This window comes from Cupressus sempervirens, chromosome 11, assembly GCF_028749045.1.
Source record: "Cupressus sempervirens isolate cs-2001-9-10 chromosome 11, ASM2874904v1, whole genome shotgun sequence".
Taxonomy (NCBI): domain Eukaryota; kingdom Viridiplantae; phylum Streptophyta; class Pinopsida; order Cupressales; family Cupressaceae; genus Cupressus; species Cupressus sempervirens.
The window spans coordinates 773,099,416-773,171,504 of record NC_143128.1 but is presented as its reverse complement, the minus strand read 5'-3'; the positions used below and the strand labels follow the sequence as shown (position 1 = coordinate 773,171,504).

Here is a 72,089-nt window from a genome sequence, read left to right as displayed (position 1 = left end):
TTCTAAAGGTGTTGGTTTCCCTTTCAAATCTGAATCAAAATTCATACCACCCCCTTCATCTCTTCAATCCATCTTAGGTTCATAAATTCCTACATCCACTAGATCACAATCCAATTATCCTTTCCTAAATCAAAGTCACCAAAGGCACACATCTTGGAGAACCTTTCACCCATTGAAAAGGCCTCCAAATCATTAATATACATCCATTAGTCCCAACACCTTGGAAAGAAAGTTGAATGCAAAGCATAAAAATCACAAGCCTAAAAATCCACATCCATCAAAGAGTCAACATGTCCAATCTAATCAACACATTTATCAAAAGAAAAAAGAATTTGAAAGGTCACAAAGGCTCATAGAACTAAAAGATAAATTAAGGACAATATGAGTTCCTAAGTCCCTCATTGAATTAATGCATTCTAGGGAATCACAAAAAAAAAATCATGAACTATGTGGATTACTAGGTCTCTCGTAAAAGACTTGCATAGAAAAGAAAAATCAAAATTGGCATTTAAGCTTCCCAAGGCTTTCTCAAATCCACCATTAAAGAAACTTCCATCCACTTCCAACTCTATTTTGGTTCCTTATCCCCCAAAAACAAAATCCACATTCACTTCCCCAGCAAATGATAAAAAATGTACAGTCATTCTCCATCAAATCCAAAATCTTTTTTTCTTCCTTCATTCCATCAAACTTCAATATGTGTTCCAATGTTGACTTTTTTTCCCTTTCCATATTATCATACACAAGTCTTTCAATTCTCCATTCATTATCCAACACATATTTTTCATTCTTCTATCCATCCTATCCATTCTTTTTTGTAAACCCTTATCCCATATCATCCAACCATATATTTCATCTCTTTTGTCATTGCTATACCAACACTTTGAGCATACCACAAAAATCTATTGTTCATTATTTCATATCTTTCAAGAGCACTATCTAAGAAAAAGAGTTTTGATTCCTTTTTCTATGTCTTTTCATGTGTCTATCATCTTCCAAAAAAATACAAAAACATAAAAAAATTAAAATTAAAATTAAAGGTTAGAAAAGAAAGAAAATAATAATAATCAAGAGAAATAATTTCATCCAATAGTGAAATCTTGATTCTTTGGATAAGTACCATGATGAAACCTAGAAAATACGCATCATGTGTATTAAAAATTCTTGCATTTCATACTTGGGGGAAAATTTCATCTGTGTTTTCCTATCGTATCATATGCCATCTTTTTCTTTTATTATCTTATGTCCCCCATAGCCATTATCTTATCAACATCCATATCCCCTTTTTCCCAACTTTGATCTTGAAAAGGCTAGGAATATCTTTAGAAGTGTTGTTAGAGTAATAAAGTATTTTCTTATTAATCAAATCATATTGATTTAATTATTCACTTATTATCTCTAGTTTACTTAAGCTAAACTTTGGGCATATAATAATTAATTCTTTTATTAATTAGTATCACGCAACCTAGGTAAGTTTCATGTTAGGTTTTTGATCTCATTTTATAAGGATTGATCTCTTTGTAATGTATTGATTCACTTTTGATAATACCAATTTCTCTTTTTTCTCATCAAGAATGTCTCCTCTATAGATTTGGCAATTCGAGCCTCCATATCTTTTGCTTCTCTCTTTATGTGACAAGTGCTTGCATACAGGTGATTCTTGGGAGCTGTGGGGTTGATCTTTAATCAACTTCAACATGATATCAAAGCAAGAAATTTTTTGGAATGCATCCTAAGATTTTTGGAATGCAAATCAAGATTTTTTGGAGTAAAAATTGAGATTTTGTGTGCAAATCAATTTACAATTTGGTACAAAAATTATTGTGTATGGAATGAATCCTGAGGTAATTTTATACTACTGGGCACGCTTCTTGAGATAGTGATTTTTTTTCAATTCAAGCACTTTTTTAACCTACATGTGGTTTTTTGGTTGTTACTTGCTCATCCTGACTCCATCTATCACAAACTAGATATCACTGAAAAGCTAGTTCTGAGCCCTTTCCAACGACATAGTTTATTTGAATTTTAGATGTTGTTTGGTTGTCAAATTATGAAGTCAAAGTTGGAGGTTCTATTTTTCATTCTGAAAAACATATTTTGAGACATTCTATTTTTCTAGATTCTACTCTAGGCACATTTCATTCAGCTTTTTTCTTTTTTGCATTCTAATGGATATCTTGGTTGTTTTAGGTACAAAGATCAATTATGTTTCTTTAGATAATTTTTCATGTCTTGTACTATCTCTTGTATCATCCTTATGTCTCTTTTGATCTTTTTTGACATCCTTTTATATTATTTTTGCAAACGCACTAAGATAAAGTGTCACTCTATTGCATTTTGGGATCTTGGACATCTTTGTGTTTTGTTGTACTTGCACAACATTATAAAGTGCCTTTGGCAGTTTCATGTTGGGCATATTCACCATCTTCTTTTATCAAGTAAGTGTTCCTTCCATGACATTAGCCTCATGATGTGTTGATGACACATTCCATCATAGGTGGTTGTACTTCTTTTTCACTCTTGATGTTCCTAGTTCTTCTTTCTATAGGAGATTTTGCATTGAGTTTCAGTGTTTATGTCTTACCTCTCAACATTATAGGAGGTTTTCTTGGTTCTATTTCTTTCTTGGTTTGATGGAGTGAGCTATGTATTTAGTACTTGACCCTATGTACTAGGTGATTGTAGTGGCTTGATACCTATGCATTTTAGTGAGATGGATCATTTACCATATAGACATTCTTTGATTCCTATTTTTGGAAGACATGAAGATACCTTTCATTTTCAATTAATTAGCTCTTCAGGCTTAGTCTTCTCAACTTGGTCATATTCTATATAGTGGAGGTTCTTCAAATCAACAATTTGGCAATGTTTGTAGCTTCATGCTTTAGTGGTGTTCTTCATGATCATCCTTTTGTTTCTATCTTCTAAAATATTTTATTTCTATCTCTTTTTGGAGTAGGGTTTTCTCCATATGGTTTTCTTTGTTTCTCCTCCTTTCAAATATATAGTTGTGCTTGCATACCTCATCAGGCCTTGTTGTAAGGATCCAAATTTTCTTTTAATAGTAGTTTCTATGTTTTTAGCTACTCCGTAAGTTTATTTTAAAGGGGGGTGTTACAGTAATAAAGTATTTTCTTATTAATTGAATCATATTGATTTAGTTATTAAGTCACTTATTATCTCTAGTTTACTTAAGCTAAACTTTGCAAATATAATAATTAATTCTTCTATTAATTCTTATCATACAACCTAGGTTAGTTTCATATTAAGGTTTTGATCTCCTTTTACAAGGATTAGTCTCTTTGTAATTATTGATTCAATTTTGATAATAGTAATTTCTCTTTTTGCTCATCAAGAATGTCTCCTCTATGGATCTAGCGATTCCAACCTCCATAGGTTTTACTTCTCTCTTTTTGTGACAGGTGTTTGCATGCAGGTGATTCTTGGGAGCTGTGGGGTTGATCTTTAATCAACTTCAACAAGTTTCACATGTCCTATCTTCTTCATGTTGTCCAATTCGCTTTGATCCATATCCCTTATCTTGTTCATATTCCTTTGGTCCATATTGTCTACATTATTGTAACCTTCAAATCACATACATTACCTTGTCCATATATAATCTTTCTTATCCTATCATTTTCCTATTTGAATCCCTTTCTTGATCATGATAGAAAATAAGGATCTAAAAATGCAAACAATTTTTCAACATCTTCTTGACATGTCCATTCCTACACTTTATGCGAAATAATATACCATATCATTACCCTATCTTGTCATGTTCAATATCTAATCTTGGAAAAAACATGTTATCCCATCTTGTGGATAATCTTTGGTATCCAAATAGATTCAAGACACACTATGACCCTTTGCCTTCATCTATATACTAGCCCATCCATCAATTCATAATGTTGTTTCCTTGTTAGACATTGGGGTAGTCTTAAAGTACTAAAAGAATCCAAAAGCATTCAAAAAATGACCTCAAAAACATTCAAAAAATACCCTAGAAAATTCTTCAAAAAACATTTAGAAAATGTCATGAAAAAATCTTTTAAAAACATTTGGGAAATGTTTTGGAAAATTTCTTCAATTGAGAAATTATACTGAAAAAAATGATCAAAAATATCATATACAATACTAAAATAAAATTTAAAAAAATAAAAAAAATCCAATTTTTTTAATAAAATTTCTCTACATCATGACAAGAAGAAAAATTTGACAATAAACTATCAAAACAAATCAAACAATAAGCTTCACAAATCAACAATGGACTCATAAGATACATCAATCAATCAAATCAAACATCAAATCAATCCAATCAACGATTAGTAAGGTTGTTGACAATGTCTTTTATGTCAATCCATTATTGATTTCTCTTTCAAGATTATGTGTGTGTGCTTGTCATGAACCCAAATTGAAAGGATATAAGAATATTCAAATAAAATATTATATAATGATAATAATTAAGAATAATAATATTAAAGTAAAATATATTATAATCTATTATATAATAGTGATATATTTATAAGATTATAGCATAATTGTAATGTAAAATATTATATTATAATTATAATATTAATGAGTTAAATAAATTAAATAACAAATAAATATTTTGATTAAAATTGATAAATGAATATAATAATTGTTAAATATACTATATATAGTTATAATATATCAAATTGATATAATATATTATTATTATACCAATCGATATAATAATTGTATCAAAATAATACTATATATAATAATTGTATGGAAATAATACAATATAATATGATTGATTGATAATATTAAAAATACATTACTATTGATATAATGATAAATAAATATAATAAATTCATTCAGTATGATATAAGGTTATATATGTTACCATAATATAACATAATATATATATATATATATATATATATATATCAACATATTGATATAATAATGATGTTATATTAATATAATAATAAATATAATATAAAATAATAATACATCCAATACTATGATGTATACTTATTCGAAAAAGAATAAATAATATTTATGGTAATTAATAATCAAACAAAGAATAACAATTAATATATTATTAAAAAAAACTTTATGAAAACCTTAATAAATTAATCATATAAATAATAAATTATAATAACGGCATTAGAATAGACACATCCCCTCGAAAATGGAAAATATATAAGGATGTCATCTTTGGGGGGAATGAAGGAAATACATTGAAGAAGATCATCGAATGTGATTCATCTCTGATGAGAAGAATAATTTGTCTCCAACTCCAAGAAGAAATAATAGACTCCAGAGAACATGTGACCATAGGAGAAGTTGACAGATATGGAATCCAAATTCAATGATGTCAAGAGGGAATCCTTTGGAATAGACTCATAGAGTACCCACACCCGTTATTCATTGAACATTGCAGTAAAATTGGAATAGAGCACGTCAACCAATACATATATAAGGAAGATATAGAATATAATTGATAGTAGGAGATAGCAGCACCTACAAAGTATAGATTGCATGATCATAATATCAGAATTCTGAAATAGTTATTTCATTTATCATTATCTCATTTCAGTTTACCATAAATCGATCTTAGTTTCATCATCTAATCTCTTCACTGCCACATAGAGATAATCCACTAAGTATTAAGGACGGATTGCCAATATTAGACTTACCATTGGAAGGGAAGATCTAGCAGCACATAAGCATCAATATATACTCCTAATGTTTTCACAATAACCAGACCATTGCCATTACCAATGCCAAATCAGATGAATGATTGGAGTGGATTGATAAGAAAGAAAGATGTCAGTGACAACATACATTCTTTGCAATAATTAGGAAAATTACGGAAGAAGGGTGACAAATAAAAGGAAAATTGCACATAAACAATGGACCCCCAAAAAGAGTTCATTACAAATGGTATTAGAGCCGTGCACCCTGCCAGCTTGTGAGATTACTGAAAATTAATTAATATAAAACTATTGCAGTCCTTTTTAATCCCTTGTTCTCTCATAGCGATAATCCAAACAGGTTGTAAATTTTGTGACTGCAAGAATTATTTTATTACGGCAACCATTTATAGTCTTCTTTTCACTATGATCATCTAAATTGGTAACCAGTTATGTGACTATATTTTATTGCATTTACATCCCATGAGATCTATTAATAATGGCATTGAAAGTGATCATTATTTGCAAAGGAAGTGATCCTAAAGTTCTCTCCCTAATAAACAACCTAAGACCACCCAAAAATCACGTGGCTCGCCCACAAACATATGTATAGAGGGAAGATTTGAATCATCATCTGCTATAAATGATTATTGTAAAGGTTTTGCAAATGATTAGACTTCTTCATCAAAAAGTCCAAGATCTCCTTATCTTGACAGCTTCAAAATGCCCGACCCGCTTCTCAGAGGTGTCACTCTGTTAACCACCCAAACTATATTGTCAAGAAGAATTTTGGCATACCAGATACCAATATACCAGTTGTTTGTTCCATTTCAACTGAAGAATCCCAATTCAAAGGTGCCATTCTCTGAAATTATTGTCTGATTTCTAGTGAGAAAGGCGCATGAGGAAAGAATGTCTCCCACACCAGCAACTAACAGGACAGTGCTTTGAAACATAGATGTTCCCAGAATTCATCAGGATATATAGCACAAAGGTAACGCCAAATTATTGGATCCATTGAAAGATGAAAATTCAACTGGGAACCATTAATGCAAATAGGGGAATTTTTAATTGAAGCATCATTGTCATCCAGCATTAGATCTGTAGTCTTCATCCTTGAACACGAGGTCTGTCAACAGTCTAGTGGAAATAATTACATTCATAATGGCAACACAGAAAAAGGAAGGAAAAGCTTACATGAAACTCTAAAATTGTAAGTGATATGACCAAAGCTTGAATAATTAGAAATTAATGATTTTGAATTTACCATAAGACTCTCGTTGTAATTTGACCTAAGGAGGTGAGACAAATGCTATTGAAAGATGAAAGAGGTAAGGATATTTCTATTTTAAGATTGTTTTATTTATATGGAAATGATGAAATATAGAAAAGAAAAAAAAAAATCATAATGCAATAAAAACTATTGGGTAAAGTTTATTTTTCAAAATAATTGTACGAAGGAGAACCCCTTTGAGCAATAGGAAATCGGGATGTAGTGAAGGCATAAACCACTGTCACATTCCATAAAAGAAGTATCATCAATCATAGTGGCAATTTAGGAAAGTATAAGGTCCCCGTGGCTATGAGTTAAGATCTAACTAAAGCATACAAGGGGGTGATAGGCAATAACGTGCCAACCCCTAGTCAAGAAAAGGTAAATACATGAGAAACTCAGATATGATGAACAGTAAAATTAGAATATAAAGTTGAAATATGTGTGTATGTTTGTAATTCACTTTTAGAGCCCAAAATGTGAACCAATAAAGGTATTAAAAAAAAAGTGTGCAAAGAGGGCATGCATGAGAAATTTAGACTAGACAATTTCAACATTAAAATCAGGAAAAAAATTAGAATTCAGATTCAAAATCTAACACGTATGCAGGGGAGAGAAACCTAAAAATATGAACCAGTAAAACATTTTAAAAGATCCTCAGGTTTGTATGCCAGTAAGTGATCATGTTGTAATTTGATCCACCTCTTTGGCATTTGATTTGTGATACTTGCAGAGAACATATGTTTTGTTATATAGTTATTTAATGAAACTAGGTGATGCTAAGATCACTGGGGCTAGCTACGGTGAAAGGGTGGAGAACTTTGTTGCTTGTAGTAGGATGGGTTTTCAATTTATTACAACAGATGAAAGCATTTAATGCTAATATAGACAAAACAATTGTAGAATATATGCAAGCATTAATATATTTGTTGCTATACTTATTGATTAAATGTTCTTAAGTAGTTCAGTTCCATTTGAATAATAGATATGACTAGAATGGTTCCTATAAATACACAGCTTTAGATACATACATCGTCTACATATTTTTCAGTGTTAGCAGTGTGAATGAAGATTGTGGATAAAAAGATGCTCACATTTTTCTCATTATATGATCAAGGCTGATAAACACAAAACTTGCAACAAGAAACAATCCCTTATGCCCAAGTGAAAAAAATGAAGTGAAAATCAACTATTGTGGTATGATGAGTGTGAAAACAAATGACACAACATGGAACATTGGTTATTTATATTCTTATAAAATGAAATAAAAATGATCCATCATTTAATAGTATCTTTATTCTCAATAAATTTCTCTAGCAATGTGTGCTTTGGATATAACATGGAACACAACACATGGATATAAAGGACTATTAGAGTTGTCGAGGGACTATCATCATGGGATACAGCAATTTCATTAATATTTAAGCAATTTACATCCTCATCTTCTGATGGTTGCATGCTCATCATTTCATCAATTGACAATCCAAAGTCTTCGATTGTTAAATATATTTTACTATGAATGTAGCTTATCTAATTAGATAATTTATTTCTTAGTAAGAACCAAGGAAACATTGCAATAAGCTACACAAATTCTACAATGCATCATAAATATGGGATCATGTATGACCAGATCTTGGTAAGTATTGTTGCTCTAATTTTTACATATTAATTTTTCTTAGAATCATGGTGAAAAAATTGGATGTGAGTTCTTTTGTTAGGTTCTAGGGTTTTAGGGTTTTGGTCTTGTATTTTTGTTATCTTTTAAAAATTGTGTAAAACCCTAAGTCTTACCCTTTAAATATTATTCTCGTGCAAAAGTCTTAACAACAACTGAATATTCTTTCCTGCCTAAGTCAAGGTCATTGTTGAGTCCTTTTGAAAAATCTTATCCCATTGTTGGATCTTGTTAGGATCAACGGATGTCGCATACTCACTATAAAAAGTTGCAAGGTTGTTTCCTATAGCAATGTAGCAACCATCGGAGAACTTTGTTACGATACTAAAGAATAAAGTCTAGTGCTAAAAAAGGGTGCATTAGGGTCACATGCTATCTCCTAGGATTGTTAGTATCAGAAAGGGTGCACGAGGAGGAACATCTTCTTTCCTATATATCTTCTTTATCTACTCATTGTAAAGGGTTCCAATTTTTTTGGAGATTTTCTAAGGATTGTGAGACCAATCTAGTTCATGAGTTAGAGAGTTTCCTAATAGTTGTGATACCAATTTTCCCAGTGTTCCTCTGATATGAACATCAGTATTGTATTTCTTTTGAAGCATTCATATGTCATAGTCAATTCTTTGTGTATTTTTTGAATTTTGATATGCAGATGATGTGTTGGTTTCAAGGAAATTAATGCAAGAGCTTCATTTCTTTAGTTTCATTCTAATTCTCATCTCCATCTTCTGTTATTTGCAATCTTTTTTGTTTAAGAACTAAGAGCTTGAACTTAGTTGCAATCCTTTCAGATTGTATGTTAGGATAAACTTGTTGTTGGAACAAAGAAGCCAAATAAATGCTTGTTTATATTGATAGGGTTGTGGGTTACTCCAGGAGGATATTACCATAAGTATGAGAGTTGTCATGAAGATTGATGTCTGTTTGCAAGTCAAATAGATAGATCAAATATCTGAATATATGAGTATACTTTAGGTATCCATCTATATGTGAAGGTTTAGTTGGTGCCCAATGGATAAGGGACTAGTCAGCTTGAAGGATACATGTTCTTTGTTGTTGCATACTCAAGTTATGCTGACAAAATCAAATCTTTAAATGAATATCAATTTTCCATTTTATGTATTGAAGAGCTAGAATTGTGGGTCATGGCTTATTTGTTGTTTCTTTCTTTGATTGTAGTTGGCTTCTATAATCAGGAAAATGGTCAGCAAATTGAAGAAGAATATTGACCATTTCTGCTATAGGGGATAGTCTTGCATAGAAGAGTATCAAGTTAATAAGATGGTGTCCCTTAGGTTTGCCCACCTTGTCTTAGCAGAGCCTAAAGTGAAGTGAGTCATGATGACTCTATTGATTGGTCCAAAACTAAGATTTAGCCTTGATGAATATAGGATTTAGCTCATCCTTAGGCTTGTCCTTGGTCTTTGTTTCTTGGTATCAGGTTTAAATCTACCTGATATGTTCTTTACAAGAAAGAACTCCAAGAAAATGGTGACTCTACTAGGGAATTACATTTAGTGTTTCCATAAATAGTGAATTATTAGAGATCTGTGTCCCCTTGGGTAGAGTTGAAAATATTTCATGAGAAGATTCCCGTGGGTTTGAAAGTTTTTTACATTTTGCTTGAAACTATTAAGTGGAGTAATTGTGATTATCCACTCAAAAAATTTATTCCCATTCTGATAGGGTGGGTGGTGACTCAAACTATTAACTAGTCTCAATTTCTTGAAAATTGTTGTCCCAAATTATGGAAAATAAAAGAAATACACGGGCAAATGTGAGGAAAAACCCAAGAATCAAATTACAAATTGATCTCCCTCCTAGAGGAAGATAGAATTGGGCTATGAAGGGAAAACAGATGCAGAAAGGAAGCTATTCATAGGAGCAACTAGTAGGGAAAGATAATGCTCACCATTATGTTGTTGAAAGGGTGCCTTTCTCCAAAGGTCCAAGATCTCACCCAATTTTGTTTGATGTTGATTTCTATAATACCCCTAAAATGATATGTAAGGAAAAGGTTGTGCAACTAGATGCATTTAGTTTGGAGGATAGGACTAGTAACAATCTTTTCCAGCGTAGCACAAATCCTTTCAAGTCAAATTATTCCCCTAAAAAGGTGAGACCTAGACACTTAGAGCCTAAAAGTTTCAATGATGAGAAAACATCTAGATCTGAGTTCACTATCCCTGATCCTAATGAGAATGAAATTCTGAGAGAACAGCTTGCTGAGCAAGAAGCTATTAATAGGAGATTTAGGAAAGAAAGGGAAGAAAAGGTCATGAAGGCTTATGAAGAAAAACAAGAATTACTTAGGTGAATCGCTACCTTAAAGAAGGAAAATGAGATAGCAACTAATTCTGGGCAGCCTGAGATGGTGGAAAAAGTTGAACAGCTTAAGAGGCAAGAGCAAAATTTGTTGGAAACTCAGAAAATGAATCTAGAGGGACATGTAATACAGCAAATTAGGAACTATACTACTCTAGAAGTTGATAACAATAGAATAAAAAATGTGAAACCTGTTGTCACTTAGGTTTGCACCCTTGTCCAAGGCCTATGCACAAGGATAACCTAGTGAAACATGGAAACAACCTCTAAGTTGTGGGACTTGAACTATGAGGTTGAGTCTCCGGAGAAGGCTGGCTTCCTCTTACTATCAGGATGCACCTATCTACTCTCGAAAGGAAAAGGGGAAGAAGGAGATGCAGAAAACAACTCTACCTTACATAAACTATGGAGGTGATGCACCAAAATAGAGTGCTCAAACCCATTTCTGCCCATGTATGCACTATTGAACCAGAATGAAGCTAAGGATATACACATACAGACTTGTTTTGATCTAATAAGCACATTCAGATCAGGAAACCAAATTGAATAACACAAGGAAGGAGGAATTTCACTTATATATTATCCAATAGGCACAAATAGATATAGTATGCAGACTACAGATCTTACAATACACCAATGAGAGGCAATAGGGATGCACATACACATTAATGGCTAAAGGGGATAAAGCAGGAAGTCATACAGTTCAGAGGCACGGGGAATTTTACACTGAGAATTGCAGAACAATTGCAGAGAAATCAGAAAGAGTCGACCCTACAAAAAACAATAAAATCTACCTTTATAGCTCAGGCACAACTGAGATCTTTTGCTTTACATTTACTTCTCAACTACCGGCAATAACTTCTTCCCCTGAAAATCTGATCAAAGATCTGGTGGTTTTGAGTAAAAAACTAATATTCCTCTGAGAAATGCCTCGAGTAGACAGAAGCGGCACCAATGAATGATCTTGACACAGTAGATAGATAGACTGGATGGTGGAGTGTCTCTCTATGTTTCGCATTCATTTTTGGTAGGTCAGAATTGATCGTGAAGATCAGATCGTAAGATAAAATCGACCACCTTTGCTTCCTGGTTCATGAATCAGCAGGGGTCAGAGAGTCAACCGGTTCTTTATGCACCAACTAGGCCACGCGAGCCAATCATATCTTTTTATTCTGCCACTTGGGGAGTCTTCTGTGGTTGACCTTCTTTATCAAACTAACCGTGCCACCTTTTAGACTATTATTATTCATCGTAACTGCCAGCCGCTAACCGTCAAACCTGATCCGCCAGTGAGATACGTGTCATCAGGGTGCTATGTCACCAACGTAAAGACCGTGCAGTTTCTTCATAGCGAGATGGCGCCATCCGTCGATACAACTTAATCTGACGATCGTGAGGACTCGTCGTACTTTGCACTTTTTCTCTCCACTGTCGGCACACCTAGCATCACCCTGAGGTTTACAAGACAACACGAACCCACCTCACATGTGGCAAAAGGGTGCCATGTCACTATGGTAAAGATCGTGCAACTTTACCATGGCGACATGGCGCCATCCGTTGATTTGCCTTAAATCTGACAGCAAGAAAGATGGATACTGCCCCTCAGTGCATCGACCAATAGAAACTGGCCACGTACCAACTGTTTGTATTTCTTGAGCTGACATATGAGATTCATCGGACACGTGGCCGAAGGGCGTTATGTCGCCATCATATTCTTCGTGCAACTTCGGGTAAGTGACATAGCGCTGACCGTCGATCTCTGCAGATTTGACGGTAGAGAAGTTAACCTTTCCTTGTACTAGTGGTGGTGAAGATCTAGTCCCATGCGCTGACTGTATCCTGACCTGGCATATGTGGCGGTTCCTCATGGGTCCAATGAAGCACAACTTTCGTCTAACAAAGCACCAACCTGCAGGGTTTGTACCGGTTGACCCTACTGAGGGACACGTGGTGCCTAGGTGCTATGTCGCTATGAGAAAATTGAGGTCAAATGCCCATAGTGCCATAGCGCCCAACTGATAACATGTCCTCTGATTTGCACGTGGCTCCCTTTGATTCGCCACCATGACGTCGAGCTTTTGACTATGCGGGTGAAGTACAAATGGGACCCGACTGCCTGATCGCTCCTACTGCCGATCTAATTTTCCGTCTGGGCGCTATGTCGCCAACAAAAAACTCATGGGTTTTCTGTTAGTGACATGGTGCCTTACCGCCTTTTGAGACTTCCAACCATTAGAAACTAACCACCTGCCGTTGGACCCACCGGACACATGTCGATAGGGCGCGATGTCGCTAACGTAATTCTCACACAACTTCGCCATAGTGAGATGGCACCCTTCGTAGATCCTCCTTAGATCTAACGGCTAGAAAACCTACGGGCCGTGGAAACTTTTAAAAGGTTTGATTGTTTAGAATTTTTTGATGTCTCTTAGGCATTAAAATAATATTACTTCTGGGACTAGTCATTGGATGGGTTGGACATTTAAAATTTGAATCCTTGGTGGGTGAACAAATGTGGTAACATTTCGGGTGACTCGCAGGGGGCATGAGCTTGCTCGATGCATAAGACCAGTGTCTGCAAAAAGTCCATTGGGCTACAGGGTCAAAAGGTGTGAATCTAAGAATTGTAAAACCCTAACCCATCCTATGAGAGATAAAAAACCCTAGCTCTGCAACTCCAACTGGAAACAAAAACATAACTTCCTCTACAACCTGAGACTGTCAAAACTTCAAAAGCTGGCAACTCAAAGAGAGAACCCTGTGCACGCGCACTTCTTGAAAAGCAGGAAATAACAGAAAACAAACTAAACTACTTATGTACATGGACTCAACCCTCATTTTCATAAACAAGCTTTAAGATAGATCCCATTGACTGGAATGGGCAGAACTTCACCATTTGGTTTGCTCAACTGAAATGCGTTAGCCTGCTTACAACTGGAAATCAGATAGGGGCCACTCCATAGTGGGTCAAACTTGGAATGTCTTCCTGGTTTTCCTCTGTCTAAGTCCCACTTGAGGACTAAATCTCCTTCTCTGAAGGTTCTGGCCCTTGCTTTCTTATCAAAATTCATTTTCATCTGCTGCTAATGCATTTCCAGGGTTTGCATGGCCTTGTTTCTCTTTTCTTCCAGTTCAATCAACTCTGCCATTCTTACTGACATGGCACTATCTTTAATCAATTCCAGCTGATGAGTCAACTCCAAGGATGGGAATTCCAATGAAATTTGGAGTTTGGCTTCTCTACCATATACCAGCACAAAAGGTGAAATCCCAACAGATCTCTTGGGTGTTATCCTATCAGCCCATAAAGCAGTTCTTAGTTTCTTATGCCAGACCCTCTGATTGTCTTCTATTGTCCTCTTCATGATTCTAATCAGATTCTTGTTGGAAGACTCAGCCAAACCATTACCCTGGGGATAGTAATTTGATGATGTGCTCAGGTAGACATTGTGATTCATTGCCCATGCACAAATCTGGGTTCCAACAAAAGATTTAGCATTGTCTGAGATAATAGTAGATGGAGCACCAAACCTAGACACAATCTCATCAAGGAACTCAACAACTGATGGTTTTGTGGCATCCTTCAAGGCAACTGCCTTTGTCCACCTAGTGAAATAATCAGTAGCAGCCAAAATCCATTTATGACCTGCACTAGATGGAGGATTAATGGGGCCTATAAAATCCAACCCCCACTGGGTAAAGGGCTGATCCACCTGAATAGGATGAAGGGGGAGAGCTGCAAGCCTTTGTTTGCCTAAAAAGAAAGCACATTTCTCACATTTTCTCACATACCTATAACAATCATGGAACAGAGATGGCCAATAATAACCAGCCCTCATGATCTTCATGGCAGTTGTTCTTGCAGAGAAATGGCCACCATCAGGGCCATCATGAAGTTCTTTAATCATCCTTTCAGCCTGATCCTCTTCAATGCATCTCAACAAAGTCCCATTAAAATCCCTCCTGAATAGGATACCATCAATTACAACATAGGGAATGGACTGCAGTCTATATTGTCTTCTTTTAGCTTTTTTTAATCCTTGAGGGTATCCATCCCCTGATAAGAAGCTCATCATATCATCTATCCAGCTCCTTGGGCCATTAACATTTCTTTCCTCCTGCTGCTCTGTTACTACCATAGCAACCTCCTCATCTAAATCCTAGTCTGATAACATTTCTTTGCACAATCCTCTCCCTCTTACCAGCTTGGTAATCTGAATATTGACATCATATTCCATTACCCCAGCGATCCATCTAGCTCTCTTTTCACTGATATCCTTGCTTAACAGGAAGTCTTTTACACTGGCATGGGGCACCAACAAATGGATCCTATTGTGGGATAAGAGGTGCCTAAATTTCTTCAAGGCTCTGATGGCTACAAGGGCTTGCTTCTCTACAAAGATGTACTTATCTTCATATTCCTTGAGCCCTTCACTGAAGAAGGCTATGGGTTGCTCCTCATCCTTGCCATTTGTTTGATTCAAGACAGCAGAGATACTTGACTCACCACCTAAAGTGTAGAGGATGAAATCTTTCTTAAAATTTGGGTTCATGAGAGTAGGGGCTAAGGCTATGGCTGCCTTGATCTCTTCAAACCTCTCCTTCCCCTCCTTGGTCCATGAGAAGACCATATCTTTCTTAGGCATAGCTGTAAGAGGTTTCACCATGGTAGCAAGATTAGGAATAAACCTTCTTACAAAATTTATCCTACCAAGAAAACTTTGTAGCCCCTTCTTGTGTTTAGGAAGAGGAAGGGAAAGTATTGCCTTTGTTCTTTCTGGATCAATGGTCAGCCCATCCTTAGATACAATGTGTCCCAATAGTTTTCCTTGGCTTGTAGCAAAGACACACTTGGCTGGGTTGACGGAAACCCCAAACTCTCTACAACTTAGAAATACCTGCCTTAGATGATTAAAATGATTTTCTACATTCTTTGAATATATGGTTATATCATCAAGGTATACTAAGACAAACTTATCAATTAATTTTTTGAAGGCCATCTCCATTGCCTTCTAAAATGTGGCACCTGCATTTGTTAGTGCAAATGGCATCTTGCAATAAGCATAGGTGCCCCATTTAGTAGTGAATGTTGTCTTGTATCTATCAGATTCTTTAACCAGCACTTGATTATAACCAGAGAATCCATCAAGAAAAGAGAATCTCCTTGACCCACTGACCTTAGACAGAATCTGCTCCATGGAAGGGAGGGGATGGTGATCTTTAAGGGAAGCCTTATTAAGATCCCTAAAGTCCACACACAGTCTGATTTCTCCATTCTTCTTCCTTACTGGGACAAGGTTAGCTACCCATGATGAGTGTTTGATGGGAAAAATTATATTAGCCTCTATCAATTTGGATAGTTCTTTTCTCATTAGGGGCTCAATCTTAAGATTCACTGGTCTCTATTTTTGTCTGACTGGTTTGGCCTTATCAATTAAATCTATGGTATGTTGAAACAAACTAGGGTCAAACCCTTTTAAATCATCATATGTCCAAGAAAATACATCATTAAATTCTTGACATAAATGAATGAAGTTTTCTTGCTCAGTTTCAGAACATACCTTACCCATATTCAAAGATTTTCCATTAGCAATTGTAACTGGGGCATAATCATCTTTCTCTGCGTTTAGATTCATTCCTTCGCCTCTTGTTTGATCATCAGGATCAAAGACACTCTCCAAGGTAATGAGACCCTTGGGCAACTTGTTAGAACTGAGATGAATGATCTGATCACCATACTGATCTTGCAGCCTTGACTAATTTCTATCTGAGAATTTTGCCTCATTCTGCAAGAAACTCACAATTTGTTCATCAGAATCAAACACTTGCCAATGAGTGTTGTTGTCAGGGATGGCAGACCTCACTACCACCTTAATTTGTTGCTTCTTTTCCTCCTCAAGATATCCTGGTACATCATAAGCTACGCCCAGTACTGCAAGTCTATCAGCATGTCTATTTTCTTTCCTAGGAATGCTCTGAACATTAAATGCATTGAAGCCCTCAAGCAAATCCCAGACTCTATGTTTGTAAGACTTGAGCAGGCCATTTTTGGTGATATTCTGATTCCTCACTTGATTAACTACCAACTCACTATCCCCATATACTTTCAAGACTTGAATTCCTCTCTTTTAGTCAAGTAAGAGACCTTGAATCAAAGATTCATACTCGGCCACATTATTGGTGCAACTAAATCGGAGCCTAAAGGAGAAGTAGTATTTTATTTGTGCAGGAGAGACCAACATAACACCAGCCCCTGATCCATTTCTATTTCTTGAGCCATCAAAGTACATACTCCATATTCCATTTATATCATCATTAGTCCCAACAAGGTCAGGAACTTGAGCATCTTTCTCTATTATGCAATATGTACTAAGGCCTATCTCAAGAGTTTCCGACATAGGTTCAAACTGATATGCATTTGCCCACTCATCCAAGAAGAAATCAAGAATCTCTGCTATGGAAGTGACAGGCTCATTTACTATGTCATTTTCATCCATCTCTAGAATAGGGCAATTCATGTTGATGGGATTGGGGTTGTAAGATTTAGTGTGATGAAGGGCTTGAGGTTCTGCTCTAATTGAGGCATTGGCTCCATATCTGGTCTTAAATGACATATATGACCAATCAGCAGATATGAATCCACCAATTTGAGCAGTGAAGTCTCTTGAAAGACAGATGGCAAAATAAGGCTTGACTTCAACAACAGATATGTCTTGAATCACAGTGCAACCAGGGCATGCATGTAGGGCCATCTCCACATTCCTAAGGATACCTACGGTTTTGACAGTACTACCATCTAACTGTAACACATCCTTAACAATGGGCTCATATTTCATTCCTAAAGCATCAGCAACACACCTAGGCATTACTGAGCTACTAGCCCTTGAATCTATCATGCAATTGTGGACTAATTTGCCTCCTATAATCAGAGAAACATAGAATGGAGGAGGTCTAACCTTTTTATTTGTCTCCACATCCCTTACTAGTGGTACTAGACTTGCGGCACTCTCCATGGTAGATGGTTGATCCTTGGGTTCAATCTTCTCTAATTCTTGCTGCAGCATCTTCTTCTGCATTGGTATGGTAGCAACAGCATCCCACATAGAAATATTCACATTTGTCATCTTCATTTGCTCTACCACACTAAATGGTGTACTAGGAACTTTGTTGGAAACTTTGGGAGCTATATTTATAAGAGGTTGAGATGGAGCAACATAAGGATCACTTGCATATTTCCTTCTAGAATCTTGCTTTTGTTGTTGTGAAGTACTTGTTTCTTCATTTGCTGCATTTATATGAGGTGTAGCACTTGAAGTTGAGACCTGCTTAGGAGAAGGAGGGGTAGCATGTTCCATAGCTCTCTTCTTTTTTCTTGTATTAAGATCAATGAGCCAGTAAAGATAGTTCAAATCCATGATTCCATGTCACTTTTTGATATTGAATTGGAAAAGAGAAGAAGTGAAAGGGATGTTTTAGCCAAGAGATTGGAGATTGCAGAAAGTGAGGCTGCTATAGCTGAGATGAGCAATAAGATCAAATTCCTAGAAATTACCAAGAAGCAGTCTGCAGCTGTGCCTAAAGATGATGATAGATCCAATAATGTGAATCAAAATACTACTAAGGTACTTGTTTCTTTCTTGTCTTCATCTTCACAAAAAGTAGATCTTAAAAAATCTGTTAGTGATGCTAGCACTAGTAATACTATGAGTAATACTAAGAAAGAAAATGCTAATCACCCCAAGATTGATTTACAAAGGAGACCTGTTCAATTAGAAGGCTATAGGAAAATATGTTTTGATGGAATCCATGGTTTTCCAAATCCTATCCCACAAGAAATGAGGAAAAGATTGCCTGAATTTGATGGAAATATTATTGTTTCTTGTGAGGACCATTTGAGGAGTTTTCTTGATATGATGAGTGATTATGAGGTTGAAGCTTAAGGTGTCATTATGAAGTTTCTTTTTCAGTCATTAATAGAAGATTCTAGAGAATGGTTCAAGAGACTTCCTGAATTGTCTATTATTGATTGGAAAGATATAGAGTATTGTTTCAAAGAGAAATATGGTGACAAGAAAAATCAGAGCTATATCTTGAGTGAATTTAATAATATTAAGAGGTTTCCTAATGAATCTGTTACTAAATTTAACACTAGATTATAAAAAAGGATGTACAAGCTAATGCAAGCCATGTGAATTGATGACAAGGTACGTCTAATCACTTATATGAATGCTTTTAATGGTAAAAGGGCATACCAACTTAGGGATAAAGAGCCTAGGACCTTAAGAGATGCTTTCAGGATTTCCATTAATATAGAAAATAATTTGAGGATTTTAGGGAGATTAGAAAACAAAAGAGATGATCCTAGGTTATTTGGGAATAAGGGGAATAGAAAGGAAGAAAATAAAGCCATAGGAGGAAAAAGGCAAGAGCCTAGTGAAATGAGTCAGATTCTAAATGCTATAAAAGGTCTGAATCTTCCTCAGATGAAGAATGATAGGAACCCCACTGATAATAAGGTCCCTTATCAATCAAATTTCAATAGACAAAATAGGCTACAAAATTTCCCTTATAATACTACCTGGAAGGATGGTCAGCCTAGTATCCCTCCTCCCAAGAACAACAACAACAAGGTGACCCTTGATCCTTTGTCAAAAAATTCTATAAATTTGGTAGATGATCCTGAGTTTGTTGCTAAACCTACATGGTGTTTTGCATGTCAATTACCCATTCCCTTGAATCTTGTGCAGTAGCATTGTCATTCTCGGGAAATCAAGCTGTAGTAAAAAACTGTCATGAGCAGGAAGAAAATAATGATGATGTAGGATGCAATATGTTTGAATCACATTATTCTGACTGTGAAGACTATGAAAGAGATGTATATGACCAAAGATAGTTTCAAAATGTCATAAAAATACAAGTATTTTCTTATAAGAGTGATTTGGAAGATAATGTGTGTAACATGGTAAATGCAAAGGAAGAAGTAACACTGAGAAAACCTTCTAGAGAAGAAATTGATCAAATTACTGCCAATTTGAGGTCAGACTAGAAACATGGCTCAGAAAGATGAAAGTAATAAAGTAGCTAGTATCTTCATAAAGGGGGTTGATCCTAAGAAGGTTGAAATTGTGAAACCTAAAGAGGCTCCTATTGTAAGGTTAAAATTACTAATAGAAGGTGGGAACAAAAGAAAGGAGGAAGTCCTAAAGATGTGGAGTTCTCAAATAATATCCCCAGAAAAATAGATGAGAAGGTATCAAAGATCATCACAAAACATTATAAGAATCATCAAAATGCTCTGAACATTTTGGATAAACAAGATGAGAAAAGGAATGTGACTAATGATGATCCTCTTGATTCTTCAATAGATATGCTTGTTGTTTTGTCTCAGATTACTATTAAGGTTCCATTGTCTTAATTGCTAAGAATCCCTGAACACCAAAATAAAGCTATAGCATGGTTGGGAAATATTGATGTAAAGGTAAGTCAGGATTGTAATGAAAATCACAGTTCTAAAGAAAGCAGTAAAGAAGAAGTAAAGAACAATGAAGTTGAAGGAGTTGTCTCTCAAATTCCTCAAATGTTTTTGGATAATTCTATATATCAGTGTTTGGGAAATGTTGAAACATTTTTCTTAAGCATTATAGTAAATGGTAAAACATTAAAAAATTGCATGATTGATTCTAGTGCTTCCAACACTGTGATGCCTTTCGAAATAATGAAGGAATTAGGCTTAAAAGTGGATACAACTCAAGGAAGATGTTGTGCTATGGATAAAAGAGAAGTGGTAGTCATGGGCACCATAAACTCTTTTCCATATAGATTAACAACCTGCCCTGACAAAGAACTTACTATGAGTGTATTGGTTGTTGATATTCCACCTTAGTATGGCATGTTATTATCAAGAAAGTGGAGTGCTGCTATGGGTGGGAGTCTACAGTGTGATTTGTCATTTGCTACTTTTAATATTGAGGGGAATTCGATAAAGGTCAATAGGGAGCCTAAGAGTATATACATGATAGAGGAAGATGTAGGAGACAACATGACAAATTTTGTGGATACAGATATTAATGCATTCAGAGCTAAGGTCCTGACTTTGAAAAAATCTAAGCATAAATCTCAGATGAAAATGGAAGTTGACACAAAAATAGACAAGGGTGATCTATGGACTATATTTTTTTATGGTGCATGCTGCAAAGATGGATCTGGTGTAGGCATTTTGTTGATATCTCTAGTAGGGGTAACATGCAAATTCTCCTTTACTTTAAGTTTCCCTTGTATTAACAATATAGAAGAATATGAGGCTCTGTTGTTAGGTCTTAGATTAGCTCATAAGCATGGGATAAAGTGTTTATAGGTTGTAGGAGATTCTGAATTGGTCATGTCCCAAGTAATAAATGCTTATGTGTCAAAGAATAAAAGATTAAAATAGTGTAGAAATGCAGTGTGGGACATGATCGAATGTTTTGATGCATTTGGGATAATTTGGAAAGATAGGACAAATAATAAAATGGAAGATTTACTGGCAAATATCGCAATAAAACCTGATGATATCACATTTGTTGGTGTGTCTAAAATTAAGATTCAAACTAGACCTTCTGTCCCTGATAATGTTCAAAATTGGCAAGTGTTTGAAGATGATAAGGATATTCTGATATTTTTGAACTGTGAGCATATGTTGTTAGGACAAGAAATTGATTGTGCAGCTTATGTAGAAAATGTAGATGGAAAAGATATTGTTTTTCGGTAGGAAGCTATGCAATTGAAGATAAATAAAATCCCAAGGGGTCTAATTGTTTTAGAAACTATTTTTGATAACCAAGATAGGTCACAAATGGACACTAATGGATATAGTGCCAAGGATTTAGAGGAGGTGAATTTGGGAACTCATGAAACACCTAAAAAGGTATATATTGTTAAGAAATTGCCTCCTAAAATTAGGAAAGATTTAATAGACCTGCTAAGGAAGTATAGACATATGTTTGCATGGCCATATGATGATCTAAAGGCCTATAGAGAAGATCTCTTTCAACATGAAGTACCTTTGAAACTAGATGCTAAGCCTTTTAGACAAAAACAAAGGCCAATAAACCCAACCTTGGCCCCCAAAATGCAAGAAGAATTGATCAAGTTAAGAGATGTTGGGATTATAAAACCTATCAGACATTCTTCTTGGGTATCCAATTTAGTTCCTGTTAGGAAGAAAAGTGGAGATATAAGGTTATGTGTTGATTTCAGGAAACTAAACATATCTTCCTTAAAAGATAATTATAGTTTACCCAATATGGAAGTCATGTTGAAAAGAGTCACTGGTTCACAATTGATGTCCATGATGGATGGGTTTTTAGGATATAATCAAGTAGTTGTCAAAGAATCAAAATAGTTTAAGACTACTTTCACTACTCCATGGGGTACTTATGTTTATGTTAGGATGCCATTTGGGCTTACCAATGCTGGGACTACTTTTCAAAGGGCCATGGATGTAGCTTTTTCTAATATTATTGACAAATTTCCAATTGTATATTAGGATGACATTATTGCTTACTCCAAGGATGAAAATGATCATTGTATGCACTTAGAAAAGGTATTTATCAAGGCCCTTAAATATGGAATATCTTTAAATCCAAGGAAAAGTAACTTTGGTGTCACTAAAGAAAAATTGTTAGGACATCTAGTTGGCAAGCATGGAGTAAGGATTGACCCTAAAAGGGTAGAAGCAATAGATAGGATCTAGAAACCCAAGAGTGTTAAAGGCATTTAGTCATTCATTGGACAGATCAATTTTCTTAGGAGATTTGTGACAAATTTTGCAGAGGTTAGTAGGCTTATATCAAGAATGCTAAAGAAAGGATCTGAGATAAAATGGGATAGTGAACCCAGTATTGCATTTCAAAATATTAATCAAGCTATTAAAGATGCCCCTATTCTTAGAGCTCCAAATTATGACAAACCAATGCACATATTTTATTTTGCCTCATTTCACATTGTTGTTGCAGTATTGTTACAGAAAAATGAGGAGGGTTATGAGCAACCTATTGCATTCTTCAGCAAGTCTTTGCAAGCAGCAGAGCTTAAGTATGACATAAATGAGAAATAGGCATATGCACTGGTGAAAGGAGTTAAGGCTTTTAGATGTTACTTAATGGGAGCTATTGTCATTGCTTTTGTTCCTACTACTATTGTGAAGGACATCTTTTCACAGCAAGAGGTATCTGGAAAAAGATGTAGATGGATTAATAGGATACAAGAGTTTAACATTGATATTTAGATTACTAAATTGGTCAGGGGTCAAGGTTTGGCCAAGTTGATGATAGAAGTTAACCTAGAGGCAAACCAAATTAATCAACTTGATGATAGTTGCAAGGAAAATATTTGTGACATGGGTATCTCTAATTGGTACAGAGACATAATTTATTATCTACAAAACATGAAATCTCCACCAGGGCTAACAGATAACCAAAAAAGATCCCTCAAGTTGTAGACTATAAGGTATGTTATAGTGCAAGGTCAATTATGGTGGAGAAATATGGAAGGGGTATTTTTAAAGTGTGTGGATGAGATTGAGTCTAAAAGAATTTTGAAAGAAATGCATGAAGGTGTGTGTGGAGGACATTATATGGCTAAAATTACTGCTCATAAAATTCTTAGGGCTGGTTTTTGGTGGCCTACACTCTTCAAAGATACTCATGAGTTTGTAAAAGTTTGTGATGCTTGTCAAAGGTTTAGTGGAAAGTTAAAATTCCCTAGGAATTTTCCATTAAGACTAGTTGAAGTGTAGGCACCTTTTCAATAGTGAGGAATTGATTTTATAGGTGAGATCACAAATAAGTCTACTGGCGGTCATTCATGGATCTTAGTAGCTACTGATTATTTCACCAAGTGGGTTGAGGCAGTCCCTACTAAGAATGCAACAAGTAAGGTGGTGATTAATTTCATTTTAAATAATATTGTAACTAGATTTGGATGCTCGCAGAAGATTGTAACAGATAATGCTATTTGTTTCAAATTAGAGGAATATAAAAAAATTTGTAAAAAATATGGCATTACAGATTACACATCATCACATTATCATCCTCAAGGGAATGGTCAGGAAAAATCAAGCAATAAGAATATACTAAAGGTTATCAAAAGAATTCTAGGGGAAAACAAGAAGGCATGGGATCCAAATTTTCCATTAGCTTTGTGGGCTGACAAGGTTACTATGAAGAAGGTCATTGGATGTGCCCCATTTGATCTAGTTTATGGTATACAGGCCACACTTCCACAAAATAACCTAAAGGAGATGTATAAATTTGTTCAACTATATGAAGATGACATCATTGATGAGATGCAACTTAGAATGGATGATATTTTGCAACTAGAAGAAGCAAGGAGAGAGTCTTCTAGTCAAAATGTCAAGTTACAATCACAAATGAAGCACTTATATGACAAAAGAGCCATTGAAAGGAAATTTGAAATAGGTGACATGGTACTGATGTGGAATGTTAGAGTGGTAGATAAAGGAAAGCATGGTAAATTTGACCCAATTTGGCTTGGCCCATATAACATTTGTGATAAAAATGGAGAAGATTCATATTTTCTAAAGGATTTAACTGGAGGTATTCTGGAATTGCCAATTCATGGACAATTCTTGAAGAGCTACTTTTCGTAAAAAGTATTTTTTTTCCATGAAAAATAGTTTTAGGGTTCTTGGTTTTCCTATATATTTTGTAAATCCCTACAATAGTCTCTCTGTACAATTTAGTGTCTAGCTTCTTATTTTTGTGTGTTTTTCTGTGCTTTCTAAAGAAGTTGTCATTTTTATACCAAGTTTGTGGTCTACTCTCCCAAAGATTCTAAATTCTTGCATAGACTCAAGTAGTCTATCATCCCCAGACAGAGCCACTGTTGGTCTGATTTTTACATATTATTTTTTCTTAGAATCATGGTGAAAAAATTAGATGTGAGTTCTTTTGTTAGGTTCTAGGGTTTTAGGGTTTTGGTATTGTATTTCTGATATCTTTTAAAAACTATGTAAAACCATAAGTCTTACCTTTTAAATCTTATTTTGGCACGAAAGTCTGAATAGCAACTGAATATTCTTTCCTGCCTATGTCAAGGTCATTGTTGAGTCCTTTTGAAAAATTGTATCTCATCATTGGATCTTGTTAGGATCAACAGATGTCGCATACTCACTATAAAAATTTGTGAGGTTGTTTCCTATAGTGATGTAGCAACCATCGGAGAACTTTGTTACGGTACGGAAGAATGAAGTCTAGCACCGAAAAAGGGCGCATTAGGGTCACATGCTATCTCCTAAGATTATCAGTATAAGAAAGGGTGCATGAGGAGGAATTTGCAAATGGTGTCACTGGAATTGAGGTTTCTCCAGTGACTCACTAAGTCACTATCAAAAAATCTATGAGACCTGTTGGTAGCGACATAGCGAGTGCCCAGATTTTAAAGGAAGTGGCAACCTTTTTTTTAAAAAACTAATGTGATCACAAAAATTCTCATGCAAGTTCATAAATATGCATGACCACCTTCTCTGACACTAGTATTGATTGAAAAATTTTCAATCAATGTGTTTTGTGTTCTCCGTCACCAAAATTATGAATCTGTCAAGAGTCGCTATCTCACTAGTTGAGAAGTTGGTGTTTTGCCAGTAGTGAGGTAGCGACTGGTCGAAAGGTTGTGATGTAATGGAAATTTTAAAAGAGATGGGTCCTGAACAAGTGATTCATCAAAAATGAGTTGTGCAAATTAAATGACACGCCGGCATCCTACTTAGCATTTATAGGCCAGAAGTTTTGACTCTGTCGAAGCTCGCTATGTCGCTACCAAGAAGTTTGTGATTCCCGCTAGTAGCAAGGTAGCGACATGCCTGAAAATGACAAACACAATAGAGTCAAGGAAAAATGATGTCATTGGAAATTAAATAATATATATACTAGCATGTTAGGCCAGCTCAGCAACAGCAATATCTTGGACCCACCCCCATGCATAGAACATGTCAATGATTCTAAATCGTCAGATCAAGCATAAATTGATGATACTCGCTAACTCGCTATAGAAAGGTGCTCAAAAGTTATGTATAGTGAGGTAGCGAGTGAGGGACCCACCATTGTTCCCTTAAGGGTTGTATCAAATGCCTACCATAGGATCAAAGCAAAATCAGTGGTTATCGCTAACTCGCTATAGAAAGATGTGCTAAAGTTATGCATAGCGAGGTAGCGATTTGATGACACGTGTCCCCAGTCATCAGGGGGCCCGCCAAAGTGATGAGCAGCAAATCTGAGATTGACATGTGGCAAAGGGGAAGGAGAGAAAGAAGAAAATGATTTAAAAATCAAATTTCAAATGATTCTCCAACACTTAGATTTTAAAATTGAAATATTTGAATAGTTTGACTATATGACCTTTTTTAAATTTTTAAATTTTAAATATGCTCTATTTAGTCCGGGAGGCATATTTTTCAAAATGGTTTCAAGGGGGCATTTTTTGTCCAAAAATGTATAGTGTAATATACCGTTGAAACCAGGAAAGAGTGAATTTTCCATTTTTGAAGTCATATTTTGTGTAGGTGTCAGCCGGTAACAACTACTAGAGGTTTTTTTTAATTTTGGGGGCTTCATAGTGAATTGTGCAATTTTAATGTTGCAGATGAAATTGCAATTAGAATAGATATATTTTCATCTGATTTGACTTCTACAGCAATTTGAAGGATGAATTGAATGCTTTTGAAGGTGGTTGAAGCAATTATGTTTTTGGCAACAACACAAGTGAATTTCATGGCAAAGCAAATGTGACATGTTGAAATCAGATTTTTGGAGCCTCAATATAGATTATGATGATTTCTTGATATTTCTCCATGAGGTACTTTGCAGATTATGTAGGTAAGATATATCAGATATTTTGGCATCATTTATGGTTTTTGATTGCAAACAGTTGAAGGATGATCAATTTTAGCAACTTCAGATTGAAGACATTCTTAGTGGGACAGATGTCATTTCCAGATTATATTTCTAAAATATCTTCTCTCCTATATATCTTCCTTGTCTACTCATTGTAAAGGGTACCAATTTTTTGGAGATTTTCTAAGGATTGTGAGACCAATCTGGTTCCAGAGTTAGAGAATTTCTTGATAGTTGTGATACCAATTTTCCTAGTGTTCCTTTGATATGAACATCAGTATTGTATTTCTTTTGAAGCATTCATATGTCACAGTCAGTTGTTTGTGTATTTTCTGAATTTTGATCTGTAGATGATGTGTTGGTTTCAAGAAAATTAATGCAAGAGCTTCATTTCTTTAATTTCATTCGAATTCTCATCTCCAGCTTTTGTTATTTGCAATCTTTTGTGTTTAAGTTGAACTCAGTTGCAATCCTTTCAGATTGTATGTTAGGATAAACTTGTTGTTGGAACAAAGAAGCCAAGTAAATGCTTGTTTATACTAATAGGGTTGTGGCTTACACCAGGAGGATATTACCATAAGTATGAGAGTTGTCATGAATATTGATGTCTATTTGTAAGTCAAATAGATAGATCAAATATCTGAATATATGAGTATACTTTAGGTATCCATCTATATGTGAAGGTTTAGTTGGTACCCAATGGATAAGGGACTAGTCAACTTGAAGGATACATGTTCTCTGTTGTTGCATACCCAAGTTATGCTAAGAAAATCAAATCTTTAAATGAATATCAATTTTCCATTTTATGTATTGAAGAGCTAGAATTGTGGGTCATAGCTTATTTGTTGTTTCTTTCTTTGATTGTAGTTGGCTTCTATAATCAGGAAAATGGTCAGCAAATTGAAGAAGAATATTGACCATTTCTGCTATAGGGGATAGTCTTGCATAGAAGAGTATCAAGTTAATAAGATGGTATCCCTTAGGTTTTCCCACCTTGGCTTAGCAGGGCCTTAAGTGAAGTGAGTCCTGATGACTCTGTTAATTGGTCCAAAACTAAGATGTAGCCTTGTTGAACATAGGATTTAGCTCATCCTTAGGCTTGTCCCTGGTCTTTGTTTCTTGGTATTAGGTTTAAATCTACTTGATATGTTCTTTACAAGAAAGAACTCCAACAAGTACCAAGTGAAGTATTAAACACCATGGAAATATATGAAATGAGGTGCAGTGACCTATCATAGTTTAGTAACTATTGGTTTTACTCCTAACATTACAAAAGAGTAAATACATAGAGTATTGTATATTCCAAAAAAAGGAAGAATTTAACCAATTATGATAAGAAGGGAAAGCCATGTCATTAGATAGTACATCAGGGTCTATTTCTCATCCACATTATGATCTCTTAAGATAGAGAGTTGGTGGAGGGAGAGGTGGAGTAATTTTGGGCACATGATGGATATCCTCCAAGGAACCACTTGTAGCCTATTTCGCATGCCCTTTGCACCGTAAATCTACCATCTCAAGATGATTGTAATAAGGAGAGAAAAATGATTCCTGTGCCAAATAATTATGTTCATTAGATTAACACTCATTTTCTCGTCTGAATTACGAAATCTCAAGATAGAGAGTTGGTGGAGGAAGAGGCCGAGTAAATTCAGGCACATGACAGATATCCTCCAAGGAATCGCTTGTAGCTTGTTTCACGTACCCTTTGCACTGTAAATCTACCATCTCAAGATGATCATAACAAGGAGAGAGAAAGTTGTCTATGTACTATAAGAAGAAATCTTTCAAATGAACTAAGTAAATTAAATTTAGCACTCATCTTCTCATCCACATTATGATATCCTAAGGTAGGGAGTTGGTGGAGGGAGAGATGGAGTAATTTCAGGTACATGATAGATATCCTTCAGGGAATCACTTATAGCTTATTTCACGTGCCCTTTGCACCATAAATCTACCATCTTATGATGATCGTAATAAGGGGAGAGAGAAAGATTCCTTCCAAAGGATTATGTAAATGAGAAAAGGGATCACTAGAAGACTCATATTTCTTTAGAACTATTATATGCTAATAATTATTTGTGTTGCAAGTCCATGATCAAAATGTGTATTAGGGGAGTATATTTTATAAATCATTCCCTTTACTCTACTTCATTGTGAAAATTAAATTATAGATAATCAACAAAAAATGTATGATCTATCTTCATCATGTATGCTTTGTGTTTTCATGCATTCATATGTCTACTTCGTGCTTGCTTCATGTCTTCTTGCATTAATGTGTATGATTCGTGTCTACTTTGTGTCTTCATGCATTAATGTTTATATGTTGTATTTATATTTCATAATTTTGTTAGCATAATCATTATATTAATAATCTAAAGTAAAATGGTCAAGGAATAGGCCATTGATTTTAAGATTATAAGTTGAGTAGAAATTAGGGATTGCTTGAGGGCAAGAAATTTGAGGAAGGGTGCTCTTGTCATGAGCCCAAATTGAAAGGATATATGAATATTCAAATAAAATATTATATAATGATAATAATTAAGAATAATAATATTAAAGTAAAATATATTATAATCTATTATATAATAGTGATATATTTATAAGATTATAGCATAATTGTAATGTAAAATATTATATTACAATTATAATATTAATGAGTTAAATAAATTAAATAACAAATAAATATTTTGATTATAATTGATAAATGAATATAATAATTGTTAAATATACTATATATAGTTATAATATATTATTATTATACCAATCGATATAATAATTGTATGAAAATAATACTATATATAATAATTGCATGGAAATAATACAATATAATATGATTGATTGATAATATTAAAAATACATTACTATTGATATAATGATAAATAAATATAATAAATTCATTAAGTATGATATAAGATTATATATGTTACCATAATATAACATAATTTATATATATATCAACATATTGATATAATAATGATTTTATATTAATATAATAATAAATATAATATAAAATAGTAATACATCCAATACTATGATGTATACTTATTCAAAAAAGAATAAATAATATTTATGGTAATTAATAATCAAGCAAAGAATAACAATTAATATATTATTAAAAAAACCTTATTAAAACCTTAATAAATTAATCATATAAATAATAAATTATAATAACGATATTAGAATAGACACATCCCCTCAAAAATGGTAAATATATAAGGATACCATCTTTGCGGGGAATGAAGGAAATACATTGAAGAAGATCATCAAATGTGATTCATCTTTGATGAGAAGAATAATTCGTCTCCAACTCCAAGAAGAAACAATAGACTCTAGTGAATATGCGAGCATAGGAGAAGTTGACTGATATGGAATCTAGATTCAATGATGTCAAGAGGGAATCCTTTGGAATAGACTCATAGAGTACCCACACTCGTTACTCATTGAACATTGCAGTAAAATTGGAATAGAGCATGTCAACCAATACATATATAAGGAAGATATAGAATATAATTGATAGTAGGAGATAGTAGCACCTACAAAGTATAGATTGCATGATCATAATATTAGAATTCTAAAATAGTTATTACATTTATCATTATCTCATTTCAGTTTACCATAAATCGATCTTAGTTTCATCATCTAATCTCTTCACTGCCACATAGAGATAATCCACTAAGTATTGAGGACGGATTGCCAATATTAGACATTGGAAGGGAAGATCTAGTAGCACATAAGCATCAATATATACTCCTAATGTTTTCACAATAACCAAACAATTTCCATTAACAATGCCAAATTAGATGAATGATCAGAGTGGATTGATAAGAAAGAAAGATATCAGTGACAACATATATTCTTTGCAATAATCAGGAAAATTATGGAAGAAGGGTGACAAATAAAAGGAAAATTGCACATAAACAATGGACCCCCAAAAAGGGTTCATTACAGTGCTCCTCAAAGATATCTAAGTAGAGAGAGAGACTATGATGGTTCATCATCTCATTTTCTTCTTTTGGCTATTTGTGGAGTGTTTCAATTAAAATTTTGGGAGAAGGATGATGTAGAGTGAATGTGATAAGAATTGTCAAGCATCAGGTAGATGCATACACCTATGATCTTAGATAACCTAGAAGGATATTGAAACATTCATTGTTTATTTTCTTCTTGTTATAGAGAGATAGTAGTGGTATCCATATGGTTAATATTTGGGTGCACCTATATCTCTTTCTTTTCAATAGAGTACAATGATAAAAATCTATGAAATGTATCTAGAAATGACTCAATACATCACCCAAGTTGATAACATAAGTCCAATTATTCTAAATCACATCTCCTACTTTGTTCTTCTAGATAACTCATTCTTCTTGGTAACATTTGCTCTATCAATCAAATCAATCAATCCATCAAATTCTCAAAAAAATAATATCACTCTATCAATTAGTCAATCAATCAATTATCATGTCTTATACAAAATGTATCTTTCTTGAAACCAGGCATTGTCACTTGTCTTATACAAGGGATATCTTCCCTAAAACTAAACACTATTTCTAGTCTTATATAGGATGAGTCCTTCATGGAACTAGGCATAGTTCTTGTTAAACAATCTCTATCAATCAAAAAATCATCATCATCTACTAAGTCTTCGCTTCTTACTAACTATTCTTCTCTTTCATCATTTCATCTATAGTTTCTCATCTTGTATCGACAAATCATTCATGTCTTTCTTACATAATCCATCTCTTAAGGGGGCATACAGTCCACTTTCTCTTGCTGGCACAAGTTGGGGTAGTACCTAATTTGAAATTATTTGATACAATGCTCATAATCGCATTATTTCAAAGAGGGGTATATGTAGACACCCAAAAAAGGACGTGTTTGTGACTTAACATTAAATTGCTGATTATTTATTTTATTAATTAATGATTTTGGTATCATTAATTAATCATCTTTACTCCTCTATAATCTAATATTTGCATCATTCGACCACTTCCCCCAAATTAATTAAATAAATAATTTTATTTAATTAAACAACCTTTAATTAATTAGTCTTGACTAGTTAATTAAGTTCAATTTCTAAAGTTATATAATTTAAATAATTATCATTAACTATTTAAATTAACAAATTTATTTCTCTAAATTAAATTAAATTAAATTAAGTTAATTTCATCTTAGTTTTCATCAATTTCAATTCCATTTAATTTCAACTTATTACAACTTTCTAATTTAATTAAATTTTTAATTCAATTAAATCTGAAAAAAAATTACAAGGAATTATCAATTTTAAAAAATTAAAAGTCCACACATATTAGAAAAACACTTTTCCCTAAAAATCATTTATGCTCTAAAATCAAAAAAAATAAACTTTCTATTTTTTATTTTTGGAAACTTTATCTCTCCAATAGTTGAGAATATATTCAAATTTTATCTTTTATTTTTTCAATTCAAATAGGAAACTTACCAAAATATCTTCAGTCTTATATCTTCTTGTCCATTGGTCTTGATTTTCTTATATTAATCTTGATCATCCATTTGAATCGTGATTTTCTATTATTAGAAGTAGGTTTAGAATTGTTAACTAATCGCTAAAATCAATTTCTTCTAGTAGGTGGCTCTTCATGGAAGGATTCTTACTATTGAAATTTTGAGAAGAAGAAGCTTTTAGATGCCAAATAGGTGTTATCTTTGCAAAACACAAGAGGAAGATATCCTCCACATTTTTCTCCTTTTCCCACTTGCTAGAGAAATTTGGTCTATGGTCTTCCAGAAATTCTCTCTTTCTTTGGTTCTTTTGAATGACTTGCAACAATTTGTTCTAAACTGGGATTACCCTTTTTACCACCCCTTGATTAGATTACTCTAGAGAATTATTCCTCCCCACATATGTTGGGGAATCTAGAAGGAATGAAACAACAAGATATTTAGAGAGGAGCATTAACCAAATGTCGTGGCTACTATCATATTTAAAATTTTAATAGAAAGCTCGGGATGTTGTAAGTGGAGAACCCCCCAACCCCTTGTCTATTGAAGACAAAAAAATAATCCTCACAATTAGATTCTTTCAAAAGACTTTAAGGTGTATGAAAATTCTAAATCCATTATTCAAAGGAATACTAAATGGGACCCCCACCCACTCTACCATGCTAAAACTGGATTTTGATGGTGCTACAATAGGTGGGTGTGGTAAAAAAAATTGGTGGTCATCCACTCATGTCTTATGTGGGGAACTTTGGACAAACTACTAATAATGTGGTTGAAGCCCTGGCATTGTACTAAAGCCTGAATTTTGTTTTCAATTTGGGATGGAAACATCTTTTTATTGAAGGGGACTCAAAAATAATTGCGAAAATAGTCAAAGGAAATATGGAGGCATGTTGGTCAATCTTTGCTATTATTGGTGGCATATGGATTCTTCTTGGTGATTTGGAGAGATACAAATTACAACACACCTATAGGGAGGGCAATGATGAGTCATTGGCTAGCCTTGGCCTACAAGTTTGGGGTGTTAGGTGTTGAAGGAAAATGGATCCTCTACTAGCTAACAAGCAATCCCTCTTTGTAAGGGAGTGAAATTTCACACATAGGTAATGAAGGTTAATTTATGGGTCTAGATTTCATAGTCGCCTTTAGGAATTCAAATTTAAATTTACATACCATCATGAAAAGATGGTGGAAATTAAAAGTGGCTTATTGTTATATGTATGGAATAATTATGATCCAATATTTAAGCATTACAAAAAGGATTCCTAGATATTATGTTAGTCAAGGATCAATTTTTAAAAATTATTGTAGTCCTACCAAGCCTTTGGCATGGATTAATGATCACAAATCTTGAAGAGAAGTTAGAATTATAATTGAAAGTATGAAAGGTTGGACACACATGTATCATTGTTGGTGTCTAGATGGAAAATACATTACCATTATGGTTAATAATTATGTCAACTTGAAGCAAATTTTTTTAAAAGCTTGGCTTTTGTGGGATTTTTGCGAGCAACTATCTATTCAACTAGGGTTTCTGGAGTAAGGGCTTGATCAAATTTGTCAATCTAGACTTCTAAGAGGGTTATAAGAAAGATGTGGAGGTGGGAGAGGATATGGTGAGGATTGAGCCTCCCAAATGCATGTGAAAAAAAGCTTATGTCTAGATGGCTATTAAGGAAGGTGGTTTGGTTCCATTCATGGAGGCTATGATGAGACATGATGGTAACTACTCTTCATAGTTTTTCAACTCTTGGAATGATAGGAGAGTTACCATCAGTGGAATTGTCTTCCAGGTTAATGAGGAACTTATTGTGATGGCTACTGGCATGTGCATGGACAATAGGAAATGGTAGAAGTTTATCAAGGTTTTTGATGAGACCAGCCTCAACAAGTTTTTAAGAAGGATGAAGAATCAGTTAGACACAAAGGTGGGTTTAGTCATGAGGGTCTTCTTAAACCGTGGGATGAGGTATGTCTTGTGATTATGAAATACCTAATGTTGGAGGGTAGGTTTGGAATTTTCTATTACTACCACTTTGCTCTTCTGAATCATTTTAGGCATCACAATGAAATTTCAATTCCCTTTTCTCTACTACATGATCTTGAGATTACAGTGATGGATGGTAGGGATAGAAAAAGGAAGGGTAATAAGTTTTCTATTTTATTCTTCATCTTTACAATTCCCATTTAGCCATTTCCCCCCCTTGTTGTATTGCAATCCAAGATGCACAGAGCCTACCAAATCCCCCAAGGATTATGGGAGTTAGCTACTCTATGGGCCCCACTCCTTAGTCATCTACATCTTCTATGCCCTCTAGAATATCTAAATGATAGAAAAGTATTATAGACCAAGCCTAGGTTAATGTTTAAAAACATAAAAATTGAGCACCATGTGGAAGTAGATTTAGTGGATTCTAAAAAGAAAATGATGGGGGTCAAAGGACGTCTAACAAAGTTTCCAAGAGTAAGGTGAGATGGAAGTAAATTTAAAATAGAAAGATGGGAACAAAAGAGAAGGTAGGAGGGTAAGGGGATTGTGAAAAAAGAAAGTCGAAGAGGAAGGAGGAGGTGTTTAGGGAAAAGTATATTGAAGAGGAGGTGGAAGAAGAAGATGGAGAAAAAGAGGAGAGCTCTAATTTTATGGTTGATGAGGTTAAGAAGAAGGAAACCAGTGGTGACACCACCCATATATCTACCAGTTTCACCATCAACACCATTTATTTTACCTCACCTACTGATCAAATCACTAATGTTACCTCTATGATGGCTGCCACTTCCTTGGAAGGAACTAGGGAAAAAGAAAAATATAAGATTTTTTCTAACCCCAATGTATTCCAAGTCTAGAATACTAAGAAATGTGTAGGATACCATTTCCTAGGAGAAACCACGGAGAAGACTAAGGGTGATTGTCATGCCTTGAAGGCCCGATTCAATTCCTTTGATGTTTGTTCCAATACCTTGTCAAATTTTTCTAGGAAGGTGACATGTGTGACAACTACTATAGTGTGATTTCTCTAATAGGAGGAGGAAGAAGAAGCATTGGGTATAGAGGACTCCAAGAAACTCTTTGGGTTCGTAGCAGATGATTGTGCCAAGAATATACTATCAAGGAAGGGAAAAGAAAAGGCCAAAAATTAGACCTTTTGTTTCATGTGTTTTGTTTATGTGTTGTGGAATTGTTGGGATGACCCAACCTATGAATACCTTGAACTAGGCCTATGTGGTTTTATTTTCTTTTAAAGACTTTAAAAGTAGTGTTAGATCTTACTTTAATATTAGTGATATTATCATGGACAATGCTATAGATATAGTTAGCACAATGGAATATTTTTTAGATAAGAATTGGATCTTAGGTACTATGGGAACTAATTTTTGATATTAAATATTGGGATTGCGAATGTGTTGGTTATTATGTAGTTGGTAGCCTATAATTAATGGTTCTAGTATTTTTTTTTATGAGGTTCAGCCCCTTGTTTTACTTACTTTAATATCAAAAAAGAGTAGCAAAAATTAATAACCTCAAAGAATTTTTGCTAAACTATTGACCAATAATTGCTCCACTATAATAATTCCATAGGAACATGGAGATAAAAAATCAAATTTCTTTTTAGGAAATTCAACATTTCTTGTGAGTTTAGCCAATTGAACAAAGAATGAAACCACAAAAGATTTTTTGAATTTGATAGCTAATGATGACATGCCCTATACATCAGCATGCTAAGGACTCAGTAATATTATTTTGTTTCATTGCATGGTACCAAAACAAGCTCATCAACACATAATGATTTTTTATAGAAACTCCTTAATGATGGCTCATTTTCTTTCTTTGTCATGTTTTCATTGCCAATTGATACTCATTGAGGGTTTGGAGGATTGGAGTGATCACAATTAGAAGCTAATCTTGTTACATCCCAATTTTTTGGCTCAATTTTAAATGTTCCTTTATAGCCATTGAGGCTTTATGAAAAGTTGATTGATTCATTAAATTAGTTATTTGTTATGGTTTTATGTGAATCATTATGATCTCATGGGAAATTGGAATGTTGGTTCATCATTATGATGATATATGGATTGGAAATAGATAGCTAATATGATCATATGTTATGATAATTTTGACTTCATAAAATGATAAGAAATATATTGTTACCATGATAAAATTTTCACTTGTAGTAATGTAGCAAAGGGGAGAAAGCATTACCACAGAAGGAATTGGGCATGGGGGCACCACCTACCATTGGGCCAATAGGTATGAGTCTTGACCACCATGGCTAGGGGAAAACAACTAGGCAAGCAAGGAAACACCAAGGGACTATCATGAGCTAACTTGGTGCAAGAGCACCACCTCCACTCTCCAATTAAATACTTTAAGTCACCTTAAAAATCCCATTAAAATTATTGTCCAAGTAAAATTCTAATGGTAGATTATTCATCTATTCTTGAGAAAACCCTAAAACATTATATTACATGTTAAATGAAAGTCATTTGTATTACATATCAAATATAATCAGGTAGTTAAATAGGTTGTAACTGCCAAATACTATCTATAAAATAGACTTTATTGTAATGGAAAGACATAGAGGAGGGATAGAGTGTAGTTTGATAGTTATTCTTCTTGGTGAGCAAGTAGAGTAAAAGATTGACTCTCTAGCCTTTAGCCAGAGAGTTGTTGGTGTTTGAAAATGGTGTAGGTTTACAGTTACCCCGATGAAAATATGACACATCTAAGGGCAGCTAACTCCCATCTTCAACACATCATTTCAAACACCAGGCCAACTATAAGGCTTGACCCTTCTTCACTTCAGGCTCTGTAAGACCTAGGCGGGTTAACCTTGAGGTTCTAATATATGGTACCAGTGCAGATTAAACATAAATCTAAACCTAATAATAGTAGATGCAACCCCTTTTATCTTCTTGTACTTATGCAATGACATAGGAATGAAGTAGCTACATATCATAAACTATGAAACCATAAGCTAAGTGAGGGTTAATTCTTTTCAGCCCACTACAAAACATGAAAACTAAATTGATTTTTTATCAAAAGATTTGTGCAAATGAACTTCATATCAGCTTGTATCTGATTTAGTAATCAGTGCCTTATCCATTGAAACATAGTGTCATTACTAGTAGGATGACCTAACTTATTTACTTTACAATTAAGTTTGTCAACTGAAATCCCCAAATCCTATTCTTATGAAATATCCCCTTCATACACCCAGAAACCCTATCAGAACACTAAAGCATTTACTTAACTCCTTGAGTCAAAAGCAACAATAGATCTGACATAAAACTCATCCAAGCTACCTTAAATTGAATAAACCTTATTCATTCAATCACAAGGTCAATAGTATATGAAGAATCAGGAGACAGAATAAGAAAACTTAGATAATTCATTGTAAATCCCCTTTTATATTCATCCTTGGAAAGATTGAATACATAAACTGGTAAAACTAAATGAATCTCTAGATAATTCATATGATCTAGCATCAATTCTCATTATCTCAGAGTAACAATACATGAAATGAACTCAAAATCTGCACAAGAGCGGATGTGTGGTCTTCACTGCTAGAGCACAGCTCAATAGATAGGAAGAAAAACCATCAACAATCCTGGTTTCACAGTAGAACGCTGGAACCCTGCTGGTTTCCCCAGAGAAAATTGCCAACCCCTATAATGAAAGAGATAAAGAATGATATAGACAAAGATGAATTCCTAGATCTGATCTCAGAATGACATGTGCCCACTTGAAACTCCATCTTCTACAACTAAATAACCTCTCTCTTCTTTCTACCCATCTGATCTGATATGGTTTTCATCATCATCTTGTAACTAATTTGAATATATCTCTACTGAAATGATGAAAACTTTTGTGTCACAAAAAATCTGAACTGCATCTTGAAATGCTGGTAAAAACTTTGGGTTAACTAATTTGAATGTGACCAAATTCAACCCCAACTGCATTTTCACTATCTTTTACCCACATTCGGGTCATTTCCATGCCAGAAATTAGTTTTGAACTTCAAAACCAGAATATAGTTGTAAGTTAAGAATCTAAGAGAAAACCCAAAATTTCTTGAACAGACTGCTTCTCGTGCGAAAACAAACTTCAAAATTGGAAATTGCTTCTTCTCCCGATTCTAGCAATATATAATATCGCTATACTAGCCTTCTAGAAACCCCCTAAAAGTCAATTTGAAAAAATGTTCCCCTGGCAAAAATTATAATCTACAACTGAATATTTTCAAAAATTTAAAATTCCTAAAGTTTTCAACTATAGGATAAAAGCTTCTTCAGATTTTAAAATGTTTGAACGAGCCACTTTGGGAAAACACTTTAACTTTGACATTTAAAATATTTTATTTTTTCCCTTGCCTTCAATTTTGGGGTCAACCCTCCTTTGATTGGGCACCACATGGTGGTCTCTGATTGGTCAAAATCTACATCTACCACGTCACCTCTAGTTGGGCCCACTGCCATGTGGCGATCACCCACATACCTGCTTTACTTAACCATTAGGAAACTTTCTATTGCAGGTATGTGCAAGTTGTTTGATCTGCCACGTGGCACGATCGTATGCATCGAGTGACATGTCATCACACGAGGGCCTGCTACCACGTGGCACTTGCCCACTTTCCTGCATGCGCAGTCAGCAACTACTGATTGTGCAAATGGGGAAATACCATTTTGACATGTGTCCCTATGCCACGTGGCATCTCCAAAATCCACCCCCATGCTAGAAGATCCTCACCACTTGTCACTGCCTAGTTCATCCTTCAGTGTGCCATGTCTCATCTCAGGATTCACCCGATAGGTCCAAATCATCGCTAACATCATCATGATTTTTTCAGCACATTGATTCAAAATTTATTCCATCTCTAGCCGACCACTGGCCCACACACAAGGGTTCGCACTTCAAAAGCGCTTGTTTTTAAGACATTTGGTTTTATGTGTCTTTTAGTATTTAAATACTTAGAATGTCCCTCCCACGATGAATGTGGGATAAATGTTGAAAGGAAACTCCTCCATTTAAACTGTCATGCATGCTAACCCTCACATGGACAACATGTAGCCTTCCTTTCACCTCTAGTAGGTGTCTCAATTTTTTCAAAGGAAACACTAGCTACTTCCTCCATAACAGTTTCCTTTGTTTTACTTTGGCTACTGCATGAAGCTCCTCTTTGCTTCAATGCATGGGTTGCTCTTGACTTGGGCATTTGATTTTCTTTTAACTGTGGGTGTTAGTCCTTCATGCCCTACCATGAGCCTTTTCTCCATGTGGCTTCCTTGTATGCACTTTGTAATCAAAGAACCTCTAATCTAGGGTCGACTGTCTTCAAATGTTAATGCTTCCTTTTAATGTGTGGGTTCCTACTTAACACTAGTCTGCCCTCTGCAATTTAATGTGCTTTGTTCTTGGCATGAGCTTGCCCTTGCTTCAAAGGTTTTTTGAAATTCAACTCTGCCCTGCGATTCTTTGTTTCCATCATCATCTAACATAGCTTCCTCTCCATGCGTGTTCCTTGATCAGCACATTGGACTCCTGCGGCTTCCACTTTTTACACATGGCATCTCCCTTTGAATGGTCATTATTTCATTGCAAACTATGGCTTTGGCAAGGAAAAGTGACATCTTTTTATGCAATCCTCTCCCTTGAAAATGTGGGTGGCTTGCTCTATGGACACCTCCAGTTCTTTGAATGCATGATATTCTCCTTGGTAATTTTCCTTCACTCTCAATTCATCATCTTAAGACACAACATTTCTCCATGATGTGGGGTTCTCTGGGAGTTCTTCTTTGGCATTTTCAATTTGGCATGGAGCTTCTTAATCTGCCACAGCTTTCTCCTTTCACAGAGATCCCCTCTTCTCATGTGTGGATTGCCTTGTTGCATTTGAACCATCTTAGCTATATTAGTTGTATGATTTTTTAATCTCAAAGTCAACTCCCCACCACTCCTACAACACCACAATCCTAGGCACATCTTCTCTTTTGTTGGCCTCCTTTTTACATTGGATGGCTTTTAACTCAATGTGGGCTTTCTTCCTACTTAATGCATGTTCTCTTTTTAACGTGTCTGTCATCTGCCCTTCCACATGGGACATCTCCTTCAATGCTAATTTGTCCTATAAATGACAACTTCCCAATTACAAAGTTGCTCCTTGCTTTTGCTCACATGGATCTTACATCTTTTTCTGGTCAAGTCATCCTTAATGTTGCGGCTTGTCTTTTAATCAACTTTTCCTTTTTATTTCTACCAATGTCTCCCCTTTACATGTCGGCATCTTCAATCTTGCTTCTTGCGACATCTTTCCTTTGTGTGGAGTTGTCTTCAAATGTTGTCTCCCTCCTTTTAATAACCTTATTCTGCCCCTAATGTCATGGGATGTTTTGTAACTCCATAGATATCTCCCTACAACTTCCTCTTTAAAAGGCTGCCTTGTCTTCAAATGACTTGGAAAACATGAATCGCTATCCATCTTTAATACATGTTTACATCACCACCTTGTTCATTGGCTACATTCATTCCTAATTTGGTCATCCGAGGGGGAGTACTTTGACAGATATATTATCTTTAAAATCCTCTGCTTTGACCTCCATTCCAAAAAGGGCTACCTCAACCTATTTTGAACATGGACTGCTTTCCTCATCGTTGATGCTAATCTTCTTATCAAAGGACTTATGAAGATGGCCATAATAAGACTTTTCTATTGGTTCTCAAGTATCATGAAACCCTTTTGCAAAATGAGAGTTGAGGACGTACTTTAACCCAAAATAAAGAATTTGCAATGATGTCCTTAGACATCAGAAACTATCTGTAATTGCTTTATAATCAATGTGTTTTATTGGCCAAATCACCAATCTTATTGATCAATGGCATACAATCTTTGCCATGGATACAATTCTAAATATTTAGTTGCCCTCAAAAGAAAACATTTTTTATACTTGATCCCCATGTAATTCCTTTATGAATTATTTTCACTTTAAAACTCATGGTGTCTTTAGGATCTCGAGACATCCCATCAAGTTAAAATAGTCAGTGGGATGCAATTAGTCAGACCCCCAAAAGTGGGTCCAACTAAAAAAATTTATTTTTGAACAACTGAACTACAAAATTAACTCATTTATCCTCTGGCATTGATCTGAAGAAAAATCAACCACTGATCTGCCAATTCAAAACTCATTTTATCACTTTCTGTAGATTATCAATTTTGTGTCAGGAAGGTTCTTTGACTGGCCTTAAAAACGGATCCAAACACTTGACCAGGGTCTAAAAATTGGCACATTGATTCTTTGTTCCACATACTCTTACCTTGTTGAATCTCATCTCATGACAACATTGGGGTCAAAAGATATTCACTATTAAATTTACCTTTCAGAACTGCCTGCAAGAAAACATGTCAAAAAGCAATAAATTGCATTCAGATTTGGCTTTGAAAATTGGGCAAATTGACACTTGGGAGAATGAAAACCGGGGCATTGGTTCACTATCACGAGGAGAGTATGGATCTACAATTTAGGCTCATGACGAATAACTAGTCACATTTGGCATGCGGGCAAAGTAGGCTACTCAGATTTGAAGACTGGGAACAATGGCAGAAAAGCATATTTTGCAAATGGAATTGATCTGGAAAAGTGTGCAGATGGATTCATCAAAATGTTAAAATTGGCACACTTAAAATATTTTCAGAGAACAATATAGTGGTACAATCCATTCAATCTCACCTATCATGGATTAGGAGTTATGACATCATGAATAGGGGTTCTGACAAATCTGTACTTCTTGACACCAGTAAAAAGCTAGAAATTGCATTTGGAATTGCATTTGAAAATTGATCAAATGGATTTTTCATAAGCTCAAACTTGAAACATAACATGTCTCTGACCTCTAAAATGCAACACAATAGGAATTTTCTCATTTGGGTCAACTAGTCAAAAGTTATAACTCATCAAACAGGACCTTCTAGAATTTAGAACAAAGTGCATCAGCATGACAACATTAAATGACCAACTTTGAGGGGTTCAAAACCTAGTCAAACAAACTCTAAATGACTCAAAATTGGAAACATAGGTTCTCTAGTATGGACACTAAACACTCCAAAAGTGGCAAGTCATGAAACATTACTGGGTGCAATATATTCACATGCAAACATGGCCTTCTATCACTATTTGACACTGAAGCAAAAATGCAAAATTGACAATTGCTCAAAACGGAATCTCACGGAATGGCTCGGAATGATAGTTTAACTCCATAGAAAACATGAACATACTAAATGAAAGGTGTCATAAGCATTAAACACCTCTTGGGGGTCAAAAGTATAGCAAGGTACATATGCATTAAAAGGCGTTTATAAGGCTTAATTTTCTCAATGGTGCTCAAAATCGGGGCTTAAATTTTGAGTCCCAACAAGAGCCATGATTCTAGAAGTCTTGAGATGAATGTTCAATTAATAGAATTAACCTTTTGGGTTTTTGTTTATCCTTCTATCTCATATTCATGTTTATCTTTCCATTACTTGTATTTGGTTTAAATCTGATGTTTGGGTATGGCATTGTTACGGAGAAGAAATAGTTATTGAAAATTGCCAACTTCCTACTCTAATTGCACTATCCTCCCATCGTCAATAAAAGGAAAAGATGGTTTCTCATTTCCATCAACCAACCAAGTAATGAATAATGGGGTCATTGTATGTGGTAAAGATAGTGAGCAAGAACCATGCACTAGTTCTTGGTTTAGCACAGGTATTTTTGCAAGAAGGAGACATCATATTGGGTATGTGTTCATCGTGGAAATGATACTAATGAAAGAGAGGAGAATTGGTACCCACCAAAGGTGGCGGTTTCTTGACAAATTGATTGAGAAGAGAGAATAGTGTCAGAATAACAACAAGTTCTTATCCAGATTTGATAATGTGATAGAAGTATGAGTAGGCATCGTGGGTGGTGAGCATAACCATAGATCGTGAAGTCTCCCAAGATTTGTGATAGTAGCGAAAGGTGGTGGTTTAACCATAGTCTTGTGTTTTGCAAAAAAAGGTGGTGGTGGTTTGTGAATATGCAATCACATTTGCACACCCCAATCATGGTAGTGCTAGAGGGTAGAAAGCTCGCAAGGAAGAAGGAGTGGGCTCGAGCTGTTGTGGAAACCTGATAGCAAAGGGTGACCTCAATGCATGCTAAAGGGGGCAGCATTCTTGAAGGACGAACCTGATATCCATCAAAGGAAGAGAAGGTGGTGAATGGTTTGATAACCACACATGAATGCCCAGGTTGAGAGCTCTTATGAACACAAATAGAGAAACATGGCATGTTGTTGACAAGATAATATTAAGTCTCAGTCAAGTGCATTATGTAATCCAAAGTACAAGAGTTCTTGATGTTTGATGTTAGAAAAGGTGGTGGTGCTAATGGCTTGGCTTATAAAGGTTGGTGAGTTGGTGATTGTTTAATATCCAAATAAATTATGATATTGGAATATGGAAAGGTAGTGAGCCTTGTAATTCAATGTCTATTAGGGCAAATAGAAGCTATTATGTAGATTTTGATGGATCTACCTCCTCTCTACATCATAACTGGGTCAACACATTTAATAAGACAATAAAAGTATTCACTTGAGCATGAGTGAACAAAGAACAATTGTAATTTATGTTAGTAAGTAATCTATCATTATAATAAAACATAAGGAGAAAAATTATTATTCCATCTTGAGTCAATGGTTTATTAAATATATTTCCATTAAATAGCATGAGTTTATATTATTCATTGCCAATGGTTTACCTTTCACCTTGAGTGACTATATTTCTATAATGTTTTCCATCATCCTTAAATTATTTTATTTGGGTGGCCACATTAATATTTATTATTTTTTCCACATTGAATCAATGGTTGTGTTCCTTGTACCTCCTTGCCACCTTTGCAATCTTGCTCATAACTAAGCATACAGCCGAGAAGGCTAAGTTATAATACGAAAGCTCATTCTAATATAACATTATTGCTCCAGTGGAAACCATCATCGCATGTAGAGTTATTTATTTCTTCTACTCCCAACATTGCTTCACGTTCACCCCTACAAGATTATGTGCCTTCTAAAGGAGATTGAGATTGTCTTAGTCATTATTGCAGTAGTCAATCGTGCATCCTTTCTTCCATTAGTCCTCAGTGTTTGGACAACCAAGTATCAAATCAAATTGTTCAGGTCATGCAAGAATGACCACCATATTGAATTCATGATATCATCATTGCTAGCTTATGTTGTATTTTCAAATGATATATTGAGGCATGCCTAAATCTGTTCATGAAACATTGATTTTAATCGATCATGATATGAATCGATGTTCTCTCTTTTTGCATGCATAGTACAAATGATTTACAATTGTGGTATTCTTTCATTAAAGAAACTCTCTCTCCAAGATCATGAATAGTGGAGTATAAACTTATACATGGATATTTAAATATATTTCTTGATGAAGGGTGCTCCCCTTAATACCATAAACACATAACGAAAATAATGAACGATAGCAATTTGCAAGAACAAAATATGGACTTTTTATTATCGCCACAAATGTGGAATTATAAAATTCAGAATTACAATATGCTAACTCCCATGGGCACCTTCATTACAGTAATCTATAAGAAAAAATTGCGAACTATCACCCAGAGTTGTCCTAGATAATATTTGGGCATTTCTTAAATAGGCAATTTTATGCTACCCATGAAGATTCTAGACACTCAAATTTAATACCTAGGGCCAACTGACCATAATAATACATATATAGTTGGCCAAATATATTTTTGACATTTATTTTAAAATTTTGGGTTGGCCCAACTTCAGAAGACCATAACTCTCAAATTGATCTCTGACTAGCTATTATAACCACTTTTCAAAAACCTCAACTTCTGATCTACATACTTGGATTCATGCAAGTGCCCATCAATGGATTTTTTGGGCCTCATCTAAGTACATGTAGGTCTTCAATGGTGAGCCTAAAGTTTATATAAAAAAATTGCAAACCAAAAATATGCAATAAATCCATCAATATGCTTTATATGGCACTAAGCCTCAATTGGTAGGTTGATATATGCAAGATGAATATTCACCTCTAAAATTAGGATATTTTAATCTCATATGACTGACTTACTAACAAGCCTCCATAGACATCAACTCTACATTAAGACAACCCTTATTCAAACAACTAAAATGAAATATTTTTTGTTAATGCAAGATTGCTCTTACACATAGGATGCTCATGCATCATATCTCCTACAATAAGAAATAGCACCTTGTGAATCAAAATAGTAATTTTTTCAAATTCTTTGTAGTGTCAGCACTAGAATGGATGATCCTTTACTTGTTTGTAAATGTTTTATCATTCATCTGTCTTTTATTTTGTCAACACTAGAAACGCAAAGTATTGCTTGTGCAAATAAATGCTTTAACATTAAGTTTTCTTTTATCATATCAAATGCTAGAATGATAGATGTATTGTCTATGTGTATAAATGTGTTAGACATTCAACCTTCTTTTATAAGTTCCAAGGCCCAATTGGAAAAAATATTGGTTGTGATTACAAATGTTCATACATCCACCTAGTGAATCATCGAGGAAGACCAACATGATTGAGATGAAGGATGTAGAATGTAAATCATTAAAATATGGTTTATGTTGGAAACTACATGATGTAGAGCATCCTAGGTGTATGAGCAACCTTGCATCACCTAAAAAATATTTTCTTTTCAGTGTTTTCTATTTTTATAAGGACTAGTAGATAGGGTGGTTACTATTTCTAGGAGCTTACTATTTTTAATAAGTTTTTCATACGAGCTCAGAATGTTCTCATTTTCTACATGAAGGTTCATTTTAGAATTATAATCCTATCTTTAAAATCTCATTGCTCCATCTTAAGTATTGGAGAAGTTATTGTAGATTTTTGGTGGAAAATTTAGGAGAAAAACCTTCAGGCTCACTATTGGAGGCCTTATAGTAGCCGGATGAGTTCTAAAAACTTGATGGGACACTGTTTAGACCATTTCAAGCCTATAAATCATGGGTTGGCATTTCAAAAAAGTGGTTATAATAGCCAATCGGAGCAACAGTTTGACAGTTATGGCCTTCCAAAGTTGGGTACCTGAAATTTCTAAAATAATTGTCAAAGATGTATTTGGCCGACTCTATATGTATTGTTAGGGTCTGTTGGCCCTAGGTATTAAGTTTCAATATCTAGAACCTTCCTGAGTAGTATAAAATTGCCTATTTAAGAAGGGCCCAAACATTGACTAGAATAGTTCTAGGTGGTAGTTCACAACTTGTCTTGCAGATTACTGTAATGAAGGCACCCATGTGGGTTAGCATTTTGTACTTGTCAATTCTATAATTTTGCATTTGTGGTGATAATAATAAATCCATATATTTTTCTCGCATTTTTTTTCGTTTCTTTGTTTTTGTATGTGTTGTGGTATTAAGGAGACCACCCTTCATCAAGTGGTATCAGAGTTAGAGTTCTTGAGTGTGTAGACAGATTGTCGACTGTGAAGCAATTTGCACAAGGACTATGGTTTGGGTTGAATGTATAGATAGATCACCAATTGTGAGGTAGTTTGCACTAGGGTTTTAGCAAAATTATGAAAATGCCTCTTTGAAGAGAGTGTGGTGGAAGAGTTGTAGGTGTTACACCTGAGGGTTTTCGAACCCTTCAAATACAAATGCAAGCATTGGAAGAACAAATGTGTACAAGAATAAATCTTCCCATAAGAGATGAAAGTGAGGATGAGGACAAAGTAGAAGAAAATGTCAAAGTAGATGCAGTTCTAAACCTAAAGGAAGAGAGGCTTTTTAAGGCCATCTCCAAGATTGGAAAAAGACCTAAGTTTGAGGTTCCCACATTTTTGACAAATCTTAACCCAAAGGAGTTGATCGATTGGATCAATGAATTGAAGGAGTACTTTCAGTATGAAGATATTGAGGATCCTGATAGGGTCAATTTTGTGAAGGTGAAACTGAAGGGACATGCAAAGATCTGGTGGCAGGAGGTTCAGTTGGAGCTAAATAGAAAGTGAAAAGATAAAATCACTAGATGGGATCAGATGATAGCTAAACTAAAGCGACAATTCATTCCCATGGATTATGAGTTGGATTTGTTGAAGAAAATGCAAGGGTTGAAGTGGGAAAATATGTTAAAGAGTATACCAAAGATTTCTACCACTTTCTCATTAGAACTAGCCATGTAGAAGCTAATAAGGAAAAGGTGGCCCATTATCTTAATGGGTTAAGGTCAAGTATTCAAGATGAGCTAAGTATGGTTTGAATGAATAGTATTGAGGAGGCATACCATTTTTCCTTGATTTGAGGAGAAACTGAGCAAAAATTTTGAGAGCAAGAATAGTGGAAGAGGTCATAGTGGAAGATCTAGCAGATGATCTTATTGAGGTCGCAATGATGATCAAAAGAGTAAGGATAAGGCTAGAAGTAGTAGTTAGAACCAGAGGGGAAACAATTCCAATCATTTCCATGATCAAAATAATAGAGATCAGAGAGGAAGAGGTAGAGGACAAGGAACTGGAAGAGGAGGCTTCTGCAGGAAATGTTTTACTATGGAGAAGAAGGGCATAGAGCATTTGAATGTTCCCAACACCAAGAAAGGACAAATCAAGAATAGAAGGCTAGTCCAGAGTTGCGCATATTGATGAAGATGTCAAATCATCACATTTTAAAGATGTTGAAAGAGGAGAAGTCCAACTAGTTAATAGAAGAGTCCTACTAAGTGGTGAGAATGAACATAATCAAAGAAGGAGTTTGTTTTGCACAAGGTGCAAATATGAAGATAAGTGTTGTGATGTGATCATTGATGGTGGAAGTACAAAAAATTTGGTCTCAAAAATGATGGTCACAAATTTGAAGCTAAAGAGACAGAAACACCCATGTCCATACTGTATTGCTTGGGTGCAAGATGACCATAAGGTCATCATCAATAAGCAGTGCTTAGTGAAGTTCAAGATTGGAAGCTAATAGGATGACGTACTATATGATATCATGCCTATGGACATATGTCATATGTTGTTGGATAGGTCATGGCAGTTTTACAAGCATGCTATACATGATGGATGAGAAAATACCTACACTCTAACGAAGGATGGAGTGAAGCATAAGTTGAAGCCATTAAAAGATTAAAAAGAAAAGGTGCGTAGTGCTGCCAGAATATGTTTTGTTGATGGAAAAGAGTTTCTCAAAGATATGAAGCATAAGAATATGTGTTTTGCGATAATTCCAAAAGACAGTAAAGAAGAAGTAAAGGAGGTACCTGCAAAAGTTGTAGAAATGTTGGGAGATTTTTTTGATATTATATCAGATAATATACCTGATGGATTGCCCCCAATGAGGAAGATCAGTCACCAAGTGGATTTGGTTCCAGGATCCAATTTTCCAAACAAGATAGAGCACAGAATGACACCAACAGAAAGTGAAGACTTGAACAAACAAGTTCATGAATTGTTGCAAAAAGGGTTGATTCGAGAGAGTCTAAGTCCATGTGTTGTACCATCCATATTAGCACCAAAGAATGATGCAGGATGGAGGATGTGCACAAATTCTTGTGCTATCAACAAGATCACAATCAAGTATAGATTTCCATTGCCAAGGATGGATGATATTATGGACTATTTGAATGGGCTTGAGCATTTCACAAAGATAGATCTGAAGACTGGGTACCATAAAATTTGTATCAAAGAAGGTGATGAGTGGAAGACTTCTTTCAAGTCAAACCAAGGACTGTACAAGTGGTTAGTCATGCCTTTTGAGCTAACCAATGCACCAAGCACTTCCATGTAGCTCATGAATGAGGTACTGAAGAAGTTTCTAAGTAAGTTTATCATTGTTTACCTAGATGATATTTTTATCTTTAGCAAAACATTGGAGGAGCATTTGATTCATAGTCACAAGGTGTTGATAAGTTGAGGGGGGAAAAGTTGTTGATAAATTTTAAGTGTAGTTTTGTAAAGGAGTTGGTGTACCTAGGATTTGTAGTCTCAACAAAAGGTCTAAAAATGGACCCAAAGAAAGTGAAAGCTATCCTTGAATGGCCTAATCCAAAGAGTACGACAGAGGTAAGATCTTTTCGTGGACTGGCTAGTTTTTACAAAAATTTCATAAGAGGTTTTAGCAGTATTTATGGACCCTTGATTGAAATAATGAGAGGGGGTAGGAAAGAATTTAAGTGTACTATAGGAGCAAATAAGAGTTTTAATCTATTGAAATAGAAAGTTACTGATCAGCCTATTTTAGCACTTCCTAATTTTAACAAGGTGTTTCAAGTAGACTGTGATGCTAGTGGTACTGTGATAGGAGCTTTTTTGAGCTAAGAAGGTAGACCTATTGCTTATATTAGTGAGAAATTAAATGATGCCAAAAGAAAATATTATGTTTATGATCAAGAATTTTATGCTATAGTTCAAACATTGAAGAAGTGGAGACACTATCTTCTTCCTAAGGAGTTTGTTTTGTATTCTAGTCATCAAGCTTTGCAATATTTGAATGGTCAAGGAAAATTGAACTAAAAGCATTTGAAGTGGGTTGATTTTTTGCAAAGTTATACATTTCTTTTGAAACACAAGAGTGGGAAGTCTAAAAAAGTTGTAGATACTCTTAGCAGAAGACAACTTTTGCTAATAGAAACATAGATAGAGGTGGTTGGGTTCAAAAAACTTAGTACTTTGTATCTAGATGATCCTAATTTTAGTGAAATGTGGAAGGCTTGTATAGAACGTGTTACACTAGATAGGACAAAGTGGTTGGATTTCATGATCCAGAATAGTATGTTGTTCAAAGGAAGCTAGTTGTGCATTCCCCAAAGTTCAATGAGAGATAATCTCATCAAGGAGAAGCATAGTGGAGGATTGGCTAGAAATTTTGGCAGAGATAAAACCACAACTTTGGTTGCTAAGAATTATTGCTGGCCATAGTTGCAACAAGATGTAGAGAAGTTTGTATAGAGTTGCAGAGTATGTTAGATGGTGAAAGGAGTGAAGCAGAATACAAGGTTATATCAGCCATTACCTATACCAAAGAGATCATGGGAGGATGTCAGCATGGATTTTGTTCTTAGATTACCAAAGACACAGCATGGGCATGATTCTATTTTTGTGGTAGTTGATAGGTTTTCAAAAATGGCACATTTTATTCCTTGCAAGAAGACTAGTGATGTTGTTCATGTGGTAAAGTTGTTTTTCAGAGAAGTGGTGAGACTACATGGTCTGCCAAAGAGTATAGTTTCAGATCGAGATACCCAATTTGTTGGGTATTTCTAGTGTACATTGTGGAAGAAGTTGAAGACCTATTTGAAGTTTAGTTCATCACATCATCCACAAACTGATGAATAGACAAAAGTTGTAGATTGCAATTTGGGAAACTTGCTGAGATGTTTGGTTGAAGACAAGCCAAAAGGATGGAATCTGATTTTACCATAGGCAGAATTTGCATATAATAATTCTGTCAACAAGAGTACTGGTAAATCACCTTTCCAGATTGTATATGGGAGTAGTCCTAGAAATGTTTTTAAATTGTGGTATTTGGATTAAGGAGAGATAGGTAGTGCTAAAAGAAAAGATTTTGCTAAACATTTGAATAATATCCATGAGGGGGTGAGGAAGAACATCATAAAGATAAATACACAGTACAAGGCTAAGGAAGATGTGAAAAGGAGGTATGAGGAATTTTAGATTGGAGATGAAGTTGTGGTTCATTTGAGGAAAGAGCATTTTCTAGTGGGTACATATAATAAGCTGGAGATGAAGAGGTTTGGACCATGCAAGATTTTGGAAATGCTTATGAAGTTGAGTTTTTTGCTGAATTGAATATTTCACCAGTATTTAATATTTTAGATTTGATAGAGTGTTATGAAGGAGGTGATGGAAATGAAGTTGCAAAAGTGTAGTGGAGTATTCTAGTGGCTAGTTTGGCTACAAAGGAGATTCAGGAGATACTGGACAGTGTTGTTGGAAAAAGTACAAGGAATAGAACTTATGAAGAATACTTGGTCAAATGGAAAGGGAGGCCAGTAGAGGATTCATCATGGCTAGCAAGGGAGGAGGTTACCCATCTTGGTTTTCCTCTGAACACTTGAGATGTGACAAAGTCACTTCTCAAATTACCTCGAGCATCTAATGCAAGAGCATCCTACGTGTAAGAGTAATCTTGCATCACCCAAAATGTATTTTCTTTTTAGTCTTTTCTATTTTAATAAAGACTAGTAGTAGACAAGGTGGTTACTATTTCTAGGAGCTTACTATTTTTAGTAAGTTTGTCATAAAAACTTAGAATGTTCTCATTTTCTACATGAAGGTTCATTTTAGAATTATAAGCCTACCTTAAAAATCTCATTGCTCTAGCTTTAGTATCAAAGAATTTATTGAGGATTTTTTATGGAAAATTCAGGAGCTGGCATTTTCGAAAATTGGCTATAATAGCTAATCAGAGCAACGATTCGAGAGTTATGGCCTTCCAAATTTAAGCTACTCGAAATTTCTAAAATAATTGTCAAAGATGTATTTGGACAACTCTATATGTATTGTTAGGGTTTTTCAGCCCTAGGTATTAAGTTTCAATGTCTAGAACCTTCCTGAGTAGCATAAAATTGTTTATTTAAGAAAGGCCCGAATATTGTCTAGAACAGCTCTGAGTGGTAGTTTGTTGCTTGTCATGTAAATTACTGTAATGAAGATACCCATGTGGGTTAACATATTATACTTGTGAATTCTTTAATTTCACATTTGCAGCAATAATAAGAAGTCTATATTTTGTTCTTGCATTTGTTGTTGTTTCTTTGTTTATGTGTGTTATGGTATTAAGGGGAGCACTCATCATCACTACAATTGGAACAATAGTTATGCTATCATTAATATCAAACTTTATTGGTAAGATAGTTTTTTATTTGATGAAGAGTGTCATATCTAGATGATTGATGAAGGAGATTTGAGAAGTTGATCATAACAAAAGCACCTAGAGAAAAGGTTGAGTAATGAGAAGAAAATACAATGGGCACTTGATTAGTTAGAATTTGACAAAATAAAATGATTGTTTAATTATGCTATGAGTGGAGAAGATAGTTGTATTGAAGCCTTGAAGAAGTGATCAAAGATTAACCAAATACATGGGCTTGACCAAGCAACAATGCATAAGTTTAAGGAACTTCGAGTTTATGTCAAGTGATGCTAGTGTTGACCGAGCACTAGTATGTGTCGAGAAAAAGTAGTATCGACTGAGCATCAATATTGACTAAGCATTAGTATATGTGTCAAACAAGAATGTTGGTAGTGATCAAGTAACCCAGTGATGACCAAGCATCATAACACAGTGTTGGTCAAGGGGTGGCATTTGACAATTTATGACGAAATCATGATTTCCATCCGACGGTTGATTTTTTGAAATATGAAAAGCCTGTGGAAGATAAGGATGGATGACTTGGAACATTTAAACCAAGGGAAACTATGTTTGTGCATTTCCATGCAAGAATTCAAGGAGAAGTCTCTAGAAACAAAGAAGATGAACAAGAAGGTGGATAGATTCATTGTATGTGTTGAATACGATCGAAACCCTAAGATCTACGATGGTGTTTAAGTGGAAAAAGATCATAATTACCTATTTAAGGAGGAACAAGGGCTAAGCTTAGAGAGGTTAGTAGAGCTAGTGAAGACCTAATGAGGTTAGACTAGCTACTAATGCTATTGATTGAAAAACTTGAGCAGGAGGCTGAGAAGAATTGAGAAGTGGTAAAGAGTGATTGCTTGAAGCGTTGCCAAGCAAATCAAAAACTAAGATGACAATGGAGGTCAATTAGTGTATTAGCATGTAAGCTGGATTAAGATCTATATTTGCAAAGTGAGTTGTATTAGCCAGATCAAAACTTCTTGTTAATTTCTAACCATTGTATCAATATTGAAATCCTTTAATCAAGGTTGCCCCAATAGTCGTATGTAACCTTTAATCAAGATGGCATTCTAATAGAATGTTCTAAAGTCCTCTAACAAATCCACTCCTAACATAGTGATTAAATATTTTAACAAGGTCATATTTAATAGTGTGTTTTGTAATTTTTAGCAAGGTTGGCTCCAAATGATATGTTGAGGCATGTCTGAAGTCATTCATGAAACATTGATTTGAATTGATCATGATATAAATCATTGTTCTCTCTTTTTGCACGCATAGTAAGAATGATTTAGAACTGTGGCATTCTTTCATTAAAAAAACTCTTCTCTCTCCAAGATCATGAATACTGGAGCATAAACTTATACAAGGATATTTAAATATATATCTCCAAACACATCAAATAATCCAGATCTACTAGAAATCTCTCCCTTATATAATATTGTCTTCCTGAAATTTTGATTAGATAATACGGAAAAATTTGCAGTTATCAACCCAACCTAGCAAATAATCTGGATCTGCTACAGATCTCTCCTTATAATATTATCATCCTGAAATAAGAATAATGCAGTTACCAACCTAACCTATCAGGTGCTGTAACAAGAATTTCAAGGATCTACAATAAATCTCTCCATATAATACAGCCTTCCTAAAAATTTCCATCAACCCACTCTGTCAAGTAATATTATAAGAATTTCAAGTGTCTACTAAAACCCTTTACTTATATAATAAAGACATCCTAAACTTTTCCATCAACCCAATCTGTCAAGTAATTTTATAAGAATTTCAAGGATCTGCTAAAAATCTCTCCATATAATACAACCTTCTTAAAAATTTCAACAAACCCAACCTTTCAAGTAATCTTGTAAGAATTTAAATGATCTACCCTTTATATAATAGTCTTCCTAATATATAGATTCTCTTTAAAACTAGGATATTTGATTTAAGATAAAAACCAAAGAAATTATTAAAACAGCAGAAAGACATTACTTACCAATTATCTCAAGGTGTGCATCTTGTTAATCATGAGTTTATCCTTTCCTTAATGCCACGGGGAAATGGCACAGACACTTTAAAAAATATCATAAATCTCGTTCATGTGTATGTTAGGCTTCAGCATGCAATTCTTTAAAAGTGTGACTTGATTTGCCTCCATTTGTAAACCATTACAAGAGTGGTGAAGAATTATTTCCCACTATGCTCCAACAGGTTTCCAGATTTTTATAAAGAGAGGTAATCCAGTAGTCTCATTGAACAATCATACACCATTAATTTCATCCTTCGACATCCCAGATTGCTGTTAATAATCACAAGGACGAGTAACAGCATTCTTTCAAGGAATCCACAATGCTATCTCCATGCTAAATTAAAACTCATATCCCTATTCTAATACACCTTCAATGTCAAAAGGACAATTGACACCGGTTTTCTTCCAAGATTCCCACTGTCATCAAGGGGTTTACCACTGGTTAATGTTGTTAGTTTTGATCCCAAAGTAATGACCATCTGTCAGCACAAAATATGAGAGTGCTACCAAACCGGAGTGATGATCCTCAATGCCCTCATTCAAACAGGTCAACAAAAGTGCCATATCAACTATACATAACAAAAACTGGGAATAGAGAGTTAACTTTCAGTGCCTTGAATTCAAACTCTTGTTGTTCTAGGGTTTATGATATTTAATAATCTCAAAACATTATATCTGTATTTTTTCATCCTATGACTTCCTTAAGGCCCTCTTCAAGGCTGAGGAAAAGTATGCTTGACCATTATTACTCCATAATTCTCCTCTGTCATAGATGTATGAGTACTGTAACAATTAATTATAATCAATTATTTTACGCCTTGCACTGAAAAACCTGTAGGTATCGAGCAAACTATTTCTCATGATATATAAAGGGACTATTTTTAAAAGAAGTGTCCCCTTGGTAAGATATGCTTTTTAGTTACATTTCCCAGCAAAACAATAGCTGACAATGGTTCATTCTAGAGATAGAAATTGTAGTTTAACCATTGTCTTCCTCAAAACTCTTTAACACAGCAAACTTAAAACTGTAGGAAGTATACACAATTACTCACAATTTCATGATATCAAATTACACCGGAAGTAGCCAAATCACTGCTTTCCAAAATCCAAAAAGCTTTCTCGACAACAGCAATTGCGTTTACAAAGATGTGCTTAGGAGGTACATACAAGAGCAAGAACATTGAAACTATTTGCTCATATGGATAGCTTCCAATTAAGAAAAAGCATGAATGCCAAGTCAAAAACTCAATTCTATATCACAGGAACGCATAATATATAAACAACGTTCATTTATAAATCAGTACTTCCACCTGGAAAAAACTGTGCTTGAAAACAATTCCAAGGGGATGCTTGTTTAATACTGTGGCTAGTTTACCAGAAACACTGGTGTTTCTTAGATGCATACCTGTACTAAAAATATTTTTGCAATGGGTTCTGTTTGACAAAAGGTCTCGAACCTTTTGCCAATCGAATCCTGCCCAATAACTAAATTTACTATATCACATTGAACTGCTGACACCCTCTAAACACCACATGCAAGTAGAAATCATTGCCTGCGAACAATTTTTGTTGCAGTTTTCACATTATCTTAGTGGCTATTAGGGAAAATCATTTTCCAGTACATGAGTTTCCTCCATTAGAGTCAGATTTTATCAACTCCGCTCTCTTGTGCAATTATCTTTGCAGGAACCCTTAAAGCCATTAGAATACCTTCACTTAGACAACTGCCTTGGTGTACCGCAAAAAGGTTTAACCTAATTTGAGATATTAATAGCAACAAGAAGATGCATATTAATGCTTTAAACTTGAATTACAATTTAATTCTGTAAAAATTCCTTGAATTTTCACTTAGATCAGGCAGATTTTCTTCTGAATAACATGCTTGTCAAAGACAAACAGGCAAGCCATAATTCTGGAACGATCTAATTTCGCCCCCACGACCTGCGGTGACAATAACAAGTCCCCATGCAGCAGCTCCAGCAACTCTAGTCTGGTTTTGAATAGTATCAGAAACAGCTGTATTCAGAATATCATAGTTAGAAGAAGCTATACTCGACAGGGATTGTTTGGCCAGCTGAGAAAGCTTTTCCTCAGGCCATGTTGCAGAGCCTTTAGACAAGCTATCAGAGAAAAACCCATGATCTGTGATCCTATCAGAAGCAGGAAATCCCATAAGTCTTGGCTCATATGAGTTTGACAAATGAGCTGAAACTCTAGAAAGGCCATCTAGTCTGTTGCTGTCTCCCAAAGTTCCCGAGTTAGACAGATTCGACCCCTGAAAAACATAATGCAAAGCAGTCTCCAGATCCTCTTTTGTGCCAGTTACTCTTGAAAGAAAGCCATTAAGCCTCTCGGTATGCTCAGATCTATGCAATGACAACTGAGTGTCCCTCCATCCAGATGAATTCAATTCTGAGCCTCCATGCTTAATACCAGACCAAGGAACTGCAACTGAGACACTTTGAGATGGAAAATGTTCATATGAACGATAAGTCTTTATGCTCTTTGCAGTTGAGCCACAATGAGCCTCATAGTTCCAAATATAAACATGTGAATCCTCACTTGCACAAACAACATACTTCCCATTTGCAGTGAATGATGCAGAAATTTGACTGCAAGTGTTCCGAAAACCTGCAAGATAAGTTTCAAATCAGATACCAATAAGAGAAGGATAAAAAATAATGTTTCATGGGGGAGAAAAGAATTCCAGATTTGAAGAGGGTTGAGGTATCTAAAGCAAAATCAATACGTAGCACTAATAACTTGATCATGTCACTTTTACTAGATAGATCAATCTTAAAATAATAGTTGGGGAACTAGTTTGTAAATTGTGTGTACAGGCAAGCCTGATCAAACTCATAGCATGGTCAATCGATATTCACTTATTTTGAAATTTGGAAAAAAAATTTAAAAAGTAGATTATGAGTGAAGTGTATTCAAATTAAAACCAAGTGGAATCAAAAGCACATATGCCTTGGATCAACACCTAACTGCATTATTGGTATATGACATGAAGCATAAATTGAAGTTGCAGTGCTAGACATATTATGCTTTACTCTTCCATTTCTACAAATTTTCATGCATACTAAATTCAATTGAGGATTTCATAGAGCCCGACATGGTTGCAGTTCCACTATGCTGTCAGTAATGTGCTGGCTTCTAATCCTTCAATCTCAAATTTCTCAGATATCCTTGAAGACATGAAATATAGTTACACTATTATCACTAAATTTGCCCAGCTACATATTCATCTAGTACGCAACAACATTTGTGATTTTTTCAGGAAAAAGTTACAAAATACCTTTATATTTGCAAATAAGCTCAACACCATCAAAAACTCGAATCTGTGAATCTGCTGAAGTTATCAATACTTTCCGTGAATCTCCAGGTGCAAACTGAAGGATTAGAAACAAACATATTAGGTTATGAATAACTAACAAAAAAATAATCATCAAATAAAGAGTCATTTGGCGATTAACTATATATGTTCCCATAATTTTGTGTTGCATATGTAAACTTTTTGGTACCTGAAAACCAGTAACCTTCTTCCCAGTAGATTTCTTCTTCTTACTATATGCCCCCTTTTTACTATCAACACCCACTTGAGTTTCAAGTTGCAGCTTGTTTCCTGGTCCAAAATTCAAGCTTCCATTTTTAATAACTTGATAAAGTTGAAGTACAATAATTTTATGGTAAAACAAACATAAGCATACTTGGGCCCTCGACCAGTTTACAAGCATCCATGCAAAGACTGATAGATAATGTTTTATGGGTTGAAAAAAACATAAATTTGTAGGAAACATAATATAGGGTTTGCTTAAAACTTCAATTTTGTTTAAAATTAAAATGTGCATTCCCTTGCATAAATGTATATTAGATTGTATCCAAACAAAAATTACATGAAATGATGCTTTTCCTATGGGGAAAAACCCTCAAATTTCGGAGAGATCAAATAACTAATTCTATCAACTAAAAGTCTAAATGAAAAAATACTTTACAGACATCATTGACATTAATTGTTGTGCATGCATTCTTTATGTAAATAATTTTTTTTCGAAAACAAATGTTAGAAAAGTAGAAAAAGAATTCAGTAATCAAATGAATTGTTACCAAAGGAGTTCAATTGCTGAATAATTACTTATCACAAACCATGGTGATGGGGATCTTCTTCACTTAGAGCCTTTTTGCTCTACCAAGGCTACTTCTTAGCCTTCTTAGGGTCTCTTCTCTAACCCTAACCTAGAGGACTCTCTCCTAATCCCCTTCCACCAAGAAACTCACCAATCAATTCAGTTTCCAATCCTCTAACTCCAAAGTTCCAAACTATGCACTTCTTGGCCTATCAAGCCAAAAGTCCACCAAAAGCTATGAGCAAAGCAAAATCAAGTTTAAACCTCCCTTATGAGGTTCTTGGCTCATTCCAAGCCATTCTGAATCATTTTGATACGTCTCACACACCCACAATCCAATATTGTTTTGTTTGCCCTTGTAGCCCTAAGAGCCCCTATTAGCCCTCCTAGAAACAAGGAACCTTCAATACCTTGTAAAATCTCTTAACAAGGCCTATTGATGCCTTCTAGACTTTGTTTCCAATTGACCTAGGCTAGCCAAGCCATTCTGCATCATTTTGATAAGTCTCACACACCCACAATCCAATATTGTTTTGTTTGCCCTTGTAGCCCTATGAGCCCCTATTAGCCCTCCAAGAAACAAGGAACCTTCAATACCTTGTAAAATCTCTTAACAAGGCCTATTGATGCCTTCTAGACTTTGTTTCCAATTGACCTAGGCTCAAGGATTTTCTAGGTCTTAGGTCTCCATGGTGTCCGTACAGTACATTTTCAGAAAACACTAGACATACTACTCTACCATTGCCCAACCAAGATTGGCACATGCCAATCCACTGTTCCATCTAGAACTTCCTTGCAAGCACCACTGCGCCTTGCCAAGCTTTCACTTGCTTGCCTAGGGCTCGCTTGCAAAAATAGATAACTGACTGCCACAACCTCCAAAATTGTTGTTTACAGAATGTACAAAGGCCATTACTTGATTCCCAAATGCCATAGGTTTTCAACCATGGGAACTCAAGTTCTAGCCATTTTATTGAAGCCCTGTCAAAACTGAACAGCAGGAATGAAGAAACTAAATATTTTCAAAACCTAACTAAATGACAACTAGTGATCAAAACAAGAATGTAAATGGTTATGGCATGACCACAAGCTTCTAATCCATTCAAAACAGCAATCAAATCAATCAAGTTTCTTGAGTCAAGCCTCCAAAACCACATTTTCTGTCAGTAAATCCTCCTTCTCACATGAACTGTCCGTACAACTACATGACCAACCCCTCACAATGAGTTGGATGGGGCTTACATAGACTTCCTATAACTACCCAGACCCTTCTTGGGTCGAGTTACCAATTCCCTTCTTGCCTTTTCCTAGAAAAGTGCAAAAATTGCCATTGCAATTTTGACAACTTTTTGCAATATGGCTTCTTGGTCTTCCAAACTGATCCAGTTTGATTTCAACCATCATAAAATGAACCTAAAACATCTAAGGGCCTTTCCTAAACACTTCTTGCCCCAATTTAGGCATTTTGCCATATTTTGCCCTTTAGAGCAATTTTGAGCATTTCTAGGCTTAATATGACCTAAATGCTTGAAACGTGACTCAATCCTAACTCCTACTTAACCACACCTCCTAAATATCTCATGGGACTTTATCTTTAGTCCTTATTCATCAATTGGTTGGCTAGACCATTTACAAGCCAAATTTGTGTTAGGGTTTTGCCTTTCCCCAAGGTGCTCCTGCACCACAAGCCATCATGTATTGAAGCATATTACGTGAAGAGGTCAAATAAATAATTCTATCAACTAAATGAAAAAATAACTTACAGACATCATTGACATTAATTGTTGTACATGCATTCTCTATGTAAATAGTTTTTTTCAAAAGCAAAATGCAAGAAAAGTAGAAAAAGAATTCGGTACTCAAATGTATTGTTACCAAAGGAGTGGATTGCTGAATGATAACTCATTACAAACCATGGTCATCATGTATTAAAACATGCAAATCCTACATATTGATGCATTAGATCTTTTATCAAAACCAAAATAACAAGTAAAAACCCAATTGAAAGAAAGTCAAAACAGCAGTGAATCAATAGAAATATGACTTGCATATATTTGGGATTGTTGAATACACTACTCACAAACTTATTACACCAGCATGAAATGAAACTCTTCTCCAAAATAAATAATATAAGATTTAAAAAAGAGTCATGGAAACAAGTACCCAATAACCAACTATAAGAGAAACTAAAGTTGGCATGCATGGAAATTAAAATGAAATAATATCTAACTTCTAGAAAAAAAATATAAGGGACCCAAGAAAATTTTCGGCATAATTGTTTGTTTTATACAATGGATCACTCCTATAAAAGTACAATATTGACTTCCAACTAGAAGTTGATTTGATTGGCACTGTGAAAATGCATCTACCTGATGTGACTCTTAAATAAAAGACTTGATATCAATTAGTTGTTTCTTCTATTTCCAATATTAAAAAATAGCATTAGAAGTGCCAAAAAAAAACACTTAACAAACTGTACCGGTTCACCTACCAAATAAATAGTAGTATACCACATATAAAGAGATATACCCTATGTTACAAGTTATATCCTTTCCCTTCCCAGTTACGGATCTTCCTTGATGCAATATAAATATGTTATTCCTCAGTTACACTCTAGATCTAATCCAGAAGCTGTATATGGATATGACAATTTCTTGGAAAACTAAAGAAAAACAAAATTTGAAATCAAATTTTGAAGAACACAACAAAGGAGGAAAGCATTTTTCTCATTCATCACTCACAATCATGTTTGGAAGGCTTTTTGACTAATAATATTCTGCTTGAAATTTTCTAACTTATGGTATTTGAGTTTATTTCTGTCTGCTACAAAAAGTCCCCTAGAATAATCATTTTTTCCCAGTTCTGAGAAATAAATAAAGAATATTTCGAAACTATAATCCCCAACCAACCTGAACTGTCCCCTTGCAGAAGGAACTGAATTTTCACCATTCAATGTCATTATCAACTACCAAAAGTACTCATGATTGTTGTTTTCATATTCAATATTGCTTTTTATCATGTTTATCAACTCTATTCCCCTTCTTCAACCCCACATAAACCAGGCTTTACATCACAAGAGTTCGATATTTGCAGCACATTAATTCTGACAAAAGATTTATTTTCTTCAACCTTATCCAGCCCTCGAAAACTCAGAAACGAATACTTATGTGCATCCAACTCTTCAACTTTGAACTATGAACAGCATACGATAGTTCAATCTGATCAGAATAGGAAGTGTTAGAACTTTGAGTATAAGAGATTGCAGAACCTAGATCAATTGCAATCACTCCCATTGCATTTACAATGAGCTCATGGAAAAGTTCCCTGAAAGTGTTGCGATGATTTACTTGAAACTTTCCTTTAATCAGCTTGATACTATAATAATTTCACAATAAACTTAGATTTGGCTCTTTTAGGTTGTGGTCCTTGAAAGTGGAATTTCCTAAAATATTTCAGCAAATGCTGCTGAGACTTGGAAGAGCTTTCACAAGCATGTGGGCCCATTGATTTTGTAGCAATGAGGAAGCTTTAAAATTTACGCTCCAAACATTTAGGAAACTGGTGGTCTCATAAATTATTCTTTTAGCAACATCAATACTTAAACAATTAGCCAATCATTTTAGAAGCTAAAACAAATTTTCAAGGATGCTAAAATAATTTCCCTCTGAGAACCATCCCTAACTTTATTGGCTGGAATCTAAAAGCTATACATGAATGACATGTGGCAGAGAAATCTTCTAAGCTGGTGGGGAAAATTTCCAGTCCCATCCTAAAGGCACTCCCTAATACTCTAACATCTAACAGAGGTTCCTATTTTTGTACAAGGTTCCAATTTATCCTTTAGTAAGCACATGTTAGTTGCATGAGACCCCCAGCTCCATGAAAAAGGTTTCTGAACCATCCTCCATGCGGTTGCTTCCTAAGCATTGTTATTTTATGGTTTTCTAATAAATTTCATCGTCTCCTAATTTTTGACAGTATAGAGTAGATATATTAACAGGAATCCCAAAACATTCAATAACATGTCACTCAATTTGACAAAGTAAGATTTCATGACAATGGACATTGCATATAAGCAGTATTAGACATTCATAATTTCTGCCTTTCTTATGGCAGAGTTGCATCATTTAGGCACAATGTTTTTGCCTCTTTCACATACTGTTGGAATTTTATGTCATGCTATGTCACTTTAATGTTACTTGCCTTCTCTGCTACTTCATCTAATGTAACAGACAGCTACCAAAGGAAAATTGTTGGATTGCATTTCCTGTAATGCGAGGCCACGCCAATTTCTAAATTCCTTGCCTTTTCTGTTTACCCTATTTCACTGGATAGACAACTAGGAATGAGAAAATTATTACTTTACATTGCCTACAAGACCAATTAATACTTAGCAAACACAAGAGGATAAAGTTATTAATTGCAGAAATAAACAAGCTGTTTAGCTTGAAAACTGCCACGTATGTGCACAGTAACCCTATACAATCTTCAAAAAATTGAACTACACAGGGATTGACAAAACAGCTATGCAAAGATCTATGCTTGCTTCTAGCTGTATTGTATTTCTGGATTTGATAGTGAACAGAATGTTTCAACATCAACAGAATGTATTTCTGCATACTATGTGAACCATCCTTAGGATGGAGAGATTTTTTTTCAAGGAGTTGAAAAATAATTAGTAGCAGACCAAGACTCACTAAAAAGAGTGAGAAAGGATGGGGAGAAACAGGAAGTGGCACAAGACTAAAGGCAATGGTCAAAGATAAACAAAGTAATCACATTAACACCAAAATAATATAAAACCAAAAAGATGAAAAGGAACAGAGATATATCAATATGTATTATATGAATAAACAAACCATAAGCAAACAATTTGAAAAGCAAAACTATATAGAAATTTACAAGTTAGGAGGCATAAATAAACCTAAATCACTATTCATGAAACATGAGTCAATGAGTTTGACTCACACTAAACAGTTAAATCCTGATAGCAATACCACAATTTGACTTGTGGTGGAAAAATATATCCTACTTATCAATTGATGAACTTAAGGGGCTTTCTAATGAATGGTTCATAAGGCACAACACTCAATGAAGTTTTGCAAACGGGGTTGCATGCAGAGTGGGTTTAACTATGGAGGAAATTCCGTAAACAAGTACGCTCAAGCTGGAGTAGTACTAGGATGGGCAACCTCCCCGGGAAGTCCCGGTGCTTCACCTCGGTGAGCATCACCTAGATCCAATGAGTGCTAAGTGTTCCATTTACTGTCATGAGAGATGGATTCTTCTGAATCACTACTCATGAAACATGAGTCAATGAGTTTGACTCAAACTGCACTCTTAAATCCTAATAGCAATATCACAATTTGACTTGTTGTGGAATAATATCTCCTACTTATCAATTGATGAGCTTATGGGGCTTTCTAATGAATGGTTCATAAGGCACAGTACTTGGTGAAGGTTTTGCAAATGGGGTTGCAAGCAAAGTGGGTTTAACTATGGAGGAAACTCCATAGTTAAGCGCACTCGAGCTGGAGTAGTACTGGGATAAGTGACCTCCCAGGAAGTTCCGGTGCTTCACCTTTGTGAGCATTACCTAGATCCAATGAGTGCTAAGTGTTCCATTTATTGTCATGAGAGATGGATTCTTGTGAATCACTACACGTGAAATATGAGTCAATGAGTTTGACTCAAACTGCACTCTTAAATCCTGATAGCAATATCATAATTTGACTTGTTGTGGAAAAATATCTCCTACTTATCAATTGATGAGCTTACGGGGCTTTCTAATGAAATGGTTCATAAGGCACAACACTTGGTGAAGGTTTTGCAAATGGGGTTGCAAGCAAAGTGGGTTTAACTATGGAGGAAACTCCATCGTTAAGCTCGCTCGAGCTGGAGTAGTACTGAGATGGGTGACCTCCTAGGAAGTCCCAGCGCTTCACCTCTGTGAGCATCACCTAAATCCAATGAGTGCTAAGTGTTCCATTTATTGTCATGAGAAATGGATTCATGTGAATCACTACTCATGAAACATGAGTCAATGAGTTTGACTCAAACTGCACTCTTAAATCCTGATAGCAATATCACAATTTGAATCCTTGTCAAAAAATATCTCCTACTTATCAATTGATGAGCTTACGGGGCTTTCTAATGAATGGTTCATAAGGCACAACACTTGGTGAAGGTTTTGCAAATGGGGTTGCAAGCAAAGTGGGTTGAACTATGGAGGAAACTCCGTAATTAAGCGCACTCGAGCTGGAGTAATACTGGGATGGGTGACCTCCTAGGAAGTCCCAATGCTTCACCTCTATGAGCATCACCTAGATCCAATGAGTGCTAAGTGTTCCATTTATTGTCATGAGAAATGGATTCTTGTGAATCACTGCTCATGAAACATGAGTCAATGAGTTTGACTAAAACTACACAATTAAATCCTGATAGCAATATCACCCTTACAAGCCAAGAATAATTTATATAGATAATTAACATTAAAGGAAAAAAAACATAAATTATAAAAACAATAAACATAAAAGAAATAATAAACATAAATAATACCATACAGGAGTGTTGTAATGATTTTCTTATCCCTTCTCTTCAAGTCTTGTGCCACTTCCTCTCCCTCTCCTCACCCCTTCTCCCTCTTTTAGTGATTCTCGGTCAGCAACTAGCTATATTTCAACTCCTAACTTTGATCCTTAGCCATTGATGCAATGCATATTTATTATTGACAAACTACAAATCTAAGGACCGACTACATCATATTCATCCAAACTAGTCCTCGTGCTATTTAAAATAAAAGAAAACTAATGCCAAGTACGATATGTCATCAATAAATAGCTATCCTCCAAACTTATAAGATATAAGCACACACAAACTTAAGAAGCTTTGTCTACAAAGGAAATATTGAAAATCGAATGAGAATCAAACAAAAATTATGTTCTCCCTATCACTGCACATTAGAAAATATCCTTTATTCTGGAGTTGCTATAGGAATTACAAGGAGTTATAAAGGATACTAACTAGCAGCGGAGGCCAAATAAATATATGATTATAATAAAGCTTCAATGTCATTTCATCTCCTTATATACATCTACACAATTTCATTTGATTCTCTTACAAGTAGATGATAAAAGGAAAATGGCAGCTCAAAATTTAGTTCAAAAAAAAATGGATGGTGAAAGTAAAATGACAACCTATTTTTAACAGATTGTAGGTATTAAAAACAAGTATTCTTTTACAAAATACCACACCTGATGCATTATAGAAGTAGCATCTTCCTGTGATTGAACCCACTAGTCCTCCCTGCATGTACAGAAACAAAACAGTTAGAAACTAAAAACTGTTGAGAAGTATTCAATTATCATTGACATGGTCATCTAGTTCGCAGGAGCTATAACTCAATCTAAAAAAGCCATAGATATACACCAAACCTGTCCATCGGGAGTGTAGCATGCTGCACTGACCACCTCACGAATATCATTCCAATCAACAACTCGACGATCAGGAATACTCCAAATTCGTACTTTGCCATCCAATGAACCACTGATAAAGTATCTATCATCGACCGGATTGAACTGAATACATGTCACTGCCTCACATATCACAACCATATAAGACAAGGGAATAAAGGATGGAAAATAATCAACAGGTACATGAATAGTGCATTCATACTAATGAAGATTGTGAGAAATTATAAAGACATTACAAATAATCTCAGAAATAGTATAAAATGAATAATCACAAATCTTCATTCCAATGGCCTAAATGATATAAAGAAAACCATAATTCAACCCCTATTGTACAAGTAACTTCCTAATAAAAGCCTCACAGAAAGGATATCTGATGAATTAGGCTCATGGATTTTATTCTTACCATAATCACTATGAGAAAATATTTTTAGACAACTCTGATGTTCTAGGTTCCATAATCGTACTGTTTGGTCCATTGATGACGAGAGCAGCAAATACTGAAACAAAAGCACACAAACATGTAAGGTAAAATCCTCTCCAGAAAAGCCTGAGAAACACTAAGTTACTAAAATGCCCTAACCTCTTTGGCAAGCATTCAATAGTATAAGTCTTCAATCCAATGCAAATGATAGAATAGACATTCAAATTGTGGGAATATCAATGCCAATTGAAAGTGAGATTATTACTGTTATTCCTAACCAAGTTGCATGAATCCACATCATTAATTCCTTAATAAATGGATCCATGGTAGAAGAGTCAATAGAGCATTCGCCAAATATATCCCATACCAAGAAGGCAGATTAAAATTGAATTTTGACAGTGCCCCGAAGGATAACTCAGGTATTGCAGGAGAAGGCCTCATTATGGATAGTGAAGGTAAAGCCCACTTGGAAGAAATTAGTCTCAATTCTCAAAGTACAACAATCGGTCCAAACAGAAACAAAGGGCAAGAATCTTAAATATTAATACTATAAACCATTCAATATTGCACGCAGGTCTACTCGTGATAAGTTTAGGCTGTTAGAAGTTTCCATTGCAATTATCTTTTCAGGACTCAAAGTCTCACTACACAACCAATAAACACGTATAAGAAGACAGTCATCCACAAAGTGTTGTTCCATCGAACATTGCAACATGGACTCTGAAAAGTAATGTAGGCTGCGAATTAATCCAAACTGACCTGTGAAGGTGACCATGAAAGATCCAAGACACCATCAAGGTGTCCGTGAAAAGAACACAGCGGCTTTTCTGATATCTTGAAAACTCTCTCAGGTAGCATAATACAATCTGACTTTGAACTCCTTTTGCTGCATTTAATCTTCAGCCCTTTAGTATTATTTGCATGGGCTTTGATGCTCAAGGGAAATACCTCTGGTGAACCGTTGACAGTAAGGTAAGCATTGGTCCCATCAACATCGGGTGCATCAGCCCCAACTTTTCTCTTCGATTCAATCACTTCCCTTATTTGAATCACACAGTCCTGACCCGCACTAGCAAGATAACGCCCATCGAAACTGAACTTCATTGTCCAGATAGAGCCTTCATGGGCTTGAATCTCTTGGCCCATGTAAAGAGCGCTAAATTCTTTGCACTGCTTCCTACTGTGACGCACTTTAGTCCTCAGAGGCCTGTCCCAAGAAACATCAGCAAATGTCCCAGATCTTTCCCTACTACTTTTGTCAAAATCATACATAAGTCGATTGCCTTTACGCCATGACACTGAATGAGCAGCAAAGCTTAAGGCTTTCATCCAATTCCTCACTAGTTTTCTGGAAGAATGATTTACGTTTGCTTCTCTGTTCTCTGTCTGTGTCACTTCTCTTGCCCTACGCATGACTTCTTGCACAAACGGAGAGAACCCCACAGACCTTTCAAACTCCTCCAGAGTTAGATGTCTATCTGTTCCCACTTCTCTCAGCTTGTTCCACATGCCATCCTCCCTAACCTCATCTACAATGAACTCCTTCCCACTGTCTAAGTTCTTAATTTTGCAGATGAATTCCCCACTGCTATCCTCGGGAGAGAAGGCGACATCTCCAATCTCTCCCGTATCTGCAGTACCATCACTTGAGCCACTGGATGTTGAAAAACGATATCTCTGCTGCAATATAGCAGTATCTTGGCTGGTGTAAATGGGAGGTTTGCCCTGGGGGTCTGATTCTGAACTACTTCTCAGCACAGCCCCACTGTTTTCTCTCAATCTTTCGATTCCAAGGCATTGGTTAGAATCCGCATCTGGCTCCGAAGAAGTGGAATTATTTACTTTAATAAACCCCATATCTCTGAGAAACATCTGCCTCCTCTCCTGAATACTGATGGGCTCTCTCTTCCAAATCTCATACTTTGCTTTAAAGTCTCCATTTCGGCAGACGGAGGTCTCATTTTCAGCATTGTCTGATCCAGAGTCAGAGAATGATGTCATTTCTTCTAATGTCTCAAAGAATTGATCGCTCTCCTCATCGACAGAGCCATCCATCATTTTTCTCTCGACCACGTTTAAAAGAGCATGGGCTCACAGCACTCCCAGAATCCACGGAGATGATTGTAAATAGGTGGGGGAAAAACTGATTGCCCGGCGGCTTTACTAAAGATAAACCTACGAACCCCTAATTTTCCTTATTTTGAATTCCGAAAGAATCCAAAACTGACACCAAATTGGATTAGAAGCAGTGCCTCCGGATAAAATCATAAAACAGAGAAGTGTTAGAAATTCTTGATTCTGCAATATTACTCTCAAGAGCTCCACGGAGACCTCGTTAAAGTCGGACTGCAAATTCTTCGAAGTATTGAAACAGCACAAGGTGGCCATAATACCCTAATTTCCCCACAACAGTAAAAGAGAATATCACTAACACAAACGAGATCTCAAATTTACCCAATCCGATGCTGAAAACACCATAGCTCCTCCAGACAGATTCATTTTCTTACCTCAAATCCAAGGCATTCAGCCTCAAAACGCCATATTTCAACTCCAAATTCGATACACTTTCACAACATATCCCGTGGCCTCAAATTGCACAAATTTGACACCCAAACTGAGTAATCGCCTCAAAATCGGCAGCACATGACCAAAATTTTACCACCTCCATGTCTAAGACAGACCTTTTTATGATATTTTCAAGGTCGTCGGCTTAACCTTCGTGCAACTCCAAACCCCATTCCACACCTCAAATCCTCCGCATTCCGCCACAAACACAATGAATTCCACCTCCAAATCTAACACCATTACCAATTATTCCTGCCCCACTCTGGGCAGCTCCCAGAAAGACAAACCTCCGCAATTCTACCTCACATATTTTCTCTCAAACCCAGCCATTTTCCTCAGATCCCTCCAATTTCAACGATCTTTCAGAGGGTTTACTCCGCACTCCCCATTTTTCTAACAAAATCAACGTAAAAAGGGCCTACATAACTCGCGGAGAAAACAAGACCAAAGCTTTCCTATGAAGATCACAGTCTCTAAATATAGCGACCTAAAAATAAGGCCTCGAGCTTTGTGAACAAAATCTACCCACAAGAACGCGCAGCACAAACACTAATTTCTCTCTCTCTCTGCTCAACTCTAATCACTTCCAATTTAGTCCAATTCATTTCAATTCAATTCATCCCTCCTCAAAAACAAAAGGTCTGAAAACCCACAATAAACAAATAAATAAATAAACCCTCGCCTACAACTCGCTGGATTCTTCCCCCTGTATTCATCACAGTACTACATTCCATATACAGTCTCCGTATCGAATTTCAACTTTGTGCGTATTTACAGAACCGCATTTTTCCATTTTCAGTTTTATACCCAACAAATTCCACCTTGTGATTTCCACCGCATATCAAAAATTCATTTTTGATTGCCCGCTGAGGTCATAAATCACAATCACCGGCAGTAATGGTGGATTTGCTTAATAACGGAATTTTACCATCGATCGGATGGATCAAATTCTAAACAAGCCATGTGGTCGCTGACCTGTGGCCGCCGGTAAACGTGCACTGTAAAAACAGCGCACACCGACAGCTGCCTGTCCGCCGTCCGAGCGCAATTGTTGGCGAGTCAGAAGGTGCTCTTTTTGGTTGGTTGCCTTTATTATTGTTATTTCTTTTATTATTTTCTTTATTATAATTTCTTTTATTATTATTATTTCTTTATTATTTTAAAATGAAACAGAGTTGACGATATGGGAAAAGGCAACCCAATTTTATATTTCTATTCCTGCCAAAACAATTTTATTTCAATTTAGCGAATTTCTTATTTAGCCAAGACAAAAAATTTACTTGTGTTTTTATAAGGGCGAGCCAATTATTATTAATATTTTGGGCAAGGGAATTTGGTAATTTTTATTTTATTGGCCAGCAATTATTTTTATTTCCAAGTTATGTTTTGTTGGTTTGTTCAACCATGCCTATTTTTAATGTTTGACGTCAAGTGATACCAAAATACAACCAATTCTGTAGCACAAGTCAACACTTATAGGAGTCAATTTCTAGGGTTAGTCCTCTCGTCCCATGGGAGGGGCTGAAAACCAAATTTTTAGTCATATCATGGAGCTCCGGTTTTAATGGCATCAACCTTTTTAAGGTCCCTTTTGGAGTGGCCTTACTTAAATGCATCTCATGTGTCTTGTTCTTAGGTGTCAATTTAGGGCTCAACTTCCAGTTCTTCTCTAGTCTATGAAAAATATACTTGCAATCTTTGGATTTTGACTTACTAACTTCTTCTTGTCTTTATGCTTGTTTCCTTGAAATAAAGGTGTTTAATAACAAATAAATAAATAATAAATTGATTTTGAGAGAGAAATAAACCAACATTATTGTGGGGATAGACAAGTGAGTTTGGAAGAAATAAATCAAATATGCTTTGTGGGATGGGACAAGGGAGCTATTAGTGGAATAGCCAAAAAAAAATCTATTTAGTTGTGTTTATTTATTGGTTCTATAAAATATTTTGTCATATGTGTACATAGCTAAGTGTATTTAAAAATGATAATGAGAGAAAGCTAAATTATTATTATTATGGGACAAAACGTGTGAGTTATTTCTATTCGGTGAAATTTCTATTTGTTTAGTTTTCTTCATGAGTTTGATAAAATATTTTGATGTCTGAATGTGTTGATAAACAATGTGATTTTGTGTAAAGTTGGACTCATTTTTATAGTTTTTATCTAAATAAATACATATATTCTCACTTGTTATATTGATTTGTATACCTCTACAGACATAGTTGTTACTCACTTGAACATAACCATTTACCATCCCTAGGTCATTCATGTGTAGTAATGGACTTGACGATGACCTTTCTAAAATTCGAACTCAAGATTTAGCCAATCAACCCTCTTCATTTTCTTGTCTTAGATCAACTAGTTACTTGTTTTTCAACATATCTATGTATATACATATGTATACATATATACATATATGTACATATGTATATATGGATATGTATACATATATTCATATATATGTACATGTATGTATATGCATACATACATATGTATGTATACATATATACATATGTATATATAGATATGTATACATATGTATATATACATATACATATTTATATACATACATATACATATGCATATATACATACATGTAGGTATATGTATATGTATATGTATATATATATATATATATATATATATATATATATATATATATATATATATATATATATATGTATGTATGTACATATATATAGTAAGAGAAGCACTTTTGTCAACTCTTCCTAAAAATTAGTATAGTAAGGTAAAATCTTTGTCATTATCTCATGAAATTTGGAAAGCTTTGGAATCTACTTTTGAAGGTGATAAGTGTACTAAGAGAATCAAATTACAAAATTGGATATGTTTATTTTAAGAAGCTAAAATTATGGAAGATGAATCTCCAAGAAGTTATATTGGCAGAATATTAGAAATTGTTGTAGGAATCAAGGCTCGTGAAGGAACTAAAGATGAGGATGAGATCATATGGAAGATCTTAAAAACTTTCACACCACCATTCAAGTAGAAAACACATATGATTGAGCAAGTAATACCTTGTACTAATAAATTTTCCTGAGAGATTCTTCTTAAAAGATTAGAAGCAATAGAAGTAAGTTTGAAATAGTTTGGAGATTTTCCTAGAGTGGAAACTACCTTTAGCACATTAAGTGTTTGCCCTTTTATCAAAGAGTGCAAGCACCAGTGGAGATTATGCTAGCAGTAGTAGCTCAAGATTCAAAGAAGATAGAAAGATTGATACCTATGGTAAGATCT

At 35.0% G+C, this 72,089-nt stretch overlaps 1 protein-coding gene across 1 annotated transcript; it reads right to left on the bottom strand.

Moving 5' to 3' along the window:
- Positions 1 to 55,511: 55,511 nt before the first annotated feature.
- On the bottom strand, positions 55,512 to 69,600 carry LOC149531890 (uncharacterized). Its single transcript, XM_089811477.1, has 7 exons — positions 67,022 to 69,600; positions 66,245 to 66,338; positions 65,803 to 65,960; positions 65,623 to 65,674; positions 57,767 to 57,867; positions 57,541 to 57,634; positions 55,512 to 56,870 (listed from the first exon to the last, which is right to left on the bottom strand). Exons 1-7 carry the CDS (start codon positions 68,318 to 68,320, stop codon positions 56,125 to 56,127), a joined length of 2,544 nt encoding a protein of 847 aa, XP_089667603.1. The 5' UTR covers positions 68,321 to 69,600; the 3' UTR covers positions 55,512 to 56,124.
- Between the last annotated feature and the right edge of the window lie 2,489 nt (positions 69,601 to 72,089).

Excerpts from the sequence above, each read along its gene's own strand:
- LOC149531890 (XM_089811477.1), bottom strand. The coding sequence starts at position 68,320 with ATGATGGATGGCTCTGTCGATGAGGAGAGCGATCAATTCTTTGAGACA. Across the intron at positions 65,675-65,802 it reads GCTACACTCCCGATGGACAG|GGAGGACTAGTGGGTTCAAT; the intron begins GTTTGGTGTATA and ends CTGTACATGCAG. Across the intron at positions 57,868-65,622 it reads CTACTTCTATAATGCATCAG|GAAACAAGCTGCAACTTGAA; the intron begins GTGTGGTATTTT and ends ATTTTGGACCAG.